The sequence below is a fragment of the Malania oleifera genome, chromosome 12 (assembly GCF_029873635.1).
Source record: "Malania oleifera isolate guangnan ecotype guangnan chromosome 12, ASM2987363v1, whole genome shotgun sequence".
Classification (NCBI taxonomy): domain Eukaryota; kingdom Viridiplantae; phylum Streptophyta; class Magnoliopsida; order Santalales; family Ximeniaceae; genus Malania; species Malania oleifera.
Genome location: NC_080428.1, coordinates 61,767,811 through 61,830,685, shown reverse-complemented (window position 1 = coordinate 61,830,685; position 62,875 = coordinate 61,767,811). Strand labels below are relative to the sequence as shown.

General features: G+C 34.5%; 1 protein-coding gene across 1 annotated transcript; it reads right to left on the bottom strand.

Moving 5' to 3' along the window:
* Positions 1-13,633: 13,633 nt before the first annotated feature.
* Positions 13,634-14,917, bottom strand: LOC131143955 (heat stress transcription factor B-4b-like). Its single transcript, XM_058092311.1, has 2 exons — positions 14,621-14,917; positions 13,634-13,975 (listed from the first exon to the last, which is right to left on the bottom strand). Exons 1-2 carry the CDS (start codon positions 14,915-14,917, stop codon positions 13,634-13,636), a joined length of 639 nt encoding a protein of 212 aa, XP_057948294.1.
* Positions 14,918-62,875: the final 47,958 nt, after the last annotated feature.

Here is a 62,875-nt window from a genome sequence, read left to right as displayed (position 1 = left end):
ACAGAATTCACTATCATTGAGAAGATTATTCGTTCGATGACAACAAAATTCAACTATGTTGTTTGTTCCATTGAGGAATCTAAAGACACTGACAACATGTTCATTGATGAATTGTAGAGTTCTTTATTGGATCATGAGCAGAAAATGAATCGGCAAGATAAGGAGGAGCAAGCGTTCAAAGCCTCGGCATCAAAAGGAGGAGGTCATGGACGAGGAAGAGGCAGAGGTGGAAATGATGGTAGATACTCTAATTAGAAATCAAAAGATTCTGATTCTCAAGGAAGAGGAAAAAGCCACGACAACAACAACAATCATTCAATGCCTTCCAAGTCAAAGTCAACAGACAAATCAAGAGTTGATGATGCTATAGGTGTCACAAGTTTGGCCACTACAAGTCAGAGTGCCGTACTAATCAAGGAGAGATGGTGGAAAGCAATCCAATTTTGTTCAGAAGGAAGAAGAAGTGTCTTTGTTGATGGCTTTTCACATGAAGGAGGAAATTCACAAGAAATTCTTGTGGTACTTAGACACTAGCTACTGCAACCATATGTGTGGAGAGAAGTCTGTATTCTATGAATTGGATGAAGCTTTTTGTGATGTAGTGAAGTTTGGTGATGGCTCTACAGTCTCTGTTATGTGAAAGGGAAATGTAGCAATTCAAACAAACAAAAATTCTATTCAAACTATTTCTAACATTCTCTTTGTTCCAGATTTGAACAAACTTACTCAGTGTTGATCAGCTACAAGAAAAGGGATATGGAATCTCTATAAAAAATGGAGTCTGCAGAATTGAAGATGAGAAGTTGGGCTTGATAGCTCAAGTCAACATGACAGTCAATCAAATGTTTCCATTGTATCTCTATGACACCACTCACTCATGTCTTTCTACAAGATTGGGAGAGAAGGAATGGCTATGGCATTTTTGCTATGGGCATCTTAACTTTGGTGGGTTGAAGACTTTCCAATAGAAGAATATGGTGATAGGTCTTCCTCGAATTACAGCTCCTTCTGAAGTTTGTGAAGAATGCGTTGTTAGCAAACAACACTGCAATCAATTCCCATAAGGGAAATCATGGAGGGCGAAGGCTGCACTGGAGCTTGTTCATTCTGACATTTACGGGCCAATAACTCCATGTTATAATGGAGGTAAGAGATATATACTTACTTTCATTGATGATTTTAGTCATAAAAGCTAGGTTTATTTTTTGCAAGAGAAGTTTGAAGCCTTTCTAGCCTTTAAAAGCTATAAAGTGCTAGTTGAGAAAGAAGTTGACAGTCCCATAAAAATTCATTGCATAGATCGTGGTGGAGAATATAACTCACATGAATTTGCAAGTTTCTGTGAGACTCATGGAATCAAGAGGCAGCCTACAGCAGCTTATACGCCCAAAAAAAAAAAAATGATGTTTGTGAAAGGAAGAATCATACTATTCTAAATATGGTGCAAAGTCTTTTAATAAGGAGTTGTATTCCAAAGAGCTTCTGGCCTGAAGCAGTTAACTGGAGCATTCATATATTGAATAGAAGTCCCACACTTGCTGTTCAAAATATATAAGACACTAGAGGAAGCATGGAGCGGATGGAAACCAGCCGTTGATCACTTCAGAATTTTTGGCTGTGTTGCATATGCCCATATTCCAAATTAGAAGAGGAAGAAGCTGGATGAAAAGGGAGAAAAATGTATTTTTCTTGGTGTTAGTGATCAGTTAAAAGCTTATAATCTTTACAATCCTAACACTAAGAAAATACTTATCAATTGAGACGTTGTTTTTGATGAAGATCAAATTTCAGAATGGAGCAAAAATGTAGTTGGTGAGCCAATTCCAACTAGTTTTGATGGAGAAGATGGTGATGAAGCAAACCAGCCGTAGCAACACCTTGCTCCAGCAACTGATGCATTTGAGAATCCTCAAAATGAAACTTAGGCAACCTTGAAGTCACTCCAATAGCACTAGAAGCAGCAACTGAATCACGTTCTCATTGTGTTCGAAGGAGGCCAGTATGGATGTCAGATTATAAGGTAACCATAGTTGATCAATCTGAAGACCAAATCACTTATTTTTCTCTATTTTCATATTGTGATCCTACAGTGTTTGAAAGTGTCGTCAAAGAATCAAAATGGCGAAAAAATATGGATGTAGAGACTTGAACCAGGAAAATAAGAAAATTAAATAAGAAAATAAAAAAAGGGATTTCAGTAGGCTTCATCAACGAAGTCCATGTTCTCGTCGACGAAGGCCCTTATGTGGTTCTTCGTTGAAATTTAGAGCATCATCAATGAAGAGATCTAGAACGACCGAAAATATCAGGCTTAGGGTTCGTCGATGAAGCCCTTCTTTCGTTGACGAAGGACCTTCTGTAGTTCGTCAACGAAGGCGCCATTTCATCGAAGAAGCTGACTGGGTCAAGGGTCTATAAATAGATTTTCAATTGCTTCTTCATTAAGAAATGGAACTCTCTCTCTCTCTCTCTCTCTCTTCGATCTCTCGTCGTTCGCTGCCTGTTTCAACAAACGGAAGTTACCATGAGGATCAGGGGGCGAATATTTACAAGTCTAGTGGAGTGGATTCTTGAACTCGGGAGAAAGCTAGGGTTCGATTTTCAAGCGTCATGGGTCATTTTTTAGAAATAGGTAAGGGGATTAAGTTAATGCAGCATTTTAATGATTTTGAACCGATTGAAATATAATTTGAGCATGTATATTATGTTTTCAATTATCCTTTTGAAAACAGACGGTTCAAAATGAGTTTTTTTTTTTTTCAAACTTAGGATATATGATATGATATTTTGAGTAGAAATGAATGGTGGAAAGCTTACAAACCATTTATACAGTGTTCTTCTTGTTTGCCTATGAGCTATGTTTTAAATATGAAAAATTGTGTGGCAGGTGAATACTATTTTGAGAGTTATGGTAATACCAGAAATGAGAATGTTTGTGAAATATTGGAATTGTTTGAGAAATGCAGAAATTTTTATGAGAGGGCCAAGGGCCGAGTTTTACCAGACGACCAAAGGCCAGAGTTTTTTCCAGCCGCTAAGAACCGAGTTGTAATAGAGGGCTGAGGCCGAGTTTGTACTAAATGGCGCAAGGCTAGGGTTTGTAAAATGACAGACTTTATGTGAAATGAGTTTAAAGTACATCTTTAATTACTTAAATTGCATGATATGCTCTAGGAACTCTAATGACCCAGTTGTTATGAGCACGGTATCGTTGCTAGAGAGAGTTTCACCAGTTGACCGTGTGCGCCCACACTGTACTTGAGAGTAGTGTTGGGTGGTCCAGCCGATTGACCCAGGTAGAGGTGTTACCTTCCTTGGAAGTACATACCAGGTAGTGTAAGGAAATTAGACCCACAAATGAGTTGCGGAAGCCTGTAGATGTAGATAACAGGGAGTGACTTGGTCTAGGTTGATCCCCCAGGTTTTAGTCCAGCCTTCGAGCAGCACAACCCTGACCACGGGAGTTTATACATTGCGTTTAGATCTAGGGAGAGTCTTTTATGCATATCTGTATATTTATGTAAATGAGGTAATTGTTTTCAGTACTGATTTATACTATGAGAAATGAGCAATGAGTATACATACTTTTTTCAGTTAAAAGAGAGATGTATGATTCTGTATACACTGAAACGCATATTGACCACACGCTGTTATTAACTTAATATTCCTTAATGAGAGGTGTCTCACCCCGTTATACAACATATATTTTCAGCGAATGCAAGAGATTGAGTTTAGCATAAGCAAGGGGTGGAGACTAGTATAGTTTTTTTTTGGGGAGTTTCTTTAAGAACTTAGATGTGAGTAGTTTATGTTGTAAGCTTCTGGGCTTGTATTATGGTCGTATGGACCGAGTTAGTTGACTTTTTAGTTTGAGATATAATATGAGAATGGAAAGACCTTGATGTATGTTGATGGTTAGTCTCTGGTAATAGATTATGGAGAATGTTTTATTTATTCTGCTGCATGTTTTATATTATGAGATGGTATCTGGTACTTAGACGTCACTAAAGTAGCACCCCGGGCCCGCGAGGGGTTCGGGGTGTCACAGGTGGTATCAGAGCCAAGTTTGCTAGATTTTGTAGACTTAGACGGTTAAGGATTACCAGAGTATAGGTTGAGATGAGATGAGGATATGAGTTAGTAAGTTAGACGGGTTTTAGAATGGAGGCCTAGAGGCGGATTTCCTTCGACGGTCTTCTGTGCTTTTCCTGAAATGATGATTTCAAGAAAACCATGGTAAATCCATCGATGGTTTCATTTCGAGGTTGAGGGGCTGAAACTCGGAATCTAAGTTGAAACGTCAGGTTAAGTGAGTATGTAATTGTCCCGGAGTAGGTATTAGAGAGATGGTTTGCAGATGGCAAACCGTTGACGATTTTGTGTTAGGATTGCTTGATTCGTTCTTTAAAAATTGAGAGTTTACATGTTATGGTATTTCTTCATCCAACAATTGTGTTCCATACGATAAAAATGGAGTATTGAGTTGATTTCTACTCCGTTTACAGGATGGACTCTAGGGGAGAAGATGTGGATGTCAAGGGAGATAACCATGTGGACACTTCCAGTGAGGACGATGCTGATGCTTCGATAGTACTACGCAGTATAGCACGACAGGCTAGGAAGGAAACCCAGAGGGATTCCAGAGAGCAAGATCAGCTAGCGGCTGACAGAAGCTGCACGTTCCAGTAGTTCACCCAAACGAATCCACCAGCGTTTTCAGGAGGGCCAAACCTGATTGCAGCGGAGGATTGAGTTTAGGAGATAGAGGAGCTACTGGGTGTGCTAGAATGCACAGAGGAGCAGAAGGTTCGGTTTTCCACCTTCAAGCTGATGGGGGAGGCAAAGAGGTGGTGGAGATCGGTTAGGCTGGTGGAGGAACAATGTCTAGGGTATGTATCTATTACCTGGAGTTGTTTAAGGGAAATCTTCTTTAGTAGATATTTCCCCATTGCCACCCGAGAGGCGAAGGCTGAGGAGTTCTTACATCTGACCCAGGGGCCCGAAACTGTACAATAGTATGCGGTCCGATTTGTGAAGCTATCCCAATTTGCTCCACATATGGTCTTGGATGAGCCAAAGAAGGCTCAGATGTTTAAAAGGGGGTAGAGGCAGGCAATGCACACGCAGGTGGCGGCGTTATTGGCTCAGAGCTTTACTGAGCTAGTGGACAGAGCCATTGTGGTGGAGGCCAGCATTCAGGAGGGGGAGAGAGAGGCAAATCAGAAGAAGAGGCCCTTGCCTTAGAGTTTTCAGCTCAGCACCATTCAAAGCTCATGGAAGCAGTCTGGTAGTTTGTCGGGCCAGTGATAGGTGATGGGACCTCGAGCCCTTCAGGAGAATTCTCAGCGCTTTACTTGTCCCAAATGCCATAGGAAGCATTCGGGTGAGTGCAAAATTGGTTTTACGGGCTGCTACCAATGCAGTAGTGCAGGACATCAGGTGTGGGATTGTCGCACCGTATTGAACTACGCGCCTCCACAACAGTAGTATGGGGTAGGTAGTCAGGCAACCAGAGGTAGTCACCAGGGGGCACCGCATAGGCGCAGGTGTACTCATTAACGCTGGGTGATGCAAAGTGTTGGCCTTACAAGACTTAACATCTTGTTTTGATGCTAACAAACAAGTGAAACTTAACATATTTAGTTGAGTAATGATACTTCAGGAGTTATAAGGATCAAGCATGTAAATGCAAGGCCAAGGATCCATTGCAAGCTTATACTTGAAAAAAGGATGATCATATGAAGCTTAAATAACATGGATTCAAAGAATAAAGCTTGAAGATCATGAGAGCATAGATATTAAAGAGAACTTGATGAAAAGCTCAAAGTATTTTAAAGCTCGAAGATAAGTAGCAGACCAAAGCATGAAGACTTAAGTGTTTAGGAATGATAAATGGCTTAGAAGTCTTTATGTAAGTGCTTCATATTTTAAATATCTTTTGAAATATTGCTGAAGCTCTTTAGGGGATATTTATGGACTTAGAGACCTATTTTAACAACCTGAAAAATGTTTTATGAAAAATCAAAGCATAAGAGCAAAACTAATTTTGAAAAACTAAAAATAAAAAACCAGAAAAATGACTGGTCAGCTGATTAACCAGATTACATTGGGTTTACTCAGCCCACTGATAGAAAAACATCAGAATGAATAACTGCCCAGCCAACTGTCAGTTTGCACTGAGATCAGTAAGCTGACTGACACACCCAACTGACTGACATTTTTGAATTATATCGAGCCAGCCGACTAAAAAATTAATTGAATTTATTTCTGGTAGATAGAAAGGCCATAGCCGCCTGTCCAGCTGATTGACCCTGTGAAAATTGCTTACCCAGTCTCCTGTCCAACTGACTGACTCCACGAGAATTTGAATTTTTAAACTTAACGGGAAATTTCTAAAAATCAGTTTTTCAATTATGAACGTTATAAAAACTTGGTGGACACTCCAAGTAACTTGGGGAATAAGGAAACTAATCCTAAAAAGCCTATAAATATTCCCTTAATCCTAAGAAACTAATAACCAAGAATTTACACAGCACACTTGCATTAAAACTCTCAATCTCTCTCATAGTTCTCTATTGCTCATACTCTTGCTGTGGGAAATCATCTGAATTGCAACTGAAACATCAATCTACAGTTCTCATACTGAGTTTTCTCAATCACAAAAGAACCCTTGGTGATCTCTACACTTGAGCTTCAATTATATTTCATATTTACATAGTGCTGAATTTGTATTAATCTACTCTATTTGAGAGTGCTCTTGTACGCAACTACTCTTTTGTATTCTTGTAGTATTTTTTACGATTCCAAGGTGTTTGGATCATTGGCTAAGCATAGAGATATCTTTTAGAGAGTCGGACTCTAGATGGCCAAGGGCTGAGTTTTACTAGATGGCCAAGGGCCGGAGTTTTATCCAGCAGCTGAGAGCCGAGTTGTAATAGAGGACCGATGCCAAGTTTGTATTAAAGGGCGCGAGGATGGGGTTTGTAAAATAACAGAATTTATGTGAAATGAGTTTAAAGTACAATTTTAATTACTTAAATTGCATGATTTGCTCTAGGAACCCTGAGGACCTAGTTGTTATGAGCATGGTACTATTGCTAGAGAGAGTTTCACCAGTTGACTGTGTGCGCCCACACTTTACTCGAAAGTAGTATTGGGTGGTTCAATCGATTGACCCATGTAGAGGTGTTACCTTCCCTAGAAGTACGTACCAGGAAGTGGTAAGGCAATCAGACCCGCAAGCAAGTTGTGGAAGCCTGCAGATGAAGATAGCAGGGAGTGACTTGGTTTGAGTTGATCCCCTAAGTTTTAGTCCAGCCTTCGGGCAATACAACCCTGACAATGGGGGTTTATACATGGAGTTTTGTTCCAGGGAGAGTCTTTTATGTATATCTGTATGTTCATGTAAAAGAGGTAATTATTTTTAGTACTGATTTATACTATGAGAAATGAGTAATGAGTATACATACTATTTTCAATTAAAAGAGAGATATATGATTCTATGTAGACTGAAGCGCATGTTAACCACACACTGTTATTAATTTAATCTTTCTTACTGAGAGGTGTCTCACCCCGTTATACAACATATCTTTTAAGGGAATCCAAGAGATCGAATTTAGCAGAAGGAGGGGGTGGAGACTAGTATAGTTTTTTTTTTTTTTTTTGGGAGTGTCTTCAAGAACTCAAATGTGAGTAGTTTATGTTGTAAGCCTCTGGGCTTGTATTATGGTCGCATGGACCAAGTTAGTTGACTTGTTAGTTTGAGATGTAATATGAGAATGGAAAGACCTTGATGTATGTTGATGGTTAGACTCTGGTGATAGATTATGGATAATGTTTTATTTATTTCGCTACATGTTTTATATTATGAGATGGTATCTGGTAATCAGACGTCACTAAAGTAGCACCCCAAGCCTGCGAGGGGTTCGGGGCATTACAATGGATGCTGAAATTGTAGCCATTGAAAAGAATGACACTTGGGAGTTATTTGATTTTCCAAAAGGGCACAAAACATTTGGCGTGAAGTGGGTTTACAAGACAAAGTTGAAGGAGAATAGTGAAGTAGACAAGTACAAGGCACACTTGGTGGCCAAGGGCTATAAGCAAGAGTGTGGTGTTGATTATAAAGAAGTCTTTACTCCAGTTGCCAAACATGACACAATCAGATTGGTGATTGCATTAGCAGCTCAAAACTCGCGACCTATCTTTCAACTGGACGTGAATTCGGCATTTCTCCTTGGAGATTTGAAGGAAGTGGTATTTATCGATCAACCTCCTAGTTATGTGAAATCTGGAAACGAGCATAAAGTGTATAGACTAAAGAAGGGTCTATATGGATTAAAACAAGCTCCACGAGCTTGGTATAATTGTATAGAAACTTATTTTTTGAAAGGATTTAAAAAATGTCCTTATGAACATACACTTTTCAAAAAAGTTGAGCATGGAGGGAAAATGTTCATTGTTTGCTTATATGTAGATGATCTAATTTATATTGGAAGCAATATAACCATGTTTGGAAGCTTTAAGAAATCCATGATGGCTGAATTTGAAATGTCCGATCTTGGCATGCTACATTATGTTGACTCCATGAGTCAAATCCGATTTTGATAATGAAAAATCACTTGGTATTTGATCTGTGCATTGAGATTGTGAGCATAAACAATATTTAGCATACACGGAAGGATAACAAGTCATGGAAGCCATGAAGATTAAAGCATACACAACTTGACACAATCCATGGACCTAAAAGAGTAGAAGAATGAAGATGCAAGCGGCATGTTCAAGAACGTCTTGGGAATGAGTATTTAGAACTAATGTATTCACATATTTCTTTGATTTAATTTGAGACTCAAAATATACCTTAGACTGACCTTAGGACTCATGCATCTCATGAACATCATTTGGGGACATTTATGGACTTAGAGATATTTTTGGAACCCTGAAAAATATTTTATAAAAGAGCGAAGAAAGATAACAAAGAAGATTTTTGAGAGTAAAAGATAAAAATCCAGGAAATGAATAGTTTAGAAGATTGAACTCCACGTTCAGTCGTCTGAAGATTTAACTTCAGAAGACCAAAGTTAAGCTTAGTCGTCTGAAGATTTTCTTCAAAAGACCGAAGATTAAGTTCAGTCTTCTGAAGAATTAATGGTGAAACATAGAACCTGACAGAAGTACATTAGAAGACTGAACTCAGACTTCAATCGTTTGAACCCAACACTTCAGAAGAATAACCCCAACTTCAGTCGTCTGACCCTGTGTCCAGGTTAAATTTTTCGAAGCTCTAAGGGACTTCAGTCGTCTGAGCCTTAACCCTTAGTCGTCTTAACTTACGGGAAGATTAAAAATTTTGATTTTTAATGAGAGAACACGAGAGTTATTTTTTGTTCCAATGGTTGAGATTCATTTTAAGGGCTAGCTTAGCCATATAATCAACATCTAAACCCTAGTGCCCTAGAGGAGAGAAAGAAGAAAAACAAGAAGAGAAAAGAGAACGATTTTTTGGCATACGATTGAACATATTGAATGATTAGCACAACTTGGGAGATTACATTGCTGAGTTTTTGATTGGGATTTCAAATCTAATACTTCAAATTTGAGCTAAAGCTACATTGATCTTCAAAAGACATTCGTGTGATTGTTGTGCATTCAACTTGGTATTAAGGTTTGGTAAATCGGTTTGTGTGTTAATACCTTTTCTCAAAGTGTTGTTCATCTCAAGATATATTATTGCATATTATTTAAGAGATTGATCTTGTGTGTATTAATATATGTATAGATTGTGTTGACAGGATTACTACTTGAGAAAAGTTTAGGCATTGATTAAATATTTTTGATTCAAGTGTGTATTCATTTAAAGATTCACTATTTTCGATATTACAAAACCACTTGATTAAATATCCATAGGGTTCATAGCTATATATACTATTGTGGGATATTTTATGAAAAATAGTATATTAGGTTTTTGATCTTTGGAAAACGTATAATATATATAAATATATATATATATATATATATATTTTTTTTTTTGCATATTACAAAGATCATATTGTGGTTGAATATTTGGAAGACACCTTATTGATTTTGATCGTTATAATATTCAAGACAAATCTTTTGATAAGTTCACATTTGATATTTGTGCATTTAGCAAGTTGAAGTAGAATCCTATTTTCTCCAAAGCTTTTACTTATATCATTACTTAGGAGATTTGATAAAAGGGAATTTGTGTTGAAGCATATCATTCATCTAACGATTGTACCGTTACATTCATACTGAGCTTCAAGTTTCATCATATGGATATGTGTTAGGTTTTCAATTGTACTCACTAACTTTTTTAGAAGCGAATCTTGAGTTGTTTTGCAGATTTGACATTATATATTGTAATCACAGTTTAGGTTGTGAACCGGGTGAGGAGGAAGCTATGCATCTTGTAAGCAGCGGATGTAAGGGAAGCTTTGTCCCGGTTAAAGGAGCAAGGATTTAGTGGAATCCTTGAGTGGGTTGCTCAAAGCGAGGACGTAGGCCTAGTTGGCTGAACCTTGTAAAAATTGTATTTGCCTTCTCTCTTCCTTTACTCTTTTTACTTTCAACATCACATTTCATTATCTTTCTTGCATGTGTGTATGTTGAATAACCCCACACACACTTAATTGGGTAAAAATAATTCATTGATATAATAATTTAAATCAGCCTCAAACCCCTACAATTAATTTGGTAAATATAGAAATAAGGATTAATTGGTAAATAATCTGAAAGATTTTAAAATACCCAATTCACCCCCCTTCTTGGGATTACACCTAAATTAACACATTACTTTCTTGGCATAGAAGTGTTGCGGTCTTCTACCGACATTCTTATTTCTCAATAGAAATATGTGAGAGAAATCTTGGACAAGTTTCAGGTGAAGGATTGTAATCCTATGAATACACCATCTGAGTTTGGTTTGAAGCTAAGCAAAGATGATGGAGGAAAGAAGGTTAACAGTACTCTTTACGAGTAGATTGTGGGGAGCTTAATGTATTTGACTGCAACAAGGCCTGATATAATGCATGCTGTAAGTGTCATTAGTAGATACATGGAGTGTCCAATAGACATTCATCTTTTGGCTGCAAAAAGAATTCTTAGGTACTTGCAAGGTACTAAGGAGTTTGGGTTGTTCTTCAAAAAGGGAGAAAATTCAGATTTGTTTGGCTTTACAGATAATGATTATGCAGGAGATTCTGATGATCGTAAAAGCACATCTGGGTATGTTTTCATGTTGGGGACATGAGTTGTTTCATAGTCATCAAATAAGTAGCCAATCGTCATATTGTCAACCACTGAAGCTGAATTTGTTGCAGCAATATCTTGTGCTTGTCAAGCTAGTTGACTGAAGAAGATTCTTGAAGAGCTGCAGTTCAAAGAAGATGGGCATACACTCATTTACTGTGATAACAATTCAGCGATAAAGCTCTCAAAGAATCCTGTTCTACATGGTCAAAGCAAGCATATAGATGTGAAGTATCATTTCTTAAGAGATCTCACAAATGATGGAGTTATTAATCTGGTTTACTACAGAAGTGAAGACCAGATTGCTGATATTTTAACAAAGCCTCTCAAATTTCCAGCGTTTCAGAAGCTCAAGGAGTTACTTGGTGTTTGCAGTTCAAAGGACTTTATCTGAGAGATGACGCTTTAAAGTTTAAGTCTTATTAAACTGATGTTATATATGGAACATCAGTTTAAGGGAGGGTTTGTTAAATAAATTAATTGCAGCAAACGTGTTTTATTTTCTACCTAGTTTCTAGGAGTTAATTAGCATGATGTTAGTGGTGCCTAGAAGTTGTTTAGCATGATGTTAGTGGTGCCTAGGAGTTGTTTAACATGATGTTAGTGGTAGCATGATGTTAGTGGTGCCTAGAAGTTGTTTAGCATGATGTTAGTGGTGCCTAAAAGTTGTTTAGCATGATATTAGTGGTGCCTATTTTTGTGCTTGTAACTTTTTGTTTTTAACCTATATAATGGTCATTTCCTTATCAATGAAGTAGTAGAGTTTTCAAACCAACTTTGTTTCCCTTTTTTTTTAAAAATTTATCGTTTTTTTCTTCCATTTTACATCATTTTTTACTTTGATGAGTTTCATTTTTTTTAGGGTTTCTGTCAAAATGAATCTTATTAGTGGAAGTATAATATGTTGGTCTTGGTTAGAGCCTCACTTGATTTTTTTCTCTATAAACAAAAAAGATGAGGTAACCTAGAGTTAGATTTTAAGATAAACTTTTCATGCTTAAATTAGAAATTTAATTAAGGATAGATGAGAAAAGTATTTTATGTTGGAAGGGTTGCATAACTTTCTTTGAGGGTATTCCCCTTTGAATAAGAATGCTTAGGCAGCTTACCTTTGAATTATTATAAACATTTCTTATTTGATAGTTAGAAAAATAGGGTGGGAGAGTGGACAAAAACCACCATTGAATTTTATCTTTATTAATTTTTACTTTTGTCCTTCTAAGAATTTTTCTTGAACTCAAGTAGCTTATTTAGTATTAAACTCTTGTAATTACCATCACCCAAATTGGAATTATTGTGGAGCTATAGAGGCCTTTTGCTAAAAATTTGCACTTTAGAAATGCTATTAATTGATACTTGGTAAAATACAAGTTGAACCCCAATTAATTCCCATTCATGTATGAACCCTCAAGTTTTAAGTTCTTGAAAAATTTCTATGGAACATAATGGGACTCCAAGTAAGCATGTAACAAGCTTACATTGGTTCCTCTAAAAAAGGATAGAAACTAGTGAATCTTAATAGGGTTTACCATTGGGATGTGGTAGGTTATCACACATAGAAGAATATGTTATATGCTAACATTGAAAACAACCTTTAAGGAGAATTTTCAAGTGGAAACTCTTGCCTAAATCTGAAACTACTCATCATCCTCTTTTTAGCTTGTAGTGATCATGTGATGCTGTCTTGTGGGTCTCTCTAAAATTTCATTTGCTATCATATAAAATTAAAGGTAAAACTGACTCCTAGTGCAACTTTTGAAGAGTAGTCTCTCCAAGTAGAGTTTGAAAACCATCGATCGCATATAAATACTTGAAAAATGTCATATCATTTACAGGGTTCCATTATTAATAAAAAGTTTCTAATTTTGAAAATTAGCGATCTGTCATAGAATGTCACATTCGTGAGTACAGACTATGTATTAATTACATAAAAAAAACATTTGTATAAAAGCTACTTTTGACTTTTAGTATGACAAATATACTGTTTTTTCTTCGCTTTCCCTTTTATTTTTGAAAACGGCAAGATCTGACCATAAATTAACCGACTATCACTAGAACACCTAATGTGACAAAAAGCTTTTTTTTTTTTTTTTGGGGGGGGGGGGGGGGGGGGGAGGGAGGTAATTGACGGGCAAAACTTTGTGTCATTGTTTAATTCTAGTTGCCATTTGCAGCCACCCATTTTGAAATTCCTCCTAGATGCTCACTCATTGAATTTCAAGAAACAGTTTAATTAGCTATATGGATAAACTTTTTGGATATCAATATCGGTAGTTAATCAACCTAGATTTGGAATAAAAAAAAAAAAAAATGCTGGATGCAGTTTTAAGTGCATTAAGACAAAAGTCTCCAGCACAGATACTCTTTAGCTTTTTTCTCCTAGGACCTGAGACGCCCTCCTGGCTTTGCTCTTGGATACGGATTCAGAGAGGCCGTCCAGCAATTTCACCTCTAGTGACTTGAAGTGGGCTATCTGCATTTGCAGTTCCAAGTTCTCCTTCTTCAAGTTCTTGTTCTCCTCCATGAGCAAAACCCGATAAGCATCGTCGGTGGCGGCCTCTGGGCTTCCCTCCAAAGGTTTTAGGTGCGACGGGAAGACGCTGGGCTCGCACTTCTTCCGGCTGATCTCTGCCAGCAGATGCCTGCGCCCTCTCTGGAACTTCTCATGCTGGAACTCCCATCTTTTGGATGCTGCTTTCTTGAATCCCTGTTATGAATTGCAGCGCTAGAATATTTAGAAGCTAAATGACGCAATGCTAAAGAAAGGCATATATGAGAGAATATTGCAGCATCAACAAAAAGAAAGTCGTAGAGTAAGAATAAGAAGAAGAAGAAGAAGATGAAGGGTTGAATCTTCTGGTCTATACTTTGACTGCAGATGCTCACAATTCCTGAATTTGCAATCTTGATCAGACCTCTAACCTAATCTCACTACTGTCAACAGAAAACAGTCAGCTCTGGAATAATCAACAAACATGTTTTTCAGCTTTCACCAATCCAGGATTTGGCTTTTGACCCCAAAAAATTTTTTTTTAAAAACCAAAAAATGAGAATGAATGTAACAAAAATTTGTCCAAAGATCTTAATGATGGAAGCCAACAGGATAAAGAATTTCCACAATCTGCAGTTGCTTCAGAGTTCAGACCTTAAAAGGGTTAACCGAGAGTAACCAAAGAATTTTCCATCACTGAGCATCTTGGCGCCTAATTGATTAAACCGGTAAAATCATCTTGCACAAAAAACTAAAAAGAACTTTTGAACCAGGCAATGATGAAAGACCCTGGTTCAGAAGTTTACCAGTATTTTCATTTCTCTTTTCTGGGTCAGAGAGAGAGAGAGAGAGAGAACTCACGTAGGTATTAAGCTGCCGAACGAAGCTTGAGAAATTGTTATGCTTGAAGTATTTGGGGAGTACGATCTCTGAAAACTCTGCAGGGCACCAAACCACAAACCCAGTTCCTTCTGCATTCCATGTCACAATCTTTTCACCACCATCCCTACCACCATGAGCCTCCCCTTCCTCCAGAAGGTCGTATGTCTTTAACAGGAAGGGCGCAGGGGACCTTGCCCTCATGGACTGCCCTCCTGCTGTGCCCTGCGGGGCCAAGCTCATTCCCTGCTCTTCCTCCCAACCCCCCTGCCCTGCCATTAATTATTTTATGCTTACCAAACAGTCCTTTTGCCTTCAGCCCCCACCCTTTATATATATATATATATATATCTTCGTTAATTCCAGGGCCCCCTTTGCCCTTTTCCTGACCCTCTTTAGAATTTTTCTGCTCTCCGTGCATGCAACATTTTAAGGCTAGAGGAGAAAAAGTTCAAAGCCACACCACTTACCATAACTACTACTAGCAAGAAAAGAAGCCTACGGAAGGCTAGAAGAAGGAAGTTGAGTTATGGCACTAAAGTATAGGAAGATGGTGTCAAAATAGGCATATGTTGTCTAGTGACTGGTTTTGCTGACGCTTATCCAGCAGCCGTTGGATCAAGATCAGGGCCCACCTAAATCTTTTGGCCCCACATTATCTGAGAATGGCAGTTTAATTTACCTTATAAATATATAGAGACTTGAATTTATTTTTATTTTAAATTGAAATAAAATATAATATAAAATCATATTAAAATTTAAATTTAAATTTAAATTTAAATGTAAGATCTAAAATTCATACTCCCAAACACAATCTTGAAGTTATTTAAAATCTAAGGACATGATTGGTTGTTTAAAATTTGCCCAATAGGAATGCTTAACTTAATAATTTGATTTATGAAAAAATAATTTAATTTTAAAAAAAAAATATTCCAAGATTAGTTATTGTTTTTTTTTAACATCCATATTAGAAATGCAGAGAAAATATAGAGGTTGTTTAGAGGTAGAAAATAATTTTTTTAAATTTTTTATTCTTTTATTTTACATTAATTATGAAAAGGGTTCAACCTGTGAATGATGATAATTATGGAAAAATAGAAAGGGTATAATTCATTTGCATTGCTTTCATTTTAAAATTTGTCGACATGATTAATCAACGGTTAATGATAAATAACATAGTAATATAGCAATATTACAATTTACTATTCGTGATTTTGTTAGAATTATGTTATCCAGATAATTAGATGCTTGGTTATATTGAAGGTTACAAATTCTCGACTTAATTAGAATTTAAAAAAAAAAAAATTAGCATAGAGAACGGGATACTTCTCATTGCATAAATTGGATCAAATAAATTGTTAATTAAAATAAAAAATAAAAAAAATTAAACAAAATCAAAAGGGTATGTCTAGTATTTTAGAATCAAAGTCAAGTAAAATAGAAAATGTGATTGAAATTTTCTTTTTCCTTGTTTGGTTGATCAAAAATCCTAAACAATTCTCTAACTATGTCCCAGAAAATACTGAAAATAGATAAAAATCAACCGATTAATTAATTGATTAATATAAATAGTACATAATTTTTGTTGTTGTTGTTGTTTTTTTTCTTTTAACCTTAAAAGCCCGTATTGTGTTTGAGTTACAATAATAGATAGCATATCTCCTACTTCATACTTCGCACAAGATACGAACTTAAAACTTACAATATTATAGAAGTCTCAAATTTTAACTATCCGCATATTTTATAAGAAACTTTATTTCCTTTCATTTAATCAAATCATGCAAGAAAGATAACTCATTCTCTTTTATTTATTTTTATTTTTATATCATTTTCCTTCCATTTTTTTCTTCCACATACTCAACTCAATAAAAAAAAAGTCAATTTTTTGTTTAAGGATGAAATTATTTTCCATAAGAAAGTCAATTTTTTAAATATAAAGAACCCTTTTTTTTTCGGTCGAAAAGCATACTAGACCCAAATTAAATTAAAAAAAAAACTATTTTACATAATTAAGGATGAAATTACGAAAATAACTAGACAGATCTATTGGAAGTTTAATGATCGGGACTGGACAAAAGAAAGTAATTCATTTCATTTTTCCCTCATATTTTTTTTTTTAAATTCGGATTTGAAATTTCTAAACCCCATTTGAAACTCGAAAAATATTTTTTAAAAAAACCTAAGAAATCTCATTTGTTTGTCCGGATATCTTAGAAAAAAAAAAAAAAAAACTATACTAGATTAACAACAAAAATTCAATGTAACACATTATCAACATTTAATTTTTTTCATATCCGATAATTTTTATTTTACTAGCATTTTGATATAAAGAAAAAAAAACATACTAAAATCAAACCTTCTTATTTTTAGTAAAATTAATTTTTTTTTTTTTAAAAAAAGGCAATATTTTCTCACTAATTAAGGATGAAACTAAGAAAGGCAAGAAGATTTGAGCACACTAGGGACCTATGCAGCAACGGGATGCCCGCCCACGCAGGCTCTATGTAAAATGGTGACAGGCAATTAATTTTAGGGTAAAGGGTAAATAATTTTGAGCCAATTTTTAATTTAAAAAAAATATTTTTTTTGAGGAATTATTGCGCCAGCAGTGACACTTTGTCCTCCTGCATGGAAGCAATTAAGAGGACAGTTTTCCATAGAGCCATTAGAGCCTAACCTAAAGATTCAATGACTTTGGCATTCCTCAGCTGTCCCCCATCCCCACCCACACCCCTGGGGTCTACCCTATACCCTGAGCCTCCCCCCCCCTCCCCCCACCCCAAACACCTATCTCCACCTGCAATTCATTCATGCATGTTTGCATTATTAAGTAAAAATAAGAAATTAATTTTTTCATTAGGTATTGCTCAAGAGCATCGATTTTAAAATTTAAATTTAAATTTATGTGAATTTGAAAAAAGTGTGATCTAGTTTTACATTATATTTTGTTTAAATTTTTTAAAATTTAAGTCTAAAACTCAGAATTCACAACCCCAAATATAAGGTTAGTATTTTCCTTCTTTACAACTCCTAAAATGTCATTAGGACTACAAGTAATCTTGTGGATAAAATTTTGAGTGGTCCAAATCTTGGTTACATGCATAGGTAAGTGTTGTGAAACGAGAACGCATTGTGGAACATTATGGTAATTTTGTCCAAAAAATTATGTGGTTTGGCATTATCTACATCCATGGGAGGAATCGGCAATGTAATTTTCACTATCTTGTGTCCAAAAGACATGAACTACATCAGAGTTACAACATATACCATGTATATATAAGTTTTCTGGAAGCTTTCCCTCCAAAACCCAACTTGTCCAACGTCCCAATTGAAAATTTGAAAACAAACGTTGAGTAATCGAGTCAAACTGTCGACGATTTGTAGACATACCATCAACATTTTAATACCAAGAGCATTCAGTTGAAGTAGTAGACAGAAAACCATGAACTGTTTCAATACACTGGACCAAATTGTCGACGGTTACAAGGAAACCGTCAGCGGTTTCCTCCTGCAAGTCAACATTCCTGTTTTCTTCATGTTTTCTATTTGTATGTCTTCCACTCAACATATGAGCCACATAATACAACAATCTCCAACTTGACGAATATGCTCCTTAAGAGAAAACTGAAAACATAAACCCACTACTCTACCTTGGGACATTAGGTTGGGACCACCTTTGGACACATAAACCCTATGTGTTTCATTGGGTTTGGAGTGTTTCATGGGTAATTCTTAGATCTTAGACACCGGATGTTTTGATCCTAAAAAATGGTTTGACACCTACAGGTTAGTTTATGCTGGTTGTATTTTGATAGAAAATGATATTTCATGCAAAATATTTGTTATTTAAAATGTCAAAATTAGAATGTATGATGGCATTGTAAAAGCCATATGTGATGTAAAGCAGGAATCAGGTCTAAGGAAGAATGTTATTTCATTAGATATTTTAGATTGTAATGGTTATTGTTACAAGTCTGAAAATGGAGAAATGAAAGTGTGTGAAGGTGACTCGACGGTGATGAAAGGAGATAAAGTAGCGGGAAATATCTATGCACTACAGGATGTTACGGTTGTAGGTGCAGTTGCTGCCATTGAATCTCAATCAGATATCTTGTGGCATATGCGGTTAAAGCATATGGGTGACTACATGTATTTAGATGTTTGAGAACCAATGATGATAGCATTAGGGGATAGACATATGTGCTTTTTGGATTTATCACGAAGGGTCTTGGTGTACTTCATGCGGTGGCTGAGGTGGAGAACCAGACTGGTAGACCTAGCGTAATAAATATGACTTTGGATCCTGAAAAATGGAAAGGTCCTTTTTGAAAAAGTCCGATCAAGTCCCAGATGTCAATAAGTGAGTCTGTTATTTTCAAATAACGAGTCCTAGTACCGGTCATATTTAATGGGGTCTTTTAACTTCAAAAACTGATTTTATTTCTTTTAAAATGAGTCTCAGTGTCTTGAACCAAGGCTTGATATTTTAAAGAACTTTTTGGAGTCCTTTTGGTTCTAGTTTCAAGGAATGAGTTCTTGTGGCTCTTTGAATCTCAAATTTTGATTTTTCTTTCTCTCTTCATTTAAAAATTTAGTTTCTCAATTTTCAATTTGGGTCCTTTTAACCTTTAATTGAGGTCTCTAAGTATCAAGATCAATTGAGTCCTTCTTTTCGATTCAAAATCAAGTCTCTCAGTCCTATTTAGTATTTTGAGTTGGTGAATTTCCTAATTGAACCTTTCAAATCTTGGGATTGAGATTTTAAATTAAGTTTTCTTAAATTCTTGAATTGAAATTTTAAATGTAAAAGGAGTCTTACAGTTTTTGAATTGAGCCTTTCAAACATTGAGATTGAGCCTTTGAAACTTTAATTGAGTATTGTAATTTTCAGGGATTTTAGGTCATACTTTATTACTATTTGTTTTTGGGGTCAAATCAGTCAACTATGACATTAATTTTGTTGATCAAAATTGAAAAAAATAAAACGAGTTCACATTTTATTGAAAAAAGAATGGGGCATGTGTGTGATGACCCAAAAATATATATACGATTAAAACACAATAATAATAAAATAATAAAAATGGTCATGAAGTTAATATCAATACAAAAGTGTTTTTTTGTAGGATCCTTGATTCCATGTTTGATGCCTAAGAAAGACCTTGTCTTAGCAAGTGCTTAGAGACCATTGCGACTCAGTCGCTCCCTAGAGGTCGTCTTGGTCAAAATGAAATTTCATAAGATAAACAGGATAGACACTGTTTGTACACGTAAATAAGTACATAAAATAATGTTTTGATTGACATAATTTGCAGAAATATATGATAAAATAATAATAATATAGGTATCCTATGCAAGGCCCACAAGACTGTGTGAGGCCCACATGAGTCCCGAAACTGTGTGGAGGTTTACACGAGTCTCGAAGCTGTGTAGGGCTTATAAAATCGTATGAGAATTATTGGAGTTACGTAAGATCCATTTGGGTCTCAAAGTTGTGTGGGGTCCACATGAGTTTTCAAAATTTAAATTTAATTCTTGTTCAAAAATAAATAATAAAATAAATAAATACTAAAAATAGTTTAAAATCAATATTAATGATAATAATAATGATAATAATGATTAAGAAAAATAATAAATAAATAAATTAATTAATTGATTAATTAATTAGGTAAGTAATTAATTAAAAATTTATTTAGTGGGAATGGTGGCAAGCACTCCCACATGGCCTCCATCTCTATCCCATACTCAACCCATACCTTGCCCATCCCTTACCCATTCTTTAATTTTAAAAAAATTATAATTTCACCAATCTCCCTACACTTTTACAAATTCCACTTCTTCCCCAAAATTTTCCTATAAATAGGAAGCTCTCAACCTTTATTTTTCACAACAATTTTTCCAAAGAAGAGAATGATTAGTGAGTGAAAGATTTTGTGGTGGAGAGAATTTTTGAGTAAATTCTCACTCACCCACTCATTCCGATCTCATTTCTTAGAGATAGTTACTGTGTTTGTAGCACAAGATAAAAGAAAAGGTAAGTAAATTTGATTATTTTATTTTATTTTTTTAAATTCATACCCGAGTTTATGTTGTAAGTAAATTTTAATTATGTTAGTTAGTTCCATAAAATTTCCATGAGTTTATTTTTACGTATATTTAATTATATCAGTTCTATCTTTAATATACTTACATTTATTTTTGGGTTAAAAAATGTTCTAATCCCCTCGGGTAAATTTTTATCATTTCTTTCTATTAAAAAATGATATATATTTTTAACACAAAAATTGTGTGGAATAAGTTTATTTCTATGTTGCATTTTTTATGAAAATATGAGTAAAGATGAGATTTTCACAATATTATTTTAAATTGCATAAATTATAATAAGATGATTTTAAAACCCCTTATGGCAACGAAAGTTCAAAGTTACAGATGCTCGGTACCGTAACTTAAAGTTTAAACGGATCAGAGTGCATCCACACTATTTACAGAGTGGTTATTTATGTTAGTGGATTTCTCTTGAGTGCACACTTGGTGCCGAACCAGGATTTAATAAGGAAAATCTTACTTAAAGTTTACGTACGTTGATTTAGTTTGATCGGCCAGCCAGCTAAGTCCAGTCTTCGGACCGCACAATCCAGTCATGGGGGTAAACATGACTTACGGCAAACAGGCCTAAGGGTGGTTTTTACAATATATGTTTATACATAGTTAATTACGTGTACAAAGTTACTGATGATTTGAAGGAAAAGTGTAAGTTTACATGAAAATGATCATTCTAGTGCTTAAATGACGATATAAAGAAAACGTATAAGGAAAAGTATATGTATGTTTATCATTAAATATTTATACAGTTTTAAAGTTAAAAGTTTAATTTAACAGTTATAGTATATGATTACAAAATTTTACTTTTATAGTTGATGGTAAAAGTTTTATACAGAAATTTTTAAATTTATATTTATTCTAAAAGCAATTTTGAAGTTATAATATAAAATATTATTTTACGAAATTTTTAAAAAACTCATTTTGGCTACACATTAATAATAATCTTATTTACTTACTGAGTGTCGTCTCACCCCAATCATATTTTTATTTCAGATAACTCTGAAGGGCATGTCGGGAATCAGGCTTAGCAAGCATGCGGGTGGGGATAGAAAAAAAAAATTGATTAGAAATATTAGTATGATGTCAGATATTTATGCTTGTGTAATTTTTCTTCTTTTAAAATAAATGATTGTAATATAGATAATTAGCACTCTGGTTTAATAATAATTGAGTTTATTTGCTTCCGCTGTAAATCCCAGGCCCTTCGAGATTGGGGTGTTACAATGTGTCCTAGCTACAATACTTGAAACACATGTACAATGAGGGAAAAGTACCAAATACAGCGAAATAAAATGCAGAGTACAGGGAAACAGAAATAAAAATAGAGAAAAAAAACTGCAAATACAGAGAAATAAAAATGCAAGGCAAAAATGTACATATACAAATGTCGTAGTGCAAAGAAAAGACAGGGGTACATTCAAAAAGATACAAAAAATATAAAAATAATAACAGGAAAACTAAAAGGCCCTCCACTCCTTATATGCCAGTTGGAGCATCCAAGAGCACTTGGAAGTCACCTGCGCACAAAAAGAGAAGTAACAAGTTAATGAAATTCACAAAATAAAAGTAAAATGCAAAATATGAAATCACATGCGCACAGGAGAATAAAGTTTGTTAAGAAAATATTCCCTATCAGCGTAGGGAATAAAGAGGGGAAAATGGTTAGGAAGGAGGAAGTTGGCGCCAAATCAAGCCCCGAGACTCTTTATAAATAGGGAGTCTCACACTGCAGCATACACACACAATTAGAGGGCTAGAGAGAAAACTTTGTGAAGAAAGAGAGAGAAATTGGGGAGAGTTAGAAGCAAAGAACTAGAGAGAAAATCTGCGAAGAAAGAGAGATAAATTAGGGAGAATCAGAGGATTGCAAAAGAGGAATTCTGCAGAAATTGAGGAGTGAGAGTGTAACGCCCCAACCTGAGTCTGCTAGGGAGCACTGCATCTCTCATCCTCCACTTGGACTAGGCAATAGGGGGGACGAACATTATCGGACTAATGACTGGCCCTATAGACCAACATGTGTCTTTTTCAATGTGTTTTGTCCTCACTCACCCACTTCCTGAGAAAACTTCTCAGAAGGTCACCCAACCCAAGATTACTCCAAGCCAAGCACGTTTAACCATGTAGTTCTCATGAAAAAGCTCCCGAAAAGAAATGTGCACATTGTTGATATGGGTAGTAACATCTAATCCTTTTAAACCTTTCTTCCATGGGGTATCATAGATAGAGTATTAGAAAAATCAGAGAGGTTAGAGAAACAGAGCACAAAGTAGTAATTCAAATACAAGAAGCAGAGCAACAATTCAGAAACAGGAAGCATAACAACAATTTAGAAACAGAAGTAGAGTAATTTAGACAGAGCACATTTGGAAATAGAAAGCACAGAACATTACTGAACCCAAAAGCATAAACTCATAAGCCTATTATGAGCCAACACTCAGGAACTCACCCACTGAAGGAGAAGACCAGAGGAGAAAAAGGGAAAGGTAACATTTAAAACCCTCCTATTTGTCACATTCAATCCATATGGGAACTGTGGGTGTAAGTGCAGGTGTGTGTGTCTTCGCTGGTCTCAGGTTCTTACATGAACCTGAACCTTGATTTAGTAGTGATCAGACTCGGATTTCTAAACTCAAACTTGAATTTAAGTTTGAACTTTTTAAACTTGACCTTAGAACTCGAACCCGAACCCAAGATTCAAACCCCTGTCAGACCCTCTCGACCCTTATCCAGAAGCCCAACCTCACTTTGAAAAACCCGAACCTATTTTCACTTACCTTTTAAAAGAACCAGCCCACTTGTTTTAAAACTAGCCCAGCTCACTCGTTTTCATAACAAGCCAAACCCCAAGCCCGTTTTGAAAATGCAACCCAAAGCCTAGTTTTAAACTTTTACCCGAGGCCCGACTTTTTTTTTTTAAAAAGCCCAAAGCCCATCTTTAAACTTTTACTCGAGGCCCAACTTTTTTAAAAATAAACCCAAAGCCCATCTTTAAAATTTTACCCTGGGCCCATTTTTAATTAGACACCAAGCCCAAATTTCATTTTAATCCCAAGCCCATGCCAGTTTTAAAATTTTTTTTTTTAATGGAGGTCCATGCCAAAAGACCAAGCCCATTTCTAAAATATCAACCCCAAGCCCATTTCTAAAATACCAACCTGGAGCCCATTTCTAAAATACTGGCCCGAGCCCAATTCCAAAAAACACACATCCCTAGCCCACTTGGTTTTACCTGAGTTTACAACCCACTGGGTTGACTCATGCGAGTCAACCCTGGAATGACCCACTAAGTTAAGACAAGTTAGCTCATATTCAACTCTAACCTAGTAACCCGAAACCCTAATTTGGCAGATCCAAGATCTGGAACCCCAAAAACCATCGAAATAGTAGTCCACAAACCAATAGCAATCACGAATCACACACATACATATCAGATTTCAAAACAAAAATAATAAAAAACAAAAAAAAAAAAAAAGAGAAAGAGACTTATCTTTTGGGTGAGCTTTGAAATAACACTCCCTTTGAGTCCTAGATTGCTCATCCAAAGTACCCTTCGGGTAATGGCTGAACGCCATTTTGATAAAGACCGAGCTTTCTGTTTGGTGTACATGGAAAGAATAGTGAAGGTCCTTAGAGGGATCGAACTAGAGAGTCAAAGGTTACATTCAGAAAGGGGTAGGGCTTTCAGGGAGTTCTCAGTTGAAGGAACAGAGAGAGGAAGGAGAGATGAACAAAAGAAGAGAGTGGGTTTCGAACAAACGCTAGGGTTTTCAAGGAGCAGTAATAAGATTAAGCTTTTGAAGGATAAAGGCTTAGGGTTTCTAAGAGAACTTTGAGGAATTGTAGAGAGAGTTCGAGAAGAGAAAAGGAGGTTTGAGGAATGAGGGTTTGAGAAAAAGAAAGATCGAAGAGAGAGAAGTATTGGGGAGTTTCTGAGAACACTTGAAGAAGACAGGAGAAAGGGGAAAGGAGAGAAGAGAGAGAGAAGCTTTCGGGGGGAGAATGAAAATGGAACAAAAATTAAAAAATTTGGGTTTAAGTATCTTAGGTCTTGGAGCCATAGGATTCGAACACTTGGCGTATCCTTGCTCGTTCAATTAGAAGGTTGCGTGGTTACTTTATGGTCGTTTGATCAGAGATCTTTGTCTATGCTCTAGATGATGCCACGTAAGGAATCCGCGTGTGCTTCATCTCCCACCATTGGACCCCTACACCACATCAACGGCCACGATCATACCACGTCAAAAGACCATCCCGATGACCGTGCCATCCACCCGCTACTTGACGCGTGGCACTGTCTCCTTCTTTCATAAAAATGGTTCGCATGGAGCTTTCTTCGCCATCCGATCACCGCTCCTTGTGAACGACCACGATTCGTCCCTGCCAGCAATCTAGATCCATCCTCATCACCCTCTCGCGGCAAGACACGTGGCTTAGCACTTTGACCAGATGGCCCTGACCAGGCCTTAAACTGGTTGACCACCCCTCGTTGACCGGTTCTTCCCCCGAATCGGTTTAGTCCCCAGAACCGGTCTTGGACCGATTCCTATTTTGTTTTTTTTTGTATTTAATTATTTTAATGGTTTAAAAATTCACAAAAAAAAAAACAAAAATCATAAAAAAATAAAGAAAATTCAGAAAAAATAGGAAAAATTCTAAAAAATATTTTTGACTCGATTTTTGTCATTTTTACTTAATTTTTTTTTATTTAATTAAAAATTTGGGAAAATATAAAATAAATTATTACAAAAAAAATTCTAAAAATAGGGAAAAATCAGGAAAAATATTTTGAGACTAGAAAATCATTTTTGGCATCCTCTTTCATCCCAAATGAGTTCCAGAACCTCCCAAGATAATATTTTTCATACTTAGAAAGATCCTATGAATTTCAAAATTTTGGGAGTGTAGTTTGTAAAATATTTTCTCGATTTTTCTATCCCTATGATTTCAACAAAAGGGCATGAGCTTTTTCGAGCTCTAGGTGTCCTAATTTCTGGGAATACTTATATAGTATGTGCATTTTTTTTTTTGTAACTTCACAAAGGGGAGTAAATTAACGACTGTTAAGTTTCATTTAGGATAATTTTTTATTAATTAGATATCGTTTGTAGAATGGGCGCGTAGGGGGTGCTGATACCTTCCCCTCGCGTAACTGAACTCCTAATCCCTACTTTGGTAACGCAAACCGATTCTACCCTTAATTGGGTTATAATAAAATGTTCTAACCATACTCCAAAAGGTTAGTGGCGACTCAATCACACCATGTTTTCCACGAAAATTAAAATTACCTTTTTTAGTTTGAACCACCCTGAGGCAACCTTATTCCACTCCATAGGGACGTCGCAACAGCTTTAAAATCACCTTTTTTAGTTCTCTCCACTCCAAGGGGATGTCGCGACATCAAACATTGGGACTGAGTACGCTGGTTTCATTCAAGAAGTTTTGTGAGCAGGGCAGGTTATATGTAGGGCTTGTAAGGTATTTCTTGGTGAAGTTAGTGAGTATGACATGTTTCTTGTATGACCGTTCACCAAAGATATCGCTAGATGGGAAAGTTGCAGGTGAATTGTGGGCAGGATTTGAGGTAAACTAGTCAGTTGTGAGTGGATGTCCACTGATGCACTATTCTAGTGATGGAGGATCTAGGCTAGGTGTGATGTTCAGACAATACACTTTTTTGGGGTATAAGAAAGGTGGGTGCAAGCTGGGTGATCCTATGGAAAATAAAGGGATGATCGAGGACATGAATTTTGGTGATAGAGCCATAGGACAGCGTACTCAGATAAAGGAAGAGAAACAAATGCCAGAAAACTGCGACAACAACAATTATGTTATTCAGGTGGAGTTAGGGACTCAGTGCAGAAATGCGGGGGGTTCTATCTCAGGTCAACAGTATCATGGTATGAATGGACATGTGATGCAGGTAGAGCAATAGACTCAGGGCAGAGATGATATAGTTCATATTATAGGGAGTTTTCAGCTTAGGAGACCAGTAGGATCACGGTGGGCTTATGTGTATTATTAGACCACTACTTAGGTGTGTGAGTTGGTAAGGCTTCCAGTTTGGAAGAGGGTGATAGGATGTCATGAGTGATGTATTTTTTGTGTGTGAATAACATATTATTGGCTAGAAAGGCTTCAATTGAGGTTAATCAGTTCGAAACTTTGTTGAAAGGTTTTGACACGAATGTGTTGGGTACAACCAAGATGAGTCTTGGTTTGCTGATTCAAATGGACAGAGCTGCAGGGAGATTGGTGTTATCATAGGGTGGTTTTGTGGATAGGGCTATAGGGAGATTGGTGTTATCTCATGGTGGCTTTGTGAATGGAATCGCAGGGAGACTTTGTTTGCTGTCTCAATGGGGTTTTATGGAGAATCAATATGGAATGTCTACCGCTTGGTACCCAAGGACGGGATGTGATGTCCGGGATCTGTCAAAGGTCACCCATAATTATGCAATGGGGTGTTTTAGCAAGTAACAGAGTGAACCATCAATTGCTAGTTTTGTTAAAGACTATGTAAGGGGCTTCAATGATATAAGGCTTGTAGTAGCTTTTGTGTTTACTATTGTGGGATGGTCTTATTGGAAATCTAGGGTGAAGTCTTCGGGTACTGCATCTACAACTATATCGGGATTGATGGTAGACATTGAAGCTGCCATCAGCAAGTTTAAGTAGTGTTGCTTGAACTTGTTGTATGTCTCCAAGTGCTAGAAGGGAGACAGTCCCAACCGAATGTTCCAAGTTCAAGGTGGAGCAGTCAGATATGATTTTTTGGGTTCTTCTAAGGGGCGTATAATCGCTAAGGTGGAGATTTTTGTATTTGTGTGTGTGACTCTTATACTTGTTGGGACTCATAAACAAAGGAAGAAGAAAAACATATGGATAAATTGGTTCTGCTCAGCAACGACTCGTCGACGAATCCCCTATTCTCGTCGATGAGTAGATACCAAAAGTCAGAAAATCTTAGAGTTCAAAGACTCGTCGACGAGTGGCCTTCTCTATATCATTGACGAGTGTCTTATGTTCATCAATGAGTGTTGTTGGGGCTGCAAGGAAAAATTCAAATTTTGAATGTAAACGTTGTGACAATTGGGGATTCAAAGGGAAGCCTCCAAAGGCTTGTTATATATGTTCTTCTGGGCATATTTTGACAAATAAGAAAATGAGAGAGGGTAAGAGAATGAGAGAAGATCATTGTATGTGATTGTATTGTGTATCTTTGATTTTCATAGTGAGATCTCTTACCGGTTGATCCCGTGGATGTAGGCTTTGCCAAACCACGTTATTCTTGATGTCTTTGCCTTTATTATTGTTTTCTTTTTACTGCTGTGATTGTAGATATATTCTGTTTATCACTATTTAGATTGTTGCAAATGTTTGTTTGATCCTTTACAACAATATTGTTATTCCATAGCACATTGTTTGAAGAGGCATTATTTCACAACATAAATAAAATTTGGTAGCCACTTAGATTTTTCTTTTTTTAAAAAAAGTAGAAGGAATGAAATCCAATTAAGAAGGAAATCTAATGTAGTAAAAAGTTATTCTTGTTTTTTTTTTTTTTATTATCACCATAATTCTCTATCTAATTAATATCATAATAATTTATGATTATAAGTTAATAATAGTAAAATTGATTTTATAAAACTATAAAAATATTTTTTAAAAGGAAAAAGGTGTTATATATGCCTGAAAGTCTTAGCCTCCACTTACCATAGTTTTGTGGATTTGTACATGAACATAATGTATATATATGTGTGTCGGAACAAAAGTTACGAGAGGCCATTATTTATACAATTGACAAGAGGGTTGAGGAATAAAATAATTCAAGATATAATTTTAAAGACTATCACTATTGTATTTACAATCCAAGTAATAAATTTAAAATCACATTCAACATTATTGCTTAATTTTAGGATAAAGCTGAGCAATAGCCATTGAATTTATAAAAAAAAAAAAAATTTCTTAATAAATAGGTATTGAATATTAAGTGTAAATACAAAAATAGGAAAATAATAGTAGTTTTTCAACAAATTAAGTTGTAGAAATTAACTACAGAAATTGATTAATTAAGTGTAATATTTTGAAAATCAATATCGTTGGTGCCTTGGATACCCTATTAGTTCCTAGATTGACCGATCTAATCAATATAATTCGTTTAAGTCGATCAACCAATTGACATCAACACGATAACAAATTTTATTATTATTTAGTTTTAAAAAATATATATAAAAAATAGATCAAATAATACATAGATAGTTTTAATAATACAAAGTTTTGTAATATATATTTATGCAAATTAAATCACTAAGCACATCTTAAAACAAATGAAAACATAGTTCAACATTTTAAAATTTTTTAAATAACCTATCAAATAAAGCGTTAAAAAAGAAAATAAATTAAATTTCAAAATTCATCTTTCATAATTAAAATTATAAATTTGAATGAGTCCTTTTGTATATGAAATATAAATGTTAAACAGATTTAAAAAAAAAATATTTTTGAACTGAGTTGAATGCATATTTAATAATATTACAATTTAGAAAAGATAAGTAAAAAAGTAGTGAACCAGATCAAATCAAGGCTAACCAATTAATATGAGTTTGTGTTTTTTTATCCAATATTTTAGTATTCATGATTTAAACTTTTAACTTCTGAAGTATGAATTTAAAACTTTTAATTTACATTTTTTAGCAATATATTTTATATGTTATTTAAATTCAAAAATATTGAACCATATTTATTTGTTTTATGGTGTATTTGGTCAATTAATTTATATAAAAGTTACATATAACAAATATTTTATGGCATTATAATTATCTACATATTTTTTTCTAATTTATTAATAATTTTAAAATTAATAATATAGTTTTATTGTGGTTGACTTGGACCTTATTGGAACAATCAACTCGAGAATCCGCATTTTGACTTACTCAGTAATAGTTCACTAACAATAGATTAATGAAAAATAATTTCTTCAATAAGTTAACTTTTTTATAAAAAAAAATTGTTTTTTAGAAATAAGAAAAGTCCAATATCATATTTGGAAATTTGAAAAAATATTTCTCCATTATACCCTTAATTTCATGAAAAAGTACCTTTGCTTTGATGGAGACAAAAGAATTCATATATCAAGATTTGGTAATTTTTCAAAGGTCTACCAAATGGGTCATTAATTATAATAACAATAGAGCTAGAATTTATAACCCTCAGGGTGTGGTTCAGGTGGTAGTGCGGGCTGCGGGAGTGTCTCTCACGAGGTTAGGTGTTCAAACCCTCTCAGGTTCGTTTCCGCCCCTGGATTCCTAAAATTTACATCCCTTTGGAGTTGTGGGGTCGGCTTCAAGGGGCGCGGGATTAGTCACGTGGACTGTAAAATGGACACGTGGAAACCTGGTGCGTAATCCAAAAACAGAGCTAGAAAGATGCCTTAATTTGAATTCTGAGGGCACCAAGTGCGCATTGTCCTTTGAAAAAAAATAAAAATTGTTTTGTTTAGTTTTCTCCTTTTTTCTTTTGATTACATAGGAACTCCAACCACCAACAAACCTTTCAGACCCCCTGGTGCGGCACAAAACCTATGGATCAACATCCCCCCCTAGGTCTCGCTGATCAGGTAAAGTTCAGAATGCGGACACGGCCTCCGTGCATCAGTTGGACATTTGGCCAACCCGACCCCTGGGACACATCTCATTACCATCCACGGTCCCTGCTGGCTCACATAAAACTCTCACTATCCACAATCCCCACTGGCTCACAGAGCGAACTCTCACCATCCACGGTCCCCGCTGGCTCACAAAGTAAATTCTCACTATCCACAAGTACCGCTGGCACCGTGAGTGTATCTACTTGGAATTGAACCCTCGATGTTCCTTCTTACGTGCTGATGCCTTTCCATCTCGCCATGCCCGTGGGGAAATAAATTTTTCTTAGGTGAGAGTTCTATTGTGCTCTTTATGACAACTTTTTTTGAAAAAAAAATAAACAAATAAATTTTGCACCTTTTAAGGTTATGTTTAATTTGGAAGATTTAATTTAATTTAGAAAATTTGTATTATATTTTGTCAAAATTTATATAATTAAATTCAACGTTGGAATTTCAATCATCAAAGTATTAGGTAAGTTTTGGATCTAAATTTTGGTGAATTTTAATCAAACTAATTGTTAGCCCTGTCAGCTACACTATCTTGGTTTATATGTTTTGATGATATTAACCTATTTGTTGTTTCTAGTATTTTACATCCTTGTAGATCTTATCTAGTATAGGTACAAAGTGTCAAATACACAGAGGTGCCAAATCAGAAGTAAAGATCGGACCTAGTAGACATCAAATAGAAAAGATCGGAAGGACACTAACTCAGAAGCACCAAAGCACATCCCAGAGTTTTTATTGTGTATAAATTAATTGTAATAAGAGTTGTGTGAGTGAGTGCGTATTATAACTCTTGCAGTGTGTGTCTTGCATGATTTCTGAGTAAGAGTTGAGTCATTGCATAAGCATACTAGGACACATGAGCATACAGGATCTGCACAAAAGTAACAAACTCACAATTCATAGTTTTCAAAGTAAAAACAAAGAGGTTGTCAAAATAATCTTATACTCAATTAAGTTTTCAAAATGGGACAACTGTTAAGTAATATATGAGTTATAAACATTTTCAAAATTTGGTCTCGATTTTATAAAACTAGCTCTATGTCCTAAAGTCCTAAAAGTCAAGCATATTTTCAATTAAATGACATACTAAGCATATAAGATATCGAAACGAGTTTTCAAATATGTTTTCATAAAACAAGATATCTTATATTTATGGGAAAACTCACTTGGACAAGTTTTAATCTTCATTAGACTCAATATATTTCATATACTTTGGTCCAAGAATGTTTTAATTCATTAAAACGCTTTTTGACAAGGAAAAACAAAGCAATCGTCACAACCGTAGGGCAACCTTGAGTCCTAAACACCCTTCGGTATTTCAGGTATAACTTTTGATAGAAAGGTACAAATGGGACGCTCTTGGTGTTCCTGTAAAGCTAAGACAAAATGCCACAACTTTTATTTGTATGACTTTTTCTGATTCAGGGACCTTGTCTATGAACACAGGGGATTCGTCGACGAGTTTAACGAGAAGAATGACACTAACGGGGCGAAAAACAGTTAGTTTGCCAAATAAAATATTTTTTCTTCCCCCCAACGGCTAGTTAACGACTCCTAAGGCTCTTGGGTTATAAATACAAGCTATTAGACTTGTATTAACATGGTTTTGAAGGTCTTTGATCATTATTAGTAAAAAACATCATTTTATACAAAACCTAGCACATTGCATATTAGTTCTTCATTACATGTGCTCATTCTCTCTTACTCACTTATTGTGTTTGATTCAATTCTTAAGAGAATAGTGTGAGGTTTGAGTTTTAAATCATATTTGCTCATTGTAAGGAGCATTCTTTGTAATCTTCCATCTTCGTGTGAAAGGTTCTTTGTGAACCATGTTGTAAGATTCTTTGTGAACCGAATTGATAAAGGCTCTATGTGAGTGGTAGGGATTTGTTCCCATGTTTGTAAGGCTTGCTCCGCTGCGGAAGGAGTGGACGTAGGCTTGGTACTAAGGCGTGGACGTAGGCTTGGGCCAAACCACGTAAAAATACCGGTGTTGTTCTTTCTCTCCTTTACCCTCTTTATTTTATATCTCTGCATGATTTATATTCATATTGCGATATAATTTGTTGTATCTTGCGAAGAGTTTTTATTTTGTAGAAAAATACGTATTCCGCGAAAAGAGTCTATTCACCCCCTCTCTAGACTATATACTCCCGAGCTGGGGCAACCAACAAATGGTATCAGAGCCAGACGCTTGCATTTAACGGTGTAAAATCCAGAGCATAAAAGATCAAATGGAGTATTCGGTGAGCACCTCTTCATATGGACGATCCGTTTATCAACCACCGATGTTCAACGATTCAAACTACCACGCGTGGACAAATCAAATGTCCGTATTCATTCAAGCATATGACTTGGATTTGTGGGAGATCATCTCCAAAGGAGACTTCTCAATCGCAAAGAAAAATGAGGATATTCCAAAGGCTTTATTGGAACAATCACCAAGCAAAAAAAGGTTAGTTGAACTAAATTTTAAAGCAAAGCATATTATTCTTTATGGTTTAAATGATGATGTACATAGTCATATTTGTGAATGTCAAACCACAAAAGAAATGTGGGATGTACTTGAAAACATCTATGGAAACACATCACAAAATAAACAATCAAAAATATGCAAGTTAGTTAGAGAATATGAAATATTTAAATTAAATGATGGTTAAGAAATTTCTTCCATGCTCACTCCGTTCACACGCCTCATAAACAACTTGAAAGCATTTGGTAGAATTTATTCATTAGAAGATTATATTCACAAAATTCTCCAATCTTTACCTAAGTCATCTATGACAATTGAAGAAGTAAGAAATCTATAAAAACCTAAGATAGAAAATGATTTTGTCTTAGAATCATCTAGTACTAATCAACAAGAAATAATTGAAGATAATGATATTGCATTCTTCACAAGAGAAGTTAAGAAACTTTTAAATAAAAAAATGCAACAAAACGAAAAAGAAGAGTCATGCATTGAATGTTGCGATTGTATTAACTCTAGACATGACATGATAAATTGCCCCCTAAATCAAAATGAAGAAAATTTTCTAAATGAGGATCATAATGTCATAAATGGTGCTACTTGGGATCAAATCGATGGAGTAGCCACCGATGATGAAAATGAGAAAGAAGCATATCTTTACTTCATGGCTAATGAACAAGAAGATGAAGTAAGTTCAGATGAGGAGGATTATGCACCTTCATATGATGAAATTGTGAATAGTTGTATTAAATTGTTTGATGAATTACTTTTAGTAAAAAGAAAGAATAAAAATGTTGAGAAAGAGCTTGCTTTGTCAAAACAAATAGAATTTTCTTTAAAAGAAGAAAATGAATCCCTTAAAAGGAAAAATGAAGAGTTTGTTTTAAATTTTCAAAAAGAGCATGAAATTTTGAAAGAAAAGATAGAAAATTTGGAAGGAAAATTGTCAAAATTCAAAGGCAAGGAACCTTGTCTTTGTTCTATCTTGAAAGAAGAAAATTGCTCTTTAAAAAGGGAAAATGAGGAGCTTGTGGAAAAAGCTAAAAAAAGACCATGAAATTCTTCAAGGGGAAGTAGGAATTTTGAAAAATAAAATTGAAAATATTTTGAAAGAAAATACTCTTCAAAAATAAAGTTGAAAATCATGGTAAAATCATAAGAGGAAAAGAAAACATAAATAAATATTTGGAAGTTAAGAAAAATAATGTTATAAAAAAGAAATCAAAATCCTCTTATAAATCACAAGGTTATGCCTCAACAAGGAAAAATATTGCAAATAAGTCAAGACCCTCACATGAAAACAAGATTTGTCTATATTGTGAAAGAAATGGTCATGTTAGATATTTTTGCCCATTTAGAGGAGTTAGAGGCAAAGAAAGAAAAATGGAATGGGTTGTGAAGAAAAATCCATTGGGATCCAACGAGGAATGGGTACCAAAAGGAAACACTTGAGCTGTTTGAATTGTTTACTTAGGACCTAGGATTAGGAAATAGGTTTAGGTAGATTTAAACCCCACCTAGGTAAAAGTATTTAATAAGCGAAAAATTCCAAATTTTGAATTGTTTAAATTACTTTATTAGGAATTTTTGAAAAACATGCCAATATTGATGAGTTCAAATTATAAAACCAATGTGATGTTTTAATTGTATATGTTATTATCAATTGGTTCCTTTTTGAAAATGTTGGCTATTATTTCTGGGATAAATAGCATGTGCTCTAAGTTTATTAAATGGAAATACCTTGTTTTTATCATATAAGTTTCTAAGGTTTTGAATTTAAGTTCAAAGACATGCTATGATAGGTATATCCATCTCTTATGGAAAAAAGATGTATTTCTTAGTCACATAATTCGTTTTGATGATATATGCTCTTGTTCGAGTACATAGTAGAATATCTAAACATATCATTCATGAATTGAGTTTTAGTAAAAATAATCATAACAACAAGTGACATTCTAAAATGAAGCATTTATTTGTGATATCATATGTTTGAGGAATATCTTCCCATTAGTGGCAAATTAGGAGAACATGTCTCCTATTTTCTAAGAGCATTGTCAAATAAAACCAAGTTACCTGGAAAGGTTTATTTTCCTCCTTTTATTTTATCTCATGCCATGATTCATGATTTACATCTTATGTTAAATTCATTAACAAATCATGGGTTATATTTGCATGTTATCTTATGAGATATCTTAAAAGAAATTTTTTTTTTACTCATAAGATTCTTGTTAGGTTATAAGGCGTAATAATGTTTTAAATGCTTAAATAGTGTTTTGTGCTTAAAATTTTAAATTTTTGTATACATTATTATTATACTAAGAACCTTAGGAAAATCAAGTCAATATGAGAACTTTAGTCAAACATCCAATCTATTTTGCTTAATATATATATATCATTATGATTGGTTATTATATAATAGTATTGGTTATTGCATACTTTAGTAAACCCCCTAAATGGACAAAGGATCTTAACTAGTTAAATAATTTTTTAAATGCTATATACATATGTTTTTGTATGAATATCTTAAAATATAGCATATTTTGTCCATCATACAAAATTGAGCTTTTGCGAATTAATTATAGACTTTGCACATATAGCCCTAAACTCATCTTGAAGCTTAAATTATTAATATATTCAAAAGATCATAAAATTTTTGTGCTTGGGTTGTAAAATTAAAGGGAAGTAGCAAATTTAAAGTTCATCCAATAAATATTTCAGTGTATTGTGCTTATTTTGGAAATATCTTTTTTTTTTTATATATATTGGATGCTTCATGTGAACTGAACGCTTACTATCCATTACTTTCTAAATGTTATATTATTTGATGAATAGTTTATATTGATTGAATATGCTGAACTGTATGCTTGATTTGAACATAATCTACTTGGTCGATACAGATTTGTGCATTGCATGTTAGTAGTTGACTAGGGTCTGGCATGTTGAATTCATTGATCTATTTTATACATACATGCTAGTTAGTCAATTGAAATTATGATTTCATCAGACCTAATTTTTAAATTCTAAATACTTTTAAAAGTCTTATGCAGTATTAGTATAGTGACCAAGTTGAACTTAGTGTTTTAACCTTAAGTGGTCACTTAAACTGGTTCATGCACATTGTCATTAATAAATATTTATAAATGATGTATGATAAAAAAATCATTTGCAGGAAGATTCATTGGTAATTATAAGTCTTTGCATGTTAAATGATCATGGCTTGAAATCCATTGCATGTGGGTTGAACTTTATGAATTTTTTATAATGCATGCTGAATAATTGAATAGGTTGTGGTACATGTTGAATCCTAAACATTGTATGCTATATTGAAAAACATGCAAAATTTTCAATAATCCTTTGAATTTTCCTAGAATGCTCTAAATTATACACATGCTCTTTACCAAGTTGTTTGGACACGTTTACCATGCTTAAATTATAAGCATGAATATTTTGAGCTTATTTTGAAAATGTTCATTCTTGAATGATCATTGAATGATTAATCTACAACAAATGGTTTAACTTCCGAATCATCATTCATGAGTTTGGAAGGTAGCCAGTCTAGGCTTTTCTAATATTATGGTTTAGCACCCAAAATTTTGGTATATGTGTTTAGCACACACTCACCTCACCACCATGGAAACTAGTCTTAATAGGTTCTTAGAGTATTTTTTAAGATAAATGACCTCTCTTTTTGATGATGATAAAAGGGGTAGAAGATATTTGAAGTTATCCATGGAGATAAGATTTATGGTGTTATATATGTGAGGAAAAACATGATGTATGTGTGGGGGAAAATATGGAATGCATGTTAAAAGTTCAAATGAACATGAATTATTTTTATGCAGCATATGCATATAGTAAAGGGAAGCAAATTATAAATATCATTTAACAATATGCATAAATTAATGGGGAGCACATAAATTAAAGGGGAGCTTTAAAACATACCCCATATAGAACACCAATGGTTTGTCATCATCAAAAAGGGGGAGAATGTTAGCCTTAGAGGCTACGTAAGCTTAATTATCTTGTTTTGATGATAACAACCCATTAGTGGTTCTAAGTGAGATTATCTTTACACCATAAGCCTTAGTAAGAACAAAGACAAATGCAAAGACTAAGTAGATTCTTAATAGGTTAGACATCATCAAAAAGGGGGAGAATGTTAGCCTTGTCAGTTACACTATCTTGGTTTATATATTTTGATGATATTAACCTATTTGTTGTTTCTAGTATTTTCCATCCTTATAGATCTTATCTAGTATAGGTACAAAGTGTCAGATACAAAGAAGTGCCAAATCAAAAGCAAAGATCGGACCTAGTAGACATTAAATAGAAAAGATTGGAAGGACACTGACACAGAAGCACCAAAGCACATTCCGGAGTTTTTATTGTATATAAATTAATTGTAATAAGGGTTGTGTGAGTGAGTGCGTATTATAACTCTTGCGGTGTGTGTCTTGCATGATTTCTGAGTAAGAGTTGAGTCATTGCATAAGCATACTAGGACACATGAGCATATAGGATCTGCACAAAAGTAACAAACTCACAATTCATAATTTTCAAAGTAAAAACAAAGAGGTTGTCAAAATAATCCTATACTCAATTAAGTTTTCAAAATGGGACAAGTGTTATGTAATATATGAGTTATACACATTTTTAAAACTTGGTCCCGATTTTACAAAACTAGCTCTACGTCCTAAAGTCCTAAAAGTCAAGCATATTTTCAATAAAGGACATACTAAGCATATAAGATATCAAAACGAGTTTTCAAATTTGTTTTCATAAAACAAGATATCTTATATTTATGGGGAAACTCACTTGGACAAGTTTTCATCTTCATTAGACTCAATATATTTCATATACTTTTTTCCAAGAATGTTTTAAGTCATTAAAATGCTTTTTGACAAGGAAAAACAAAGCAATTGTCACTATCGTAGTGCAACCTTGAGTCTTGAACACCCTTCGGTATTTTGGGCATAACTTTTGATAGAAAGGTACAAATGGGACGATCTTAGTGTCCCTGTAAAGCTAAGACAAAATTCCACAACTTTCATTTTTATGACTTTTTTTGATTCAGGGACCTCCTTGACGAACACAGGGGATTCGTGGACGAGTTTAATGGGAAGAATGACACTAACGGGATGGAAAATGGCTAGTTTGCCAAATAAAATATTTTTTCTTCCCCCCAACAACTAGTTAACGGCTCCTAAGGCTCTTGGGCTATAAATACAAGCTATTATACTTGCATTAACATGGTTTTGAAGGTCTTTGATCATTGTTAGTAAAAAACATCATTTTATACAAAACCTAACACATTGCATATTAGTTCTTCATTACATGTGCTCATTCTCTCTTACTCACTTATTGTGTTTGATTCAATTCTTAGAGAATAATGTGAGGTTTGAGTTTTAAATCATATTTGCTCATTATAAGGAGCATTCTTTGTAATCTTCCATCTTCGTGTGAAAGGTTCTTTGTGAACCATGTTGTAAGGTTCTTTGTGAACCGAATTGATAAAGGCTCTTTGTGAGCGGTAGGGATTTGTTCCCATGTTTGTAAGGCTTGCTCCGCTGCGTAAGTAGTGGACGTAGGCTTAGTGCTAAGGCGTGGACGTAGGCTTAGTACCGAACCACGTAAAAATATTGGTGTTGTTCTTTCTTTCCCTTACACTCTTTATTTTATATCTTGTGCATGATTTATTTTCATATTGTGATATAATTTGTTGTATCTTGAGAAGAGTTTTTATTTTTTAGAAAAATACGTATTCCGCGAAAAGAGTCTATTCACTCTGCCCCCTCTAGACTATATACTCCCGGGCTGGGGCAACCAACAATAATATTAATGTTTTTCAATTTTGCTCAACTAAAAATTCAAACTGTCACCTAAATTTCTCTCTACTTTCTTTCATTATATGGTTGCTTTATTAAGTTATAGTATACACATACACAAAGACACAGGAAGAAGCTCTCTTTGACCTTCAAACCCTCAATCACAAATTTTGATATTTTAAATTAAAAAATTAATTTAAATTTATGTTTACCAATCATATTAATTGAGTCTACTCCATTTTCTCAAATTACATAAGCTACACATTTTCTGTTTAGTATGTAAAAGAATATAATGAAATCGCAAAAGCCTTTTCCTTATGCACAATATATGTGTGCGTGTGTCTGTGTGTCTGTGTGTTTATCCTTCTTGGGATTTTGGATGAGACTTGCTCCTACAACCTCTCTTTTGCTCATTCCCTTTTTTTCCTCTTCTTCTTTTAGAACTAATAGTGGTGGCAATGAGGTGAGGACAAAATGAAATCACCCATGACGTAGGCTTTACTTTAATCCTACATCGTGGTCGCAAATGGAAGTGGAGTAATTGCTAGGGTTTCGAGGCATTTTGAAAATCCCATTCTACTTCATCTTCTTTTTCTTTTAGGCTCCAATTTTTGTATATATGAGGATGGGATTGAGAACAATACGATTAATAAAAAAGGAATGGGTTCCCCAATCAATTTCAAAGTAAACATAGTGCAATGGAGAATGTTGATATGCTACAAAGGTTTATCGGGTATGGACACTAAAATTGATTTTTTTTTTCTTTTGTTGTTGTTGTTGTTTTTATTTTCTTTTTTAGACTAGGAAATGAGTGCTACCAAAAATAATGTTGAACAATGTCATCACCCTTGTTGTGCAAAAATACCAATGCGCAACAGAAACACAAATAGATCGGATCATGCAATGCAGCAAACAACAATGAAAAAAATGAAAACACAATCACGCACAGATAATTATCAAAGTAATAAAACACATGACGCAATAATTTACATGGTTCGGCAATGTGTCTATGTCCACGAGAGCAAGTGGCTGAATTTTCACTATCAATCGTCAAACCAGGGTTACAATATTATTTATATACTAACCCTACACGTAAAAAGGACTTAGGAAGTTCCTAAAATACCCCTGTAGCAATCCTCGGAGGTTTTGCCTCTGAATTCTCAACCTAATGATCTTCTCGATTCAAAATTTGAAATCAGCACCGAACAAGACTGTCGACAATTTTAGCAAACTGTCAACGATTTAATAATGAGACTGAAATAATAAGATTGAAATAGTTGATAGTTTTATGCAAGCCGTCGACGGTTTTCTCTTGAGGGTAAGCCATCGATGTAACTGTCAACAGTTTCTTCCTTCAACCTAGCTTCTTTGTTCTTGCTCACCATGCTTTCCCTGTGCATGTATTCCACCGAATATGAGCCACATACTCCAACAATCTCCACCTTGGCGAATATTCAGCCCTTAGGAGAAATATGAAAGCATAACCTGCAGCTCCACCTAGGACAGTAGGTTAGGATGCCTCCTATCTAGCAACTGGAGACGTTGATCAAGTCCAAGCAAGGTATGAACTTGTTCGTGGTAACAAGCTTTGTCAATATATATGCTGCATTCTCAAACATGTGAACTTTATCAAGCAGTAATTCACCAAAAGCAACCAATTTCCTAATCTTGTGAAACCGCACATTTATGTGCTTGGTCCTTGCATTATACACTTGATTTTTTGCCAAATAGATGCCAGTATGACTATCATAATGTAGCTGAACTCCACTTTGCTGAATATCTAACTTCTTGACCAATCCTTTAAGCCACAACGCTTCCTTGACAGCTTTAGCCACTGCCATATTGTAGAGACTCGGAGAATTATAGGAATTAAATTATAAAGGAAAAGAGAGAAAAAGATTTTTCTAAGGGGGCTCAACAGGGTCTCGTCGACGAACGTAAAATATTCGTCGACGAGTGGCCTTCTTGGGAACGTTGACGAGGAAATGTGTCTCGTTGACGAAGAGAAATCAAAAGCAAGATTGAGAGCATGTGGGCTCATCAACGAACCCATAGTATTCGTCAACGAACTTCTTTCTTGGACTCATCAACAAGGAGACGCGGCTCGTCGACGAGGCCACGTGGACAGCACTCTATAAATATGCTCAAATCACATTTCCAGCGAGAAAACTTGCGTGCAAAACTCTCTCTCTCTCTCTCTCAAATTCATCTCTCTGACTTCTCTCTAGGATTTCGGCTTCAATTCTCGCTGGTCCGACGATCGAAAGCCACCACATTACTCCTAAGAAGATTCTCTACAATACTGCCGAATCAGAATTTTGATGTGGAGTATTTGGGCACCATCTCAAAATTTGGGTAAGTTGGTTATTTTAAGTTTTATAAGTTATTCAGTATTTCTAGATTGAGGGGAATGTGTTGGAAGGTGTTATATGAGTATATGTTGATTTGTTGGAAAATGTGAATTTCAGGGTGCTGAGTTGGGAACACACAGCAGTAGGTTTGTTTAGATTTGTGGGTTTCTCAGTAAGTCAGGTAAGGGGATAAACTAAGTCAAAATTTTTCATGAAATTATTTATAAATATACAACCTTTATTTTTAGAAATTATATATGTATAGTACAGGATTTGAAAATACTGTTGTTGAACAGGAAAATAGATTTAATACATTTTATCACAAAATATGATTTCTTTGTGTGGCATGAGTATAGACTTCCATGAAAATTATGTTATACCAGAATAATATGATTTTTCTAGAATATGCATGTTACGATTGTAGAGATCCGAAGAATTATAATAATTAAATAATAAGATAAAGGAGAGAAAAAAGGAATTTTAAAGGGGGACTCAGCAGGGTCTCATGGACGAGTGCGGAGCGTTCGTCGACGAACAAGTTTATTGGGATCGTTGACGTGGACATGTGTCTCATCAACGAGAAATTACTGAGAAGGCTGATTTCAGGGCCCGGAATTCGTCGATAAGGGGTAAGTGTTCGTTGACGAACTCCCTTCTTGGACTCATCGATGAGGTGACGTGTCTCATCGACGAGGCCGCACTTTATAAATATACCAACCTCAGGATTTCAACAAGAAATTTTCATGCAAAACTCCTCTCTCTCTCTCTCTCTCTCTAGAATTTCGTCTCCTCTACCTTTTCTTTAGATTTCCAGCTTTGTTCTTTGCTGGTTCGACGATCGAAAGCCGCCACGCTACTCCTGGGAAGATTCTCTAAAAGTCTGTTGGAGTAGATTGTTGGTTATGCCAACTTGGGTACCATCCCAAAATTTGGGTAAGTTGGTTATTTTAATTTTTATAAGGTATTTGGTATTTCCAAATCGAGGAAAATATATTAGGTGAGATATAATGGAGTTTTGTGGGAAAATGTGAATTCAGGGTGTTGAGTTAGGAACACACACAGTAGTAAGTTTGGTAAATTTTATGGGCTTCTCAGTAAGTTTCATGGAATTATTATTTAATATACAACATTTATTTTTAGAAAATATATATGTTTAGTATAGTGCTTGGGAATACTACTTTTAACAGGAAATTGGAATTAATACATTTTATCAAGAAATATGATTTCAGATCAGATTTTATGTATAGAATATTAATTGCACTAGTGTGGCATGAGTATGATTTTCTATGAAAATTATGTTATACCGAAATATTATGATTTCCCAAAATAAGCATGTTATAATAGTTTTTAGAAAAATCATAAAAACAGTACAGGAACTATGGTTTTTAAATAATACTTTAATAGTGCAGAAATATCAAGATTCAGTATGTTATGTTTTATGCCGGCGCAGATGTTGTGATTTATACGATATTATATGCCGGCGTAAATGCCGTGATTTATATGATATGATATGCCAACGCAGATGCCATGATTTATATGTTATGATATGCCAGCGTAGATGTCGTGATTTATGTCGGCACAGATGTCGTAAATATGTATGTTATGTCAGAATTCATGAAAATATGATCATGTTAGATATTTATATGAAATATTAAACAGTTATGTATCAGTATTATGAAATGTATTATATGTTATCAGAACTCGGATGACTCAATTTAGTTTCACGTAGCACCGTACCGTAGCTATATGTTCAAGATTATGTTTATGTTAGTGCTACCACACATCTTAGATAAAGTGTGGGAGATGGTAGTCGATGTGGCTTCATGGTAGTGCAGGTGTCCCACTAGCAATCTAGACGAGGTGGGGCAAGCCTATCATACTTACAGACTTATGTTGACTTAGCGTGGTCGGCCAACCATTGCTAGGTCCCGCTTTCGGACCGCACAAACCTGTCATGTGGGGGGTAAGACATGACATCAGCTAGCTATCCATCGTAGGTATTATTTCAAGTATTGTATAGTTATATAAGATGATTCACATGTACAGAAATTTAGTATGTTATATTATGTTATGTCAAATCATGTTTTGTTCAGAAACTATACAAACAGTTTTACATGTTATACAATTAAGTACAGTCCATGTTTATGTCACGATAATACTCATGTTGCCACACACTGATATTAGTTTATCTCCTTTACTGAGAGGTGTCTCACCCCAACATTACAAACATTTCAGAAAATCCATGTAGGAGGGTGGATAGAGCCCCGCAGTAGTAGAAGTCGACTGAGCTACCCTGATAGAAGGGTAAGAGTTGAGCTAAAGCCAGATGGGTTTTTGGATTGAGACCCTAGGATACTTTTTAGTCTTTTGTGGATGACTGTATATATATATGACAACTCAGTAGAACTTTGGTATTGCGTTTGGTGTTGTATGGCATGTATGTAATTTATGTTTTCTGCTGCTTAGGTATCAGAGATGTATGACAGGTATATCCCTGGTACCCATGGGTGTTGTGGATGATTTATATCCATGAGCATGTTATGACATTGATATGATATTGATATTTGATATTAGTATGTATGAGCACATACATGAAATGAATCAATGTTCAAAACATGGGATGATAAATTTAAAAGCATAATTGGTATCAAATCTAAATGTATTAAATTCAGGGGGAGTGTTATGACTTATTGCTTGTACTATGTTTTGTTTTTCCCTAATTTTTCAATTGATATCATGAATTAATGAAATGTTCAATTAGTATTATTCTTTAATGTTTTAATTGGAATCACAAATTCAAAAGTTCAATTGGTATCATGAATTAATGAAATTTTCAGTTGTAAAGATGTTACAACACATATTTAAATTACAAATATGAAATATACATGACTATTTGATTATTGAAACACACTACACATGCCATATTGAAAAATAATTAATTGAGTGTGTACATATGCTTAATACGCATGTTTGGTATTCATATGCTCAAAATATGATTTTATTTGAACTTAATCATTTTTGATATCTTACTCTTTTTAATTGATGTCAAAAGGGGGAGATTATTTTGAGCAAAAATTGAGCATGGTATTGAAAAATTTGAACATGATATATATATGCTCATTACATCATTCAAATTCAAGATCATTCAATATGGGTAGAAATATCTAATATTGAATGATCTTGAATTTGAATGATGTAATGAGCATGATAGTAAAAGAGTTTTTGAAATTGATCTTGATATTGCTAAGTTTCTTAAGATGATGCTTAGTGTAATGGGGAGTCTTTTTAAGGCTCACTCAAATTTTTGCTTCTTGTTTGTCATCATAAAAAAATGGGGAGATTGTTGGCCTTACAAGACTTAACATCCTATTTTGATGCTAACAAACAAGTGGAACTTAACATATTTGGTTAAGTGATGACATTTCAGGACTCAACTATGAGAAAGTAAGGTCAAGTGTTCAAAAGGATTCATGAAAGCTTATATTTCAAATAAGGATAATCATATGAAACTTAAGGCATGGATTCCAAGAGGATCTATTAAAGCTTGAAGAGTATGAAAGCATGGATATTAAAGAGCATGGATTCCAAAAGGATCTATTAAAGCTTGAAGAATATAAGAGCATGGATATTAAAGAGCTTAAAGTGTGTCAAAACTTGAAGAAAAAGCAAGAGAGCCAAAGAAAAGCAAAGCAAGAGAACTCAAAGGAAAACAAGCATGAAGACTCAAGCACTTAGAATGTCAAATGTCCTAGGAAGTCTTTATGTAAGTGCTTTATATTTTAAATATCTTTGGAAATATGCTGAAACTCATTAAGATGCAACAAAGACTTAGAGAACATTTTTTTAAAACCTTGAAAAATGTTTTTGAAAAGTCACATTTAAGTTTTTTAAATGAAAAAAAAAAAGGATTAAAATCTTATAAAAAATAGAAGTTTTGAAAAAATTGTTTGGTCAGCCGACTGACCAGAATGCTCTAAAATTTCTCAACTGACTGACAAAAATATAATAGTTGAATAACTGCCCAGCTGACTGACCAAGCCCAGCTAACTGACCATTTTGACCTATGATTAGTCAGCCGACTGACAAGCCCAGCCGACTGACACTTTTAAACTGTGTTCACTCAGCCAACTGATAAATTAATGGAATTAATTTCTGGCAGACTGAAAGGTCTCAACCTCTTGTCCAGCCAACTGACCCTGTATAAAATGCTTACCCAGTCACCTGTACAGCCGACTGACCCTATAGGAATTCAAATTTTGAACTTTAACGAGAAAATTCTAAAAATTAGTTTTTCAAATGTGAACGTTATAAAAACTTGGTGGACACTCCAAGTAACTTGAGAAACAAAGAAACTCACCCTCAAAAGGTCTATAAATACTCCTTTAACCCAAGGAATCAAATCACCAAGCAACAATCAAGAAATCAAGTATCATACTTTCAATCTCTCACAAAGCTCACTCTTGCTCACACTCTTGTTAGGAGAATTCTACTGAACTACTACTGATATTTATTTAGAGAAAGAACTAGTGATATCTTATCTTGAGTTTCAATTCTATTTCATCTTGATATTTAAAATCTAGACATACATAGTGTTGAATTTGTACTAATCTGCTTTGTTTGAGAGTATTCTTGTACGTAGCGTTTATTTCGTATTTTTTGTAGTTCTTGGACGATTTTAGGTTGTTGGATCATTGACCAAGCATGGGGTATTGTTTAGAGAGGTGGTGCTCTAGCCTATTGAATGAGTGTGTAACAGTTTTGCTCCACCCGGAAAGGAACTGGTTTAGTGAATCCTTAGGTGGTTTGCCTAAGGCGAGGACGTAGGCTGAGGATAAGCCGAACCTCGTAAAAAATCCGATGTTACTCTCTTTCCCTTACTCTCTTTAAATTTCAGCAAACATATAAACTACGTGGATGATTTAATTTTTTAATCATATATACTACGTAATTTGGATTTTAAATAAGCCAAAGTTTAATTTGTTTTTGTGATTGCGGAATCCTAAATGGAGTACATTGTTTGATCAATACTTTACAAAAACCTCTAAGGGAGTACGTTGATTGGTTAACATCCAAAGACAAATTAACTAAGAGTTTATTTAAACTATGAGTTGTTGGGAATTTGAGTTGTGGTTTGCATTGAAGAAACAAATTTCATTACTGCAGAACTTAAATCAAATTTATACACATGGGGCTATTAACAAAAGTTGAGAATTTCTATAAAGCTTTATTGATTGAATATTTGATTGATTGAATATATTGTAGTTGAATGGTTTAAAGTTTGGTTGATCAATAGGTTACTTTGTTGGTGAATGGTTGTGGATTGAATAATGTTTTTGAGAATTGAATAAAGACTTAAGTATTTGTTGTGTATTGGATAAATCAAGAAGAAGTCAAGAATTCATTAAAAGAATTAAAAGATGTTAAGAATTCATAAAAGATTTAAAAGAAAAATTTAAAACTCAATTCACCCCTCTCTTGGGATTACACTTTAGTTTTAGCACTCACAGATGATAAGTATTTATGCTCAAAATGAGATTGGTCAAGTTATATATCAACTCTCAATACTATGTGTATATATGTATCTACGAGAGAGTGAGTTCTTTGATTCAATATAATATTAATATATATGAACAATCAAGGGAACGTTGAAACCCTAATCAGATATCTTAAAAAGTATATTTTCAGTATTAAGCATAACAGAAATTAGGATCAAGCTTGCAAAAATATATTCTATCAAATAGCTCAAGTAAGCCCTTGAATCTAGCTATAAGGAAGTCAAGACTCAGAAGCAAGAATGAGTTCTTCCCAAATGATATTTATCAATCAAATACAATGGGAATAACTTTAGCTTACTCTCTAAAATCAATTTTAGATAATGCAAAATGAGAGAGTTGTAAGCTTCAAGAAGATGTATAAAATGTGCATAACAATCAAAAATCAAACTCCCTTTCAATTGCAACAATTAGTTTGAAATTAAGGAGTATAACAAATGATTCCCCTCAAAAATAGTTTTTCAAATCAAAGTGTAAGGAGAATGAGTAGTATGCTTTGAAAGATTGAAAGAATTTGAGCAATAAGAGGAGTATGAGTATAAAAAATTTCAAAGAATTTTTCATTAATGATTTTTGCTAATCTCTTGCTAATTAAGACAAATGGGAGAGTATATATAGATATTCATGAAAAAAATAATCATTGGGGACACGGAGGTCTTTTCGAAAAAAGATTAATGATGTTTAATTAAAATTAACCTCATTTATTTGTGGTAAAAAATTGACCAACCCGAGAGGTTCGGTCGCCCGACGCTTAGGGTCGGTGGCTCGAGCACTCACAATAGCTCACAGGAAATTTTCTAGTTCGGTCGACCGTGAACATACTCGGTTGGCTGAGCCAAGCGATTCCCCAAAAGTTTCGTGGTTTCGGTCACCTAGTGAGAGGTTCCATTTGTCGAGTCTTGAACTCAGTCGACCAAAGTCAATTTGAACTAACAGTTCGGTTGGCTGAGGAAGGTAAGAAAGGTCACATCTCAGCTTCGGTCGACCGTGGATGATAAGTTCAAATTATGTTCGGTCGGCAGAGGCGTGGTCAACCTGTTGACCTCTAACCTGTTCGGTCGACCAAGGCATTTATAATGCCAAGTGTTCGGACCCCCGAGCCTACTCACAAATGGCATTTATGTCCTGTTTAAGCCCCTGTTCTTTATCAACCATATGTGAACAAGCATATGACATTTAAGTTTGAAGGGTGATGGTTCCTATTGGTCATTCTATGGCTTCTTTGAGCATAAATACCTACTATGCATGAGATGCAAATATTATAGACTAGAAAACCAAATGCAATTACAATAAAATTAACAATTGTCTTCTTCTTTCTTTTTTTTGCTCATCTGTTATCTATGGAATATGCCACACGATATAAGCTTTAAGATCTTTCTTGCCTTCCATTATTCTGCCCCTTATATGTGATCTGAAATATGAACCCGTGCACATGCAAAATACACATATAAGTAGCTTGTACTTTGTCAGCATCAAAACAAAGATCGGACTCAAAAAGTCAGCACACATATCCAACAACCCCATCATCGACTCCACGGCTGACACCAGATTTTGCCTAGGTGTTAATTCACTAAAAACATGAGGAACATCCTAAGCTTCCTTTCTTCCTCAATTTATCTCTACCGTATCGGAGTATTCTTGATCATTTTTGATCGTATCAGGTAATTTGGAGTGGTCCAAGATGGTTAAGATCTGTCCAATGATGTCTCGAGTTTCATGCACGAACATCGAGACCTTATTAGTGACCATTTCGACCAAAGGCCTAGAGCAGAGATTGACAAGTCTTCTTACTTTTTTACCTTTTTTCTACCTTTATGTTTTTGCCTTCTCTACTTCTTCTTTTTTTTTTTTTAACGTTTTTTACTATCTCAAGTAATCTGAGATAGTCCAAAAAATTAAGGTGAGGTCCAACAACACTTTTGACTTAAAACACATAAATTAAGACAAAATCCCTATTATTTCCCCGGGGGGGGGGGGGTTATCTTTTTATGCCAAATCTTATTGCACCAAGTGATTTGGAGCAATCCAAAATGGTAAGAAGATGTCTAATAGTTAATTGGACCTCAGACATACAAATTGGGGCAAAACTACTGTCATTTTCAGGCTTTTCTAGTATTTTTCTATCAGATCTGACTACCCTAGGTGATTTGGAGCAATTTGAAATGGTATGGAGAGATTTGATAGTTATTTTTTACCTCAGACAAACATCGAGGCAAAATTGTCGTCATTTTCAAGCTTTTTGGTCTCCTTTTACTAAATCTAATTGTACTAGGTAATTCAGAGCAGTCTAAAAGTTAGAACACTATCATTTTTTGTTTTTATATTTTTTTAATCTTTTTTCACCAATTTTGACTTCACTAGTTGATTTGAAGTGACCCAAAATGTTAAGTAGCATCCCATAGTAATTTCACCCTCCGACATGAAAAGCAAGGCAAAAATATTAACATTTTTTACTTTTCGCCTCACTTTTTTTCCAAATCTAACTGCACCGAGTAATTCAGAGCAATTTGAAATGGTAGGAGGGTTAAATCATTATTTTGGGATTTCACACAAAAATCGACGCAAAATTATGGTTTTTATTTTTTATTTTTGTAATTTTTTGATATTTTTGGAGGGGTGCAGTAATGTTAGCTCCTGTGAGACATAATTCTTCAAGGGCACGTGAATCACTCTACTCTATATGTAGCTTGTCCAAACCCATTAGGGAAGGATACGAGACATTCTAAGGACCTTTTGTCGGTGAAGATAAAGCTTAAATCACACATACTTAACTCCAACCTCCTTTCTTAAGATAAAACCTCAGAAAAAACTTACAATCAATGAATCCACCTGGGTTGGGACAGGAGTTTCATCCTTTTTCACAGACTTAGTTTATTCTTCTATTGTTTATTATTTTGAGTTCTCTTTTGTTGTAAATTTAACATTGTTGAATATTTTGCCACATTCTATTGCATTCATTTTAGGCATACACACTACTTTACCAAAATTTTGGATTAGCCCTGAACTATCCCATAGATGGCTCAGTAGCAGTGTGTAAAGAAGAAGAAAAAGAAGTACAATGGTATTCAAAGGACCATCAAAGTTAACGAGGAGACAATTTGACTGAGGGAATTGACATGGTGTTTCCAACTCGGATTAAAGTTGACACTCGATCAAATTTTCTAAAGGAGTTTAAGGCAATCTAGTCAGATCGGGTTAAACCTTGGGTAGCTACTTAGATTTTTTTTTTTAATAAAAAAAATAAGTAGAAAGAAAGAAATCCAATTAAGAAGGAAATATAATGTAGTGAAAACTTATTCTTTTTATTTTTTTATTAGCGCCATACTGCTCTATCTAAATTAATATCATAATAATTTATGATTATAAGTGAATAATAGTAACAATGATTTTATAAAATTATAATTTTTTTTTAAAAAAAAGGTGTTATGCTTGAGAGTCTTAGCCTCCACTTACCATAGTTTCATGGATTTGTACATGAAAATAATTTTTTTTAAAAAAAAATTCAAAAGATAAATAAGAAAAAATATATAAAGAGACTCACATATTTATGTGTTTGAAACAAGAGTTACGAGAGGTCATTATTTATAATAAAATAATTCAAGATACAATTTTAAAGACTGTCGCTATTTTATTTACAACCCAAGTAACAATCAACATTAATGCTTAATTTTAGGATAAAGCAAAGCAATAGCAAATTGAGATTTAAAATATGTCATTGCAAGACTTCCGTTTTTAAAATTATAAAGAACCTCTGAGATTTAGTTTTGATAAAAAGAAATTTTTCTTAAGAAATAGTTATTGAATTAATGTGGACATGAAAAAATAGGAAAATGTATTAGTTTTTCAACAAATTAAGTTGCAGAAATTGACTATAGAAATTAGTTAAGTATAATGTTTTGAAACTCAATGCGGTTTGTGACCTGGACACCCTATTAGTTCCTATATTGATCGATCTAATCAATATGATTGGTTTAAGTCGATCAACCAATTGACATCAACAAGATAACAAATTCTATAATTATTTAATTTTAAAAAAAATATAAAATAGATAAAATAATACATAGATAATTTTAATAATACAAATCTTTGTAATATATATTTATGCAAATTAAATCACTAAGCACATCTTAAAACAAACAAAAACACAGTTCAATATTTTAATTTTTTTTTAAATAAACTATCAAACATAGTGTTAAAAAAGAAAATAAATTAAATTTCAAAGTTCATATTTCATGAATTAAAATTATAAAGGTGAATGAGTCTTTCTGTATATGAAATGTAAGCATTAAACTGATTTTTTTTTTTTAAATATTTTTTGTTGTGTTTTTGTGGTTCATATCTTTGAGTGGATGACATACACAAAGGAAAAAAAACATATTAGAATTAGTATGCTATAGGAAACAGTCGACGGTTTGTTAAAACCATCGACGGTTTTGTTTTATGCAACGGCACTGATTTTGAATTTTGAATGTTAATGTTAAGTTGGTTGGGTGTTTGAAGGGAAAACCACCGTGGTGTTTATAAATATGTTCATTGTGATGTATTTATAACATTGGAAGTGTCTTTGACATAAGATAGTAATAATTCTTTGCCGATTGCTCCCATGGATGTAGGCATTTCCAAATTACGTAATTCCTTGTGTTGTTCATGCTATCATTTGTTTGCTTTGGTTGAGTTATGTATTTGTTATTTAATTGATTGCCAAGTTTCACTTTCACTGTGCAAATTCGAGTTTTATACAACAAATTGTTATTAGAGCAATTGTTGTTATGGCTTTGTGTACTTTGTCTGCAAAATTTAATGTTGTCAAATTTGATGAAACCGGTAACTTCGATCTGTGGCAGAGAAGGGTAAAGGATTTGCTTGTACAGTGAGGGATGGTGAAGGCATTATATAGTGTTCAACCGGAAGGCATAGATGAGACTAATTGGATGGAATTAGAGGCAAAGGTTGTTACTTCAATAATATTGTGTTTGGCCGATGAAGTGCTATATCTTGTCATGGAGGAGGATTCTCCTGCAGATGTTTGGCAAAAGCTTGAAAGTCGGTACATGTCTACACCTCTTACGAATAAACTTTTTCTTAAGCAAAGACTTTATTGGCTTAAGATGGTGGAGGGTTTTGATTTGAACTAATACATCAACGCATTTAATCAAATCATAAGTGATTTAATACGGGTAGATATGAAATTCTAAGAAGATAAGGCGTTAATGCTACTCAATTCCCTGCGAACGTTTCACACATATGAAAATTTGGTTACAACTCTTACTTGGGGTAAATAGACCCTGAATTTGGAAGAGGTGACAAGTGCATTGTTGGGGTTTCATCAAAGAATGAAAGTCTGCGATGAAATTTCACATAGGGAAGGAATTGTAGTGAAGGGTAACCATAATCGTGGGAGAAGAAAATTGTAAAATGGATTGAGTCAAAAATCCCAAACTCAGTCCAAGAAGAAAAATGATATCCAGTATTATATGTGCGGTAAAAATGGGCATATTAAACTGGAGTGTCCGTAATGGAAGAAAGGGAATGCTGAGAAGCAAAGTAGGGTGCGGTTCAAATCAACTATACATAAGACGGAAGGTATTCTTGATTACATACATTCTGATGTTTGGGAGCCGGTGAGAGTAGCATCATGGGGAGGACATGTTTATTTTGTGAGTTTCGTTGATGATTTCTCACGGAAGCTTTGGGCATACTTCATGTAGCACATGTCAGATACGTTTCTCAAGTTTAAGCTGTGGAAATTTGAAGCGGAAAACCATACCAGAAGGAGAATTAAATGCCTTAAGTCAGACAATGGGACCGAGTATACTGATTCTAGGTTCATGAAGTTTTGTGCACAGCAGGGCATTAGGAGACATTTCACTATTCACCGAACACCTCAGGAAAATCATGTGATTGAAAGGATGAACCAAACTTTAGCTGAGAGAGCTCGGTGTCTCAAGCTTAATGCATGGCTAGAGAATAACTTCTGGGTAGGGGCAGTTAGTGTAACTTGTTTCTTGGTAAACCGATCTCCAAGGGCATCACTAGAGGGGAAAAAGGCAGAGGAGGTATGGACAGAAAATGCGGTAGACTATTCCGGATTGAAATTATTTGGTTGTCTAGCCTATGTTCACGTGTCTAGTGAGGAGAGATTGAAACTTGACATAAAGTCTAAACATTGCATTTTTTTTAGGTATTAAAAGAGTGTGAAGGAATTCAGGCTGTGGGATCCAACGACAAATAAGGTGGTGGTCAATAGGAATGTAGTTTTTTATGAGAAAACTATAATGAAGCGTACTCAAGTTAATGATGAAGAGAAATAAGAGCCAAAAAACTGGAGTAGAGACAAACATGTTGTGCAGGTGGAGTTAGAAACTCAAGGCAATGATTTTGGTCCCCCAGTTGCAGGAGTTCTAACTTGGGAAACTGAAAAGTTGACAGTGTTCCTATACAAAGATTCAGATGCACTATCAGACCACCGCCTAGGTATGGATTTGAAGATCTAGTATCTTATGCTTTCATTACGAGTTGCAGTAATCCAACTATGTTGCCGCTTGAGTAGAGTCTAAAGTGGGGTGAATAAACTCTTTGCGTATTTAGGCTTTCCTCTACAAAATAATAATTCTTGGTAAGATACAAGCAATTATATCACGATATAAAGAACATAAATCATGCACAAGACGTAAATTAAAGAGTAGGGAAGAAAATCTTAACACCAATGTTTAACGTGGTTCGACCTCTTGCCTACGTCCATGCCTTAAGACACACTCAAGGATTCTCAATGCACGATCTGAACTCCTTCACTAGCGGAGAAGTCTTTACACAACAAGAAAACAAATCCCTTAATGCTCACAAAGAGCCTTAACACGGGAACAAATCCCTTTATACTCATCAGAAGCCTTTCAACTACAATTCACTAAGAACTCTTTGCAACTCAGTTCACCAAGAACCCTTCGCAACAAGAAAATGAATTACAAAGACAATGCTCCTTAAATGAGCTAATATTTGATACAATAAGAACCTCACACTAATCTCTCAAGTAATAAATCAATGCTAGATAAGAGAGCAAGAGAGATTTTGAGCACTTGAGATGATTAACTAAATGCAAAGTACTTATGAATGATAATCTAAAGATGTTAATCACTAAAATCATCTTTAAACAAGCCTTTGGGCTTGTATTTATAGGCAAGGGGGTGAACTAGCCATTTTATGGCCATTGGGGGTTTACTGTTAAAAAAAAGAAACCCATTTTGAAAACTAGCTGTTTTTCACCCATTGGGTGTTTGTTTCCGTCTCAAATCATCAAAGGTTTTTCTAAAACCGTTGACTATTTTTCCCTAAAAGTCTTCAACATAAAAGTGTGGAATTTTTTCTTAACTTTTCGTAGATACGAAGATCGCCCTTTTTGGAGTCTTCTAGCAAAAGTTATGCTCCACATAATGAAAGATGTTCAGAAAATTTAAAAAGTGCATAAATGAGGTTTTAAACCCAACTAGGACCAAGTTTTTAAAAGATTATAACACTAATATGATTTAAAATTTATCCCATATAAAAATGCTTTTGAGTAAAGGATATTTTTATAAAACTCTTGTTTTGACTTTAAAAACTCATAAGTACTAAACTTATGATTTGGTGATATTCTATATACTCTTATGTCCTAGTATGCATATACAATTTGCTCAAATCTTGCTCAATAAACATGTGTGAAATAGAACTACAAGAGTTACAGCAAATACTACCTTAAACACCCCCCATTACATATGTTTCTATATTAGCTTCCATTGGTATATGCTAGAGCTCTTCCGATTAAGTGTCCTCTTGATCTTTGCCACTCGAATGACTACTTGGTCTGATCTTTGCCTTTGATCCAGTACTTTCATGTATTCGTCACTTGTACCTATACTAAACATGATCTGCAAAGATAGGATACACTTAGAACTACAAATAAGTTAATATCATCAAAACATATTAAATATGATTATGTGGCCACTAAGGCTAACAAACTACTTTTCAAAAGGCAATGCACGTATAGCGCACCAACCTACCACGTGGGCCCGGAGTGCTAGTAAAATAAATATTCTCTAATGCCACATATATATATATATATATAGATATATATATATATATATATATATATATATATATACATACAGGGATGCAACCCGCCTTAACTAGGGAATCTCGGGTGCACTTGCCAATACTGGAAATAAAATCATACAGCAGAAGACTACTAAAATATCAACATTATTTACTAGAGTTCTAATTTTTCTCCAAATATATATACACACCACTATCCGTCTACATATTACAATCCCCAAAAACAATAAAATAGGATAGCTGGTATCTCACCAGCACTAATAACTACTCCCAAAAGTCTAATTCTTGCCCCGAGGCAAGCTAGGAACGGTTCCTTGAAGGACCTGAAAAATCATTTGTATAATGGGGTGAGACACTTCTCAGTAAAACGAATTATATTATTATCAGTGTGTGGCTAGCATGGTTCTCGTGTGAAATAAAATTTCATCATTTATATATATATATATGAAAATGGCATTTTATAGAAAATTGTACTATACTGTATATCCAAAGATACATAATTTTCAAGTAATAACTGTTGACTCAATATAGCCAATTTATAGTAAATTTGCACATATATGCAAAAAAGACGCAACCAGAACTGCCAAAGTGGCTTGCGTCGTCACGCTATCACATAATCATACGACATGCTTCCCCCCATGACAGGTTGTGCGGCCCGAAAGCTGGACTCAACTCGCAGTCGGCAGTTTTGCAGTTGAGTCAAAAGCTTTAAGGTAGTAAGTATGATTATGCCTACTTATGGTCATTGGGAATTCCTCGGATGCCCCCCCCCCCCGGGCAAAAACCTCGGAATAGTACTGCGGCCCAGGTCTCTAATTGACTATCCCAATATCACACTTCCATACTCGTGTGATTGCACTAACTGCCCACATATAGCTATGATATCATGCTCACAATATCACATATCGCAAATCCACAGGATTCTAGAATCATATATGGCAATTTACATAATAAAAATTGTGTTATGACTCATTTAATATGAAATCATCATTCAATAAAAACCCGACCCCCCAACCATCATGTCAAACTCGGCCCCTGGCCGTTATATCATATACAGTATAAAAACCAGTTAAAACCTTCTACTCACATATGTCATTCAAAATCATTCTCATGCCACACAATTTTCTTTTTTTAACCATAAATAAAATAATCTAACTAGGAAAAACATAAGTTGCTGAAAATAGGGTATGAACATCTCCAAAGTTTTATTTAACTCAAACTACATATTTAATAGAAAATAGGAGATGATCAAACCAACCCCAATAATTTTTCCAAAAAACATATATTGCATTTTAATTGGTCCATATTTCACAAAAAGCTGACATAATATAATCCCTTACCTAACTTATAAAAAAGCCCACTGAAAACCCCAAAATTCATGTCTTACGGTGTTTGCAGTTCAAAATCCTGAAATCACATTTCCCCCAAATAAATCAACACAAACTCAAGAATATTCCTCATTTAACATTTCCTAGGCCCCCTATACTCCAAAACAACTATAAAGCCTTAAAATATCCTACTTACACTGCTTTTGGAGTAATGCCTAAAAAAATCAGATCAAAAATCCGCTCCGCTAGACTTGTATAGAATCTCCCCTAAATCCTCATGGTAACTTCCGATCGTCGAATCTAGCAACGAACGACGAGAAATCTTAGAGAGAGAGAGAGAGAGAAAGAGAGAGAAAGGAATTATGTTTCTAAATCACTAAGCAACCAAAAATCCTATTTATAGGTTGTTGACCCAGTCACATTCGTCGACGAAATGACGCCTTCATTGATAAACTACAGAAGAACGTTCGTCGATGAAAGAAGGGCTTCGTCGACGAAGCCTACAAAAATTTCCTTTTTAAATTCTCTTTTCTTCTCTTCTTATTTATTTCTTTATTTTTCGAGTTCGGGTTTCTACAGTACGACCAGAAGAAAAGTAGGTAGATGAGTGCTATGATTGAGGTAATGGCGTTGCTACATAAGAATCAGACTTGGGATTTAATGGAGCTTCTGAATGGAAAGAGGGCGATAGGCTGCAAATTGGGTATATAGGAAAAAAGAATCAATTTCAGAAAAGGAATGAGAGAAATTCAAGGCATGATTTGTGGCAAAGGGATACTCATAGAAGAAAGGAGTATATTATAATGAAATCTTCTCACCTATGGTCCAACACACTTCCATCAATGTAGTGTTGGGATTAGTAGCTCATTATAATATGCATTTGGAACAAATGGATGTGAAGACAACATTTCTCCATGGTGACTTGGAGGAACAAATTTATATAGTACAACTAGAGGGATCTAGTCAACTCTGGCAAGAGCACTTAGTTTGCAAGCTGAAGAAGTATCTTTATGGGTTGAAACAGTCTCCGAAGCAATGGTACAAAATATTTGATTCATATATGATCCAGATAAGCTACAGGAGGTGTGAGTATGACTAGCGTGTATGTGAAAGACCTTGATAACAGTTCTCTTATTTTCTTATTGTTGTATGTCGATGACATGCTAATAGTTGTGAAAGACTTAACTGAGGTAAATCAGTTAAAGGATCTATTGCATAAAGAGTTTGACATGAAGGATCTTGGTCCAGCCAAGAAAATACTTGGGATGGAGATTCGCCGGGACAGAACTGTAGGGAGGTTGTGGTTATCTCAGGGTGGTTATTTAGAGAAGATGATGAAAAGGTTCGGCATGGCTGATGCTAAACCGGTATGTACACCTCTAGCAAATTACTTTAAATTATCTACCGCTAAATGCCCAAGGACGGATGATGAAATCTGAGACATGTCAAAGGTCCCCTATGTTAGTACTGTGGGGAGTTTAATGTATGTCATAGTGTGTACAAGACCAGACTTAGCACATTTAGTAAGTGTGGTGTGTAAGTTTCTCTCTAGTCTAGGTAGACAGTATTGGGAAGCCATCAAATGGATTTTCAAATACTTACAGGGTATTTCTAGTCATGACATCATGTTCGGCAAGTAACAAAGTAGTCCATTAGTTGTGGGATTTGTTGATGCTGATTATGTAGGGGATATGGATGACAGAAGGTCTACAATGGGTTATGTGTTCATCCTTGTAGGAGGACCCATTTGTTGGAGGTCCATGGTTCAATCCCTGATGACATTGTCTACAATTGAATTTGAATATATGACAGTTTCCAAAGCTGCAAATGAAGCGTTATGGCTTACCGGTTTGGTCAAGGAACTTGGGATATCGCAAGGTGGAGTTGTGCTGCTTTGTGACAGTCAGAGTGCTATATATTTAGCGAAGAATCAAGTGTATCATGCTAGAACTAAACATATTGATGTAAGGATCCACAGGATCTAGGAATTGATCTCTTCGGGTGAAATTGTACTTGAGAAGGTTCACACATTAGAAAACGCAACAGATCTCTTAACAAAACCGATTACTACTGAAAAGTTCAAGCATTGCTTAGACTTACTTCATGTCTCCAAGTGTTAGAAGGGAGACAAACCTAACCTAACGTTTTAAAGTCAAGGTGGAACATCGGGCTATGTTTTTCGATTTCTCCTAAGGGTCAAATATTCGCCAAGGTAGATATTGTTGTGTTTTTGTGGCTCATATCTTTGAGTAGATGACATACACAAAGGAGAAAAGCATAGTAAAATCAGTATGCTGTGGGAAACCATCGACGGTTTGCTCTTACTGTCAACGGTTTGGCTAAATTTTTTCAAAATGTTGCTCTCGAGTTTAATCCATCAAAGGAAATGTCGACGAAATTGTTTGAATATTATCTCAAACCATTGATAGTTTCAGTGACGTTTTCTTTTTGGGCAGTGGCGCTGATTTTGAATTTTGAATGTGAACGTTAAGTTGGTTGGGTGTTTGGAGGGAAAACCTCTGTGGTGTTTATAAATATGTCCATTATGATGTACATGTAACATTGGAAGTGTCTTTGACAAAAGATAGTAATATTTCTTTGTCAATTGCTCTTGTGAATGTAGGCATTACCAAACCACGTAATTCCTTGTGTTAGTTATGTTATCATTTGTTTGCTTTGGTTGTGTTCTGTATTTGATATTTCTTTGATTGCTTATTTAACTTCCGATGTGCAAATTTGAGTTTTATACAATAATTTTGAACTAAGTTGAATGCATATTTAATAATATTACAATTTAGAAAAAAACAAGTAAAAACTAGTGAACTAGATCAAATAAGGGCAAACCAATTAATATGACTAGTATGTGTTGTTTCATCCAACATTTTAGTATTCATGATTTATATTTTTAATTTCTAAAGTATGAATTTTAAACTTTTAACTTACATTTTTTAAAAATATATTTGATATGTTATTTAAATTTGAAAATATATGACTATATTTATTTGTTTTATGATGTATTTGGTCAATTAATTTATGTAAAAGTCACATATAACAAATATTTTATGGCATTATAATTATGTACATATTTTTTCTAATTTATTAATAATTTTAAAATGATAATATAGTTTTATTGTCGTGTTGGTGTCAACTGGATGAGCCAGCCCAATTGGACCAATCAAATGGTTGACTCGGACCTAATTGGAGCAATCAAGTCAAGAATCCGCATTTCAACTTGCTTAGTAATAGTTCACTAACAATAGATTAATGAAAAAGGTCTTCTTCAATAAAGTTAATTTAAAAAAAAAATTAGAAACTAAAAAAAGTCCAACATCATATTTGGAAATTTGAAAAAATATTTCTCGAGTACACCCTTAATTTTATGAAAATGTACCTTTGCTTTGATGCATAATGACTTTAGAGAAAGGAGTCCATATATCAAGATTTGGTACTTTTTCAAAGGTCTACAAATGGGACATTAATTATAATAACAACAAAGCTAGAATTTCGAGAGAGAGAATTAAGATGCCTTAATTTGAATACTGAGAGTTATACTGTATTCTTTATGACTTCTTTTTTTGAAAAAAAAATAAAGAAATAAATTTTGCACCTTTTAAGGTTATGTTTAATTTGAAAGATTGAATTTAATTTTGAAAATTTGTATTATAATTTTTTAAAATTTATATCATTAAATTCGAGGTTGGAATTTCAATCTTCAAAATATTAGGTAAGTTTTGGATCTAAATTTTGGTGAATTTTAATCAAAATAATATTAATGTTTTCAATTTTGCTTAACTAAAAATTCAAATTGTCACCTAAATTTCTCTCTACTTTCTTTTATTATATGGTTGCTTTATAAATCTATATTATACACATACACAAAGACATAGGAAGAGGCTCTCTTTGACCTTCAAACCCTAAATTACAAATTTTGATATTTAAAATTAAAACTTAATTTAAATTTGTGTTAACCAATCATATTAATTGAGTCTACTCCATCTTTCCAAATTACATGAAGGAACATCCTAACTACACGTTTGGTATATAAGAATAGAATGAAATCAAGAAAAATCAAATCAAATTTATTATTTGATTTCTTTATATTCTCTATGTAAACTTTCATCACATTTCATTTCAAAACGCAAAAGCATTTTCTTTATGCACAACCTGTGTGTGTGTGTGTGTGTGTGTATTTATTCTTCTTGGGATTTCGAATGGGACTTGCTCCAACAACCTCTCTTTTGCTCATTCCCTTTGTTTTCTCTTCTTTTAGAACTAATAGTAGTGGCAATGAGGTGAGGATAAAATGAAATCACCCTTGACATAGGCTTTTCTTTTATCCTACATCGTGGCCACATATGGAAGTGGAGTAATTGCTAGGGTTTCGAGGCATTCTAAAAATCCCATTCTACTTCATCTTCTTTTTCTTCTAGGCTCCAATTTTTGTATATATGAGGATGGGATTGAGAACAATACGATTAATAAAAAAGGGATGGGTTCCCTAATCAATTTCATAGTAGAAATAGTGCAATGGAGAGTGTTGATATGCTACAAAGGTTTCTTAGGTATGGACACTAAAATTGAATTTGTTCTTTTGTTGTTGTTGTTGTTTTTATTTTCTTTTTGAGACTAGGAAATGAGTGCTACCAACAATAATGTTGATTAATGTCATCACCCCATCATCGACTCCACTGTTGAAACCAAATTTTGCCTAGGTGTCAATTCACGAAAACGTGAGGCACATCCTAAGCTGCCCCTCTTCCTCAATTTATCTCTAGTGTATCGGAGCATTCTTGATCAATTTTGATCGTATCGAGTAACTTGGAGTGGTCCAAGATGGTTAAGATGTGTTCAATGATGTCTCAAGTTTCATGCACGAACATCGAGACCTTATTAGTAGCCATTTTGACCGAAGGCCCAGAGCAGAGATCGGCAAGTGTTCTTACTTTTTTACCTTTTTTCTACCTTTATCTTTTTGCCTTTTCTAATTTTTTTTGCCATTTTTGACTGTCTCAGGTAACCCGAGATAGTTTGAAAAATTAAGGTGGGGTCCAACAGGGATTTTAACCTCAAGCACAAAAATTTAGGCAAAATCCCTACTATTTTGATTTTTTTTTTTTTTTAATATCTTTTTCTGCCAAATCTTACTGCACCAAGTGATTCAAAGCAATCCAAAATGGTAAGAAGAGGTTTAATAACTAAATGGACCTCGGGCAAACAAATTGAGACAAAACTACTATCATTTTCAGGTTTTTCTAGTATTTTTCTATCAAATCTGACTACATTAGGTGATTTAGAGCAATCCGAAATGGTAAGGAGAGATCCGACAGTTATTTTTTACCTCAGACACACATATCGAGACAAAATTGCCATAATTTTCAAGCCTTTTGGTCTCCTTCTACTAAATCTAATTATACTAGGTGATTCGAAGGAGTCTAAAATGATAGGAAGAGGTCTAACAATGGTTCTAACTTAAACACTAAAAAAAATAAAGTTATTAGTGACAGTTTGAAACCATCACTAATAAATGCAAACCGTCACTAATACTTATTAGTGAGAGCTCAATGACAGTTTCGAACTCATCACTAAATTGACGATGATAAATAGTTATTAGTGATAAATTTTAAAATCGTCACTAATAATGGATTATTAGTAACAGTTTTATTTTGTCACTAAAAGTCTAAGACCGTCACTATAAATTCTATAGTTTCTTAGCTGAAAATCTTCATTAAAAGTCTAATTATTAGTGACGGTTTGAAAACCATTACTAAAAGTGGTCCTATTAGTGACGCTTTGAAAATCATCACTAAAAGTGCCACCATTAGTGACGGTTTCAAAACCGTCACTAATACTTGGACTTTTAGTGATGATTCGCATATTTATCACTAATAGTCTAACGTACTACTTTTAGTGATGGTTTGAAAACCGTCACTAATACTTATCAGTGGTAACATTAGTGGCAGTTGTAGAATCGTCACTAAAAGTTTAAAATAATTTTTTATTTTTTTGAAATCATTCATTAATTCATGTAAAAACTTGTAATTACATTTCAACATACATAATATTGAACCAGAATTATTGAAAAATTCATAAATTGTTAAAAATTCAAATACAATTTTTTTTCAGAAACATGAATATATGATCTGTTCAGATAACAAAAAATACAGAACAAAAAAGTTGTATCTATGACAGCCCGCAAACCCTACAAAGTAATAATTATACAAAAAAATAGTATACAATTTTTGAATATATATGTACGTACTATAAGTAAAAATGATTTGATAGCAAAATGATCAGATATAGTTAAACAAAAAATAATACAACTTTAAATAGCTACGTTTGATCAGTCAGAATTAACCCCACTCGGTTTGGACCTCGTATGCCCGACTTGGATACCTGAGTGCTAAAATTCACTAAGTTTGCTAAATTTATTTGTATTTTAATTTTACTTCTAAGTACACAAAAAGTTCCTAAGGAGGATTTTTTGGGCACCGTCAGCTCCGACACGTCCAACTCAATGTGATGGATGTGTCAGGATTGACATCATTCGATTTGGACACTCATATGTCCGACTTGGACACCTAAGTGCTAAAATCCACTAAAAATGCTAAGTTTGTTTGTATTCTAACATAAGTGCGTAAATAGCTCCCAGGGAGTTTTTGGGCACCATCAGCTCCGAGATGTCCAGCTCAATATGACGGACGTGTCGAGACTAATCCTACTCAGTTTGAACCCTATATACACGAATTGGACACTTGAGTGCTTAAAATTTACTAAGTTTACTAAGTTCGCCTCTAAACACATAATTTTCAATTGAGGAGAAGTTTTTGGGCACCGTCAGCTCTGGCACGTCGAGCTCAATGTCACAA

Excerpts from the sequence above, each read along its gene's own strand:
- LOC131143955 (XM_058092311.1), bottom strand. The coding sequence starts at position 14,917 with ATGGCAGGGCAGGGGGGTTGGGAGGAAGAGCAGGGAATGAGCTTGGCC. Across the intron at positions 13,976-14,620 it reads TTCGGCAGCTTAATACCTAC|GGATTCAAGAAAGCAGCATC; the intron begins GTGAGTTCTCTC and ends AATTCATAACAG.